General features: G+C 41.3%; 1 protein-coding gene and 1 pseudogene across 1 annotated transcript; both read right to left on the bottom strand.

The window, feature by feature from the left end:
* Nucleotides 1-36,721: 36,721 nt before the first annotated feature.
* LOC126455940 (uncharacterized) lies at nt 36,722-37,781 on the bottom strand (annotated as a pseudogene).
* Nucleotides 37,782-39,109: 1,328 nt separating this feature from the next.
* On the bottom strand, nt 39,110-56,567 carry LOC126455939 (putative ankyrin repeat protein RF_0381). The gene is made up of 3 exons (XM_050091697.1): nt 56,381-56,567; nt 55,202-56,176; nt 39,110-39,246 (listed from the first exon to the last, which is right to left on the bottom strand). Exons 1-3 carry the CDS (start codon nt 56,565-56,567, stop codon nt 39,110-39,112), a joined length of 1,299 nt encoding a protein of 432 aa, XP_049947654.1.
* Between the last annotated feature and the right edge of the window lie 15,522 nt (nt 56,568-72,089).

Here is a 72,089-nt window from a genome sequence, read left to right as displayed (position 1 = left end):
TTCGTGGATCGCTACTGAGGAAATTTAGAGAACCAGCATTCGAGGCTGACTGCAGTAAAATTTTACTGCCGCCAACTTATATTTCGCGGAAAGACCACAAAGATAAGATAAGAGAGATTAGGGCTCGTACAGAGGCATATAGGCAGTCATTTTTCCCTCGTTCTGTTTGGGAGGGAAACAGGGAGAGAAGATGCTAGTTGTGATACGAGGTACCCTCCGCCACGCACCGTATGATGGATTGCGGAGTATGTATGTAGATGTAGATGTAGATTCTCCAACGACACAATATCACTGCTCACTTAAGCACTTCAACACACTTAAAGAAGAAATGAACACGACCAATGAAATTGGCATTCAAAAGACTTTTGCACTGAACGTTAGTAGTCTAACGATGTCGCAATACACAGTCTAACAGAAAAAGTGAAGCATCCAAAATACATTGTTGGATGTCACTGAAACTTTGTACACGTACACACTATCAGTTTCTTGACAACTGCATCGTACAATGCATGTCTTCAGAATGAGATTTTCAGTCTGCAGCGGGTTCCTGGCAGATTAAAACTGTGTGGTGGACCGGGACTCGAACTCGGCACCTTTGCCTTTCGCGGTCAAGTGCGCTACCATCTGAGCAACCCAATCACGACTCACGACCCGTCCTCACAGCTCTAATTCCGCCAGTACCTCGTCTCCTACGTTCCAAACTTCACAGAAGCTCTCCTTTCTTCCAGGAGTGCTAGTTCTGCAAGGTCTGCTGGAGAGCTTCTGTGAAGTTTGGAAGATAGGAGATTAGGTACTGGCCCAAGGCAAAGGTCCCGAGTTCGAGTCCCGGTCCACCACACAGTTTTAATCTGCCAGGAAGTTTCAATGCATGTCTTGCTTCTATTGTTTTCTCTGTACTACGCCTGTCTTAGCTAATGCGATACATAAGGAAGGTGGGTTACCGCTGTTAATAGCGGGTGGCGTTTGACAGCAAACGTGCGGGTGAGGCCTTCTTGTTAGTCATGATTTTTTCGGTGGTCCCTCCGGCCCTCGACATTAGTTCCAGTGGCGACCACGTATACACAGGAACTCATTGCGTTTCACGCGGCTGTCTGCTGGGCTTCCACAACATAGTAAGCTACTTTTGAGGTTCATAAATTGGCGTTCTAAAGCTTCTGCGTCTTCATTTTAATTTCTTAAGCCCATAGCAGGTGTCTAGTCGTTCGCAGTTGGTTCATAGGTTACATTAGGCCGGGGACGTGTGCTTTTTTGCTGTTACATTCATGTTTTATCGGTTAGGCCGCATTTACTCGATGTGGTACTGGTTGACTCAGAGGACTTTTTTGTGCCCTACCCACACGGGATCTCGCGTGCCACTTGATAAATTTGCTGGATTTTTTTACACGACTGGTATGAATCAGGGTATAGCCTGATGTTCACACTTGTATGGAGCATTTTAATGTTAATTAATTTTATGAAGAATCCCTCCTAGTTTTCCTTTTTTGTGTAGCGCCTGAAGATGGGATTTATGTCCTGAAATCCGGGTCGTGCGTACGATTTTATCCAAATACACGATTTGTAAAGTATACAACTGGAGCAGATTGAATCATTACGATAAAAGATTAGAGTTGCACTTTTCTGTGAGAGGTAGAATCGCCTCCAGACTGCGTACATGCTGTTCATATTTCGTGTTATCACCAAGCCTCGTAAGGTATTAAGGGCTGTGAGAAACATTAGATGTTGAGTAATCAGTGTAAAGGGCACGGAGTTGCCGCGTATGGGACAGCATTATCGGCACGTAATAGAGCTTCACTGTGGATCTCCATTTTGCCATTTGGTCGAATCGTGCAATTAGACGTGCCAGTGGCCTGATGTTGGACAGCATAGGAACGTGGGGGCAGGCATACTCGCTGTCAATATTCTGGTCGACTACGCCTGACCACCGCAAGGGGGGATAGCCGTGTTGTGCTCCAAGCACATAGTAACCCGTTCACAACTACGCCTGCCATCCTAGAGTAAGCAAAGATCATCTCCAATATTTTGTCATCCCACACCATTGACAGAAGACTAGAAGGCGCCAGACTAGGGAATTACCGGCCCACGCGTAGGCTACCGTTAGCTCAACACAAACGTTTGCGTTTACGGTGATGTCGTGACTGTGACTGGGAAGCATGGGCTGCTGACGAGTGGCGCCACGTTGTGTTCAAGGATGGACTGTGGTTCTCCACTACTCCACATGACAATCGTCGCTGACTATGGCGGCGACCTGGCGAGATATCCCGGGATTCTAATGTTCGGGCGTCACGATGTGCGTGCGAAGCCATCGGGTATGACTTCAAGGCATGGCTGGTACTGGTCGAGGTAAATCTGACGGCGCAACGTTGCGTTTTGGACATACTGCGTCATCATGTGTTATCCCTCATGCGACAGTATCGTGGTGCCACTTTTCAGCAGTGCAATGTTCGTCCATACATGCAACGTGTCTCTATCAACTGCCTGCAAGATGTCGAGGTACGGCTGCGGCCAAGGTCGCCACATCTGTTCCCAATAGAACCAGCACGGACTCTTTTCTCTCACAATGCCAGTAGCGGGACACGAAAACCAAATTACTACACTTGTGGGTCGTTTCGCCTCAGGAGAGGATAAAACTACTTTATGACCGATTCAAGCATCCCAGCCAGAGGGAGCACAATGTCAATATTAATATGCGGGTTCATACAGTCAAGTTCTTTGCAAATTTGGTTCGGCATTGAAATCATGGAAATAACATCACACACCCTATCAAGCCATGAATTTTTATTCCGTTTCCCCTTCCCCTTCTGGGTGCTTCACTTTTTTGTCAGGCAGCAAATAAATCCAGAACTATACATGAATATGAAGTACATCACGAAATAAGCAAACTGAGGTCAAACTAAGCTTATCTTGTAATAGGACAGTAGAGTTCTTTAAATCTTCTTAATAACCAGCTAACTGCATACCGGGAAAAAATCGAGTCTCTCGAATTCTGGACGTTTTATCGACATGGTCCGGCAGATAGGCGCAGTTTCAATTGGGCTGGTTGGTTGATTCGGCGGAGGGAACCAAACAGACAGTTCATCGGTCCCATCGGATTAGGGAAGGAAGACGGACGTGCCCTTTCAAAGGAACAGTCCCGGCATTTGCCTCAAGTGATTTAGGGAAATCAAAGAAAATCTAAATCAGGATGGTCGGACGCGGGTTTGAACCGTCTTCCTCCCGAAGGCGAGTCCAGTGTGCTAGCCATTGCGACACCTAGCTCGGTATTTAATTTAGAAAACATCAAAATTTAAGGGCGAGCACCAACCTATTGGGTCTATTTACACGAGAGCCAGTACAATTCTGCATGAATTACGATAATCTCAACAAGGATAACCGATCTCCCACGAGGAATAGATGTCCGATTTTGAGCGATGTAATCGTGTAATGACGAATGGAAAAACTCGTAGAAGCCGACCTCGGTGAAGATCAGTTTGGATTCCGCAGAAATGTTGAAACACGTGAGGCAATACTGACCCTACGATTTATCTTAGAAAATAGATTAAGGAAAGGCTAACCTACGTTTCTACCATTTGTAGACTTAGAGAAAGCTTTTGACAATGTTGATTGGAATACTCTCTTTCATCAAATTCTGAAGGTGGCAGGGGTAAAATACAGGGAGTGAAAGGCTATTTACAATTTGAACGGAAACCAGATGGCAGTTATAAGAGTCGAGGGGCATGAAAGGGAAGCAGTGGCTGGGAAGGGAGTGAGACAGGGTTGTGGCCTATCGCCAATGTTATTCAATCTGTATAATGAGCAAACAGTAAAGAAAACAAAAGAAAAATTCGGAGTAGGTATTAAAATCCATGGAGAAGAAATAAAAACTTTGATGTTCACCGATGACATTGTAATTCTGTCAGAGACAGCAAAGAACCTGGAAGAACAGCTGTACGGAATGGACAGTGTCCTGAAAGGAGGATATGAGATGAACATCAACAAAAGCAAACCGAGGATAATGGAATGTAGTCGAATTAAATCGGGTGATGCTGCGGGAATTAGATTAGAAAATGAGACGCTTAAAGTAGTAAATGATTTTTTGCTATTTGGGGAGCAAAATAACTGACGATGGTCGAAGTAGAGATGATATAAAATGTAGACTGGCAATGGCAAGGAAAGCGTTTCTGAAGAAGAGAAATTTGTTAACATTGAGTGTAGATTTAAGTGTCAGGAAGTCGTTTCTGAAAGTACTTGTATGGAGTGTAGCCATGTATGGAAGTGAAACGTGGACGATAAACAGTTTAGACTAGAAGAGAGTAGAAGCTTTCGAAATGTGGTGCTACAGAAGATCGGTAGATCACGTAACTGAATAGAATTGGAGAGAAGAGAAATTTGTGTCACAACTTGACTAGAAGAAGGGATCGATTGATGGGCATATTCTGAGGCATCAAGGGATCACCAATTTAGTATTGGAGGGCAGCGTGGAGGGCAAAAATCGTAGAGGGAGACCAAGAGATGAATACACTAAACAGATTCAGAAGGATGTAGGTTGCAGTAGGTACTGGGAGATGAAGAAGCTTTCACAGGATAGAGTAGCATGAAGAGCTGCATCAAACCAGTCTCTGGACTGAAGACCACAACAAGAACAGTCGTGTAATAGCTTCGAACCCAAAACATCGAAAGTGATACTTCGGGAGACTGTCCCCAATGCCTGAGTCAGCAGTGATCCTGACCAGTAGGTTGGAAGGGAGTCATGCTCCTATTCTGCTATAGTTTTGGGTAGCTCTGAAGAAAGAGTTTATTTATTTGTATCGTGCAAAACGAAGGAACGAGAATAGTTCGTAGTATTCAGCTGAAGTTACATTCAATGAGGTTCTTCCTGAATTATACATTTTATCGCATTTTCAAAATATATGTATTCATTTATTAAATTTTTCACTGACAATTCATTACAATTTGAAGTTAATAATTATGCTCGTACCTATAGCAGTGGAACTTACCTCAAAGACTGTCTGTCACTGAATATGATTTTTACATCTCTACCGTCTCAAACCACAAACAATATATTTTTAAACAAATTAATTACAAAACCATATTTATTTCCTTAATATAAAAAGCGTGACTGTGAAATAAGACAGCGGTTCAGTGTGCAACCACAAAAACCTTCAGTCTTATGCCCATTAGCACTAAATGTCTGACAGGTAGCGAATAAAATGTAAAATCTGAACTGAAATTCTAATATTCTGGTTCTGCACCTCCATGGGGATCGATCTGGAGAGGGGTGGCGATATCCGCAACTCCAGGGTTGCAAGAAACACGCTGCATGGGATGGCCATTAGACCTCTAGAAGAACTTATAGTAAATAACCGGCTCCGGGGTGGATCGGCAATTCATGTCTCCTCATTAAAGCCTTTTTCGAGATTTTCTGGACTTGGCCTTTGATCTGAATCTCTGTTTATTCATCTGTTGTTGTGCAAGGCGATTCTGGTTTCGTCCTCCGTTACCAATGTGAGCTCAGGTTACTTGGAGTCGTGACGTTCGCTCTCAACAGCATTTCCGTCTATCCACGTTGCCTCGATCTTGCTTTCCACTCGCTTACAAGTTTATTGCACTGGCCTGCTTACATTTTATCGGGTTGCGACACAAAATATTCTCTCCTCTATCCTGTTCTATGTGATGCGGGAACTTTTACTGAAAACCTAGGAGCAAGTGTAGTGCAACAGACAGATTTTTACAGTTTTTTTTGTTATGAATACTTCATTATGTTCCTCTAGCAGAGTGTGTTGCATAAAATCCAAATATTTTGATGTTTTGCGTTACTTGATATATGTTTCACTTACAGCATGAGCAGTGTCAACGACAGTGTTTTTGTTCGTAAATCCAGTACATCACGTATTTAAAAATCTGTTAATGGCTAATATGTAGTTGAACAGACAAACGTATTATGTTTATGTACCCTGCAATGTGACACACGATCTCAACAAATATATCACAAATCATATAAAAATTGTGGGATTAACTGACCTCATGCGTGTCATAAAACATAATACAACTTGTCCTTGAACGCTTTCTGGCTCTATCGATCCTTGACAGCAGTCGTGTTTTCCTGCTATTAACGAGTCGCAGTAGCCAGCTTTACTTTCGAAGGAACCTTTTAGAACGTCACACGTGGGTATAAAGTCACACACTGAAGAGCATATCAATATGCCACTAATTAGAGTACCAAAGTCGAAAGTAAGTTTTGCAATCACTGGTTTTGTACCGAACATATTACCTATTCCAACACCATGCCCTTAACAACACACAATATAGCACAATTGCAATAATAAAGTGTACATCTACAAACCTGCGGTGTTCCAAATGAGTAATGCTTCGGCGAATATAGCTGTCTTATTTGCTTCTGATGATGTCACTTGACAGGTAATAACTAAGCACATTACTTGTAGAATTAATACTGTGATGATGCATATCATAAATGGAATTTCAAGTACAAATACATTATAATCCATCAAAAAGAGTGAAATTCCCCAGAACACAAATATTATGGTTGTTAGAAGATTCTGTATAACAAATGCAGCGATTGTGAATGAATAGTCATCATTCAAAGAGGAGGTGATACAGCTTAGTTTCATGTGGTGAACTTGAATCTCCAGTAATCGTTTGCGTGGTGTTACTAAGTGTCTCTGTGCGAGATTTAATTGATTCACTGTGGAAACGGAGTGGCCTGCAGATCTTCTGAACAGACTTATTAAGTCCAGTCGTCTGTGCTGCAAATACTCGCAACGGAGATCGGCCACTAGCGCGAAGTTGAGAGATCTGAAGTTTCGGGAGAGGGTCGCACAAAGTACCAAGAACTGGAGTAAGACTAGAAATGTAACAAAAGTGTCAACAAGGACAATTGAAAGAAGTAGGTATTTTCGAATGTAACAGTAGCCGATGGTAGCAATTAAGGCGAAGAAACTCAAAAATGACACAGTAATAAGGAAAACCTTTATTTTCCCGTCTTCTGGCTTGACGACACGTCCAAACACTGTCTCTGGTACGTGAATATCTTCAATCAGCCCCTCAACTGTTTTCTTACAGTGACACCAGCAGTGAAGCATGACAGCAGGTGTTGCAATGGTGATCAATAAAGAGGCGACTGAACCTGGTAAGAACCAACGACGCCACGCTTCATGATTTACTGAGCGACTCAAGTCTTGCATCGCACAGAGGCCGAGGTACAGAATTACTGCTAAGGCAGAGAAACTGTAGAGACGGGAGCAGAAAGCGAGCAGACACCCACGAGGGCGAAACGGGGACACTCCAGACAAGGCGCACAGCAGTAGCACCGCCTGCAGACCCTTAGGAAGGCCTGCACGGGTCGGAGGAGGCGCCATCTCTCCCTTCTTCGAGTTTAGACTGATATGGCGCAGACTTTGCTCTTTCCATTTCATTAGTGAACTGAAATTCAAACCCATTAGTTAATGAGACAACGTCAATCAAAAATGCACTGAGCGTAAATGTTGACAGTAGATTGAAAAGCACTATCATCGGAGTTATTAACTGTTCTTCCACATTAGGCATTACATGTTTTCAGCAACAACTGACAAATATTGTATCGGTTAAACAGGCCGCTCTTTTAAATTAAGGTATAAATAACACTCACAGCCACGAAAGAAAACGGTTTGGGACAGCATTTATGTGATACTGTTCATTTCATAGGAAGCAATGAGAGTTGTATGCGTATTCTTCACAGAGTGGATTAAGGCCGTGCTCTTAATTTGTTAGAGGAGCTTGAAATTTATAAAGCAATCAAATAGAGAACCAACTAAACGGCGTAACTAGCAACATGACTTTGTGCTCAATGCCTGCTTTGCTTTTATTTGACAATGCTTTACTCTAATCACTTTTTTTTAAGTGTGTGGTGGTGGTGCTGAAGTCTGATCAACTTCGTTGATTTTTACTTCGGTAGGGAATGGAAAGGGTAAAAATTTTCGCTTTATTTATTTATTCTTCTTTCAGCTTTAGTTTGGGCACACAGAAGGGTATTTTAACTCACTGCTTTTGGTGTGTGTTTGAAAACATGTGTGTAGAAGTGCTAAAGGACTTTATGTCCTTAAATTATGGAGAATTAAGTAGGGATAACATTTACGGAGGCTCAAATACTGTCGCCTTCGGTACTTTATATTGGTGGTTGCGTTAAGGGCTCTACCGTATCTAATGAGATGTACTGTTGCTTATCATGTCCAGCCTCCGAAATAAGGTTCTTGCCTTCTCCTTGAACTTGTCTGAAAGGCATGATTCCGGATCCATCATTGAGCTCCAATGATCCATCATACACACGCTAATCACTGCTTTTTTTTTTCTTTATTGTCATTTTGAAACCTGTATACAGGCAGGCCTGCAGCAGCATACTACGCCGCTCTTTGGCCGCAGAGAAACACAAAGATACAATGAAGACAATTAGAGAAAAAACATGGTGGACATATAAAGGGAGACAAACACTTTTTAAAAAACAAGGTGCCGTTCACGGGCGTAGAGTCCAAGATAAAATTGTTCAGACACTTGGACACAGACAGAAACAAAAATTGTCACACGTGAACGTAGGTGCACAAAAGGAATAACATTGAACCACTTAAGTACAAAACGACGGCACACACAGAACACGAGGCGTTGATCTCCGGCGCGCGAATGTTCACTAACCGTGTACGAGTCCGGGGACCTGCCAAGAGAGGAGGAGGGGGGGTGGGAGAGGGAGTGGGGAGAGCAGATGCCATGGGCAGGGGAGACAGGGGGAAGGGAGGAATGGGGAGGGGAAGCCCGAGGGGAAGGGGGGTGGAGGGAGGGGACGGGGGAAAAGGGAAAGGAAGGGAGGGAGGGTGCCTAAAGGAAAGGACACAGGAAGTGGGGGGGAGGATCAAAGTTGATAGGAGGGGTAGATGGAGGGGAGAAGGACATCATCAGGGAGGGGGAGCTGGCGGAAGCCACTTTGGGAGAGGGTAAGGAGGGTGGAGACATGGAGACCGGGTGGGACGTGGGAATACAGGCGCAGCAGCAGATGGGGGTGGGAGAGGATGGGTGAGACAAGCGGATGAGGAGGATCGAGTTTGCGGGAGGTGTACAGGATCCGTATCCTTTCAAGGAAGAGGAGGAGATGAGGGAAGGGGATGAGATTGTACAGGATCCACATGGGGGAGGGGAGACGGACGCGATAGGCGAGGCACGGATGCGATAGGCGAGGTGGAGAGCATGGCGTTCAAGGATTTGGAGGGATTTATAAAAGGTAGGGGGGGGGCGGAGATCCATGCCGGATGGGCGTAATAAAGGATAGGGCAGATGAGGGATTTATAGGTGTGGAGGAAGGTCGAGGGGTCCAGACCCCACGTACGGCCGGAAAGGAGCTTGAGGAGACGGAGTTGGGAGCGTGCCTTGGCTTGGATTGTCCAGAGATGGGGGCTAATCACAGCTTTTTTTTTCTTTATTGTTATTTTGAAACCTGTAGTACAGGCAGGCCTGCAGCAGCATACGACGCAGCTCTTTGGCCGCAGAGAAACACAGATATACAAATGAAGACATTTAGAGAAAAAACATGGTGGACATATAAACGTAGACAACACATTTTAAAATACAAGGTGCCGTTCACGGGCGTAGAGTCCAAGATAAAATTGTTCAGACACTTGGACACAGACAGAAACGAAAAGTGTCACACGTGAACGTAGGTGCACAAAACGAATAACACTGAACCACTTAAGCCCAAAACGTCGGCACACACAGAACACAAGGCGTTGATCTCCGGCGCGCGAATATTCACTGACCGTGTACGAGTCCGGGGACCTGCCAAGAGAGGAGGAGTGGGGGAGGGAGGGAGAGGGGAGAGCAGATGCCATGGGCAGGGGAGACAGGGGGAAGGGAGGAGGGGGCAGGGGAAGCCTGGGGGGGAAGAGGGATGGAGGGAGGGGATGGGGGAAAAGGAAAAGGAAAGGAGGGAGGGTGCCTAAAGGAAAGGACACAGGAAGTGGGGGGGCGGAGGATCAAAGTTGATAGGAGGGGTAGATGGAGGGGAGGAGGATATCATCAGGGAGGGGGAGCTGGCGGAAGCCACCTTGGGAGAGGGTAAGGAGGGTGGAGAGATGGAGACCGGGTGGGACGTGGGAATACAGGCGCGGCAGCGGACGGGGGTGGGAGAGGATGGGTGAGACAAGCGGATGAGGAGGATCGAGTTTGCGGGAGGTGTACAGGATCCGTATCCTTCAAGGAAGAGGTGGGGGAAGGGGATGAGATCGTACAGGATCCGCGTGGGGAGGGGTAGACCGATGCGATAGGCAAGGCGGAGAGCATGGCGTTCAAGGATTTGGAGGGATTTATAAAAGGTAGGGGGAGCGGAGATCCATGCCAGATGGGTGTAACAAAGGATAGGGCGGATGAGGGATTTATGGGTGTGGAGGAGGGTGGAGGGGTCCACACCCCACGCATGGCCGGAAAGGAGCAGTCACTGTTTTTTTTTTTTTTTTTGACTTTATTGTTATTTTAAAGCCTGTACAACAGGCAGGCTGGCAGCAGCACACTACGCTGCTCTTCAGCCATAGAAGACACAAGCAGCAAAAACTGGGAGAAGACACAAGTTACAGAACGGTGGGCAATAAAACAGGAGACACATAGAGACAAACACGGAGCCGTTCACACTCGTCGATAATCCACACTGCTAACTGATGAGACGACGCACGAACACTGAAGATGACGATGGCACTGGTGAACGAGGGAGTGTGACGGTGAACACTGAACACTAAACACGACGGCACACACGAAACGCTGATGGCGGTGATCTCCGGCGCGCGAATGTCCACGTAGCGTGTGCGAGAGCGGGGACCTGCCAAGAGGTGCACAGGGGTGAGGTGGGGGAGAGGGGAGAAAAAGGATGCCAATGGCTGAGGAGACAGGGGCAGGAGGAGAGGGACAGGGGAGGGGTGGCCCGGGGGAGGAGGGGGGAGAAAAGGAGGAGGGAAGGAAAAGGGAGAGAAGGGAGGGAGGGTGCCCAGAGGAGCAAACACAGGAGGAGGGTGGGAGTATCAAAGTTGGTAGGAGGGGTAGATGGAGGGGAGGAGGGCATCATCAGGGAGGGGGAGCTGGCGGAAGCCACCTTGGGAGAGGGTAAGGAGGGTGGAGAGATGGAGACCGGGTGGGACTTGGGAATACAGGCGCGGCAGCGGGCGGGGGTGGGAGAGGATCGGGGAGACGAGCGGGTGAGGAGAATCGAGTTTGCGGGAGGTGTACAGGATCCGTAGCCTTTCAAGGAAAAGGAGGAGATGGGGGAAGGGGATGAGATCGTACAGGATCCGCGTGGGGGAGGGGAGACGGATGCGATAGGCGAGGCGGAGAGCATGACGTTCAAGGATTTGGAGGGATTTATAAAAGGTAGGGGGGGCGGAGATCCAAGCCGGATGGGCATAACAAAGGATAGGGCGGATGAGGGACTTATAGGTGTGGAGGATGGTGGAGGGGTCCAGACCCCACGTACGGCCGGAGAGGAGCTTGAGGAGACTGAGTCAGGAGCGTGCCTTGGCTTGGATTGTCCGGAGGTGGGGAGTCCAGGTGAGGCGACGGTCGAGGGTGACGCCAAGTTACTTAAGGGTGGGAGTAAGGGCGATAGGACGGCCATAGATGGTGAGATAGAAATCAAGGAGGCGAAAGGAAGGGGTGGTTTTGCCCACAATGATCGCCTGGGTTTTGGAGGGATTGACCTTGAGCAACTGCACGCCTCTGTTATATATAGTGTGTTGATAAGTTCACCTAGTATTGAGTGCATCACATATTTACTTCGTTTTCATACGTTTTACGCATGACTCTAGTATGTTCTTGTTCCTTCTCTGTTCATTTCAAAGACTACATTAATCAGATAATGTGGATCATCTACTGTTGCGGAATTTTATCATTCCTTTATTGCAACGGAGTGCCGCAGGGTACGAGGGGCCCTCTGCCGGTCACGTTCGTCCAACCACTTCCCGCCAGTGCGGAATTCTGGCGTTGGCGCTAACAGAGGGCGCTGATTATGTGAAGCACTATGTTTTCTTCCATTTGTGGCCCCTTCAGCGATTTGTTTTATGGTTGTTTAATATTACCCGGTACACTATCAACGGCGTTTAATATTTATGTCATTATCTAGAATACTGGCGCTAGAGCACATGTCAACCACTGTTTTTTAACTCTTCCTCTTTTTAACAATATTACTTTTGTCGTGTTCTTCTTTTTATTGCTTTTTATTACTGTAATGCCTTTTATAGGTTATAAGCTTATTACAGACTTCAACTTTTGTATCCCCCTTTATTTTCGCTGTTTCAATTAATTATTGAAAACTAGTGTATGCCGACATTAGCGACATCTGGTGAACTGACACAAACATCATGTGGTTACTGTACGGCAGCTTGTTTTAAGCAGTAGTTCTACTGACCACGTGACTCGTGCATGTGATGTTATTTATATGTATTTGACGATGCTGGTGCTGATTCGGCATTTAACATTTGACGATGCCACTATGGCTGCAGTACATTAGGACCTCGTTTTTATGAAACAGGTATGCCTCTTAATATTTAAAGCGCACAAATGTAAATTTTGTCAGTACTACTTTTCATTACGATCTATGTATTGTTTTTAAGCTGTATACAGTTTGCGAGTGTATTTATGTTTTTCCCATTTTTGCTGCATATCTGATGATGTTCATTAAAGACCGAAACCGGTGGTCTGTTAACAAAAAGTTTGTGACCATAGACGTAAATTAAAGGAAAATTGACCCTTTTTTTTTTTTTGCCAGCAACATGTTTCGAGTCAGCAGGGCTATCATTCAGGCATCGAGCAGGTATTAACAAATATTTGTGTGCTTATGCCATCCAAGTTGGTCTCTGGCTAAGAAACTGCGACTGTTTATGATAATAAAAGACTGACACAGATAATCAGTTTAACTTAGGGACCTACTTTATACTGCAGTAATACAAAGTGTTGACTAAATTCCCCCTCTAGCTAGTTTCCGCGTATCGATAATTCGTTTAAGAAAACGTCAGTTTATTTCCTTTGAATAGAAACGGACGCTGTCCTTCCGAATCTTCCACAATTAAAGCTTCTGTTCCGTTTCTAATGGGCCCATGTCGATAAGAGATTAAACCCTAAGATACCATGTTGCCTTTCTATTTTTGAAACCTCTCTTCAGCAGTCGCTATTCTACAAATACACTGACGGAAAAAATCGCAACACCAAAAAATACACTACTGGCCATTAAAATTGCTACACCAAGAAGAAATACAGATTATAAACGGGTATTCATTGGACAAACGTATTATACTAGAACTGACATGCGATTACATTTTCACGCAATTTCGGTGCATAGATCCTGAGAAATCAGTACTCTGGCTGTAATAACGGCCTTGATACGCCTGGGCATTGAGTCAAACAGAGCTTGGATGTCGTGTACAGGTACAGCTGCCCATGCAGCTTCAACACGATACCACAGTTCATCAAGAGTAGTGACTGGCGTATTGTGACGAGCCAGTTGCTCGCCCACCATTGACCAGACGTTTTCAGTTGGTGAAATATCTGGAGAATGTGCTGGCCAGGGCAGCAGTCGAATATTTTCTGTATCCAGAAAGGCCCGTACAGGACCTGCAACATGGGCGCGTGCATTATCCTGCTGAAATGTAGGGTTTTGCAGGGATCGAATGAAGGGTAGAGCCACGGATCGTAACACATCTGAAATGTAACGTCCACTGTTCAAAGTGCCGTCAATGCGAACAAGAGGTGACCGAGACGTGTAACCAATGGCACCCCATACCATCACGCCGGGTGATACGCCAGTATGGCGATGACGAATACACGCTTCCAATGTGCGTTCACCGCGATGTCGCCAAACACGGATGCGACCATCATGATGCTGTAAACAGAATCTGGATTCATCCGAAAAAATGACGTTTTGCCATTCGTGCACCCAGGTTCGTCGTTGAGTACACCATCGCAGGCACTCCTGTCTGTGATGCAGCGTCAAGGGTAACCGTAGCCACGGCCTCCGGGCTGATAGTCCATGCTGCTGCAAACGTCGTCGAACTGTTCGTGCAGATGGTTGTTGTCTTGCAAACGTCCCCATCTGTTGACTCAGGGATCGAGACGTGGCTGCACGATCCGTTACAGCCATGTGGGTAAGATGCCTGTCATCTAGACTGCTAGTGATACGAGGACGTTGGGATCCAGCAGGGCGTTCCGCATTACCCTTCTGAATCCACCGATTCCATACTCTGCTAACAGCCATTGGACCTCGACCAGCGCGAGTAGCAATGTCCCGATACGATAAACCGCAATCGCGATAGGCTACAATCCGACCTTTATCAAAGTCGGAAACGTGATGGTACGCATTTCTGCTCCTTACACGAGGCATCACAACAACGTTTCACCTGGCAACGCCGGTCAACACTGCAGTTTGTGTATGAGAAATCGGTTGGAAACTTTCCTCATGTCAGCACGTTGTAGGTGTCGCCACCGGCGCCAACCTTTTGTGAATGCTCTGAAAAGCTAATCATTTGCAGATCACAGCACCTTCTTCCTGTCGGTTAAATTTCGCGTCTGTAGCACGTCATCTTCGTGGTGTAGCAATTTTAATGGCCAGTAGTGTAATTACTCCTTCTTCGATACATTCTCCTCCTGTACGGCATGGTTGTGTGTATCGTGCGGCTGCCTCGAGTCGAATGAGCCTGCAGCTGCCTCACTTCGGTTCCGAGAGTTGCAGAACTTGTACAGAAAATTGGAAAAGAGATCAACATAAACACCATTTCCGCCTTTTTTATTGTCCATGAAAACCACACATCGCATCTTACACCACCATACAGCGAGACCTTCAGAGGTGGTGGTCCAAATTGCTGTACACACCGGAATCTCTAATACCCAGTAGCACGTCTTGTTGCATTGATGCATGCCTGTATTCGTTGTGGCATATTATCCACAAGTTCATCAAGGCGCTGGTGGTCCAGATTGTACCCCCCCCCCCCACCCCCACCCCCTCCCTCAACGGCAATTCACGTAGATCCCTGAGAGTGGTTGGTGGGTCACGTCGTCCATAAACAGCCCTTTTCAATCTATCCCAGGCATGTCCGATAGGGTTCGTGTCTGGAGAACATGCTGACCGCTCTAGTCGAGCGATGTTGTTATCATGAAGGAAGTCATTCACAAGATGTGCACGATGGGGGCGCGAATTGTCGTCCATGAAGACGAATGCCTCACCAATATGCTGCTGATATGGTTGCACTATCAGTCGGAGGATGGCATTTACATATCGTACAGCCGTTACAGCGCCTTCCCTGACCACCAGTGCCGTACGTCGGCCTCGCATAATGCCATACCAAAACCGCAGTGAACCTGCACCTTGCTGCACTCGCTGGACAGTGTTTAAAGCGTTCAGCCTGACCAGGTTGCCTCCAAACATGTCTCCGACGATTGTCTGGTTGAAGGCATATGCGACACTAATCGGTGAAGAGAACGTGATGCCAATCCTGAGTGGTCCATTCGACATGTTGTTGGGTCCATCTGTACCGCGCTGCATGGTGTCGTGGTTGCAAAGATCGACCTCGCCATGGACGCCGGGAGTGAAGTTGCGCATATGCAGCCTATTGCGCACAGTTTGATTCGTAACACGACGTCCTGTGGCTGCACGGAAAGCATTATTCAACAAGGTGGCGTTACTGCCAGGGTTCCTCCGAGCCATAATCCGTAGGTAGCGGCCATCCACTGCAGTAGTAGCCCTCGGGCGGCCTGAGTATGTCATCGACGGTTCCTGTCTCTCTGTATCTTCTCCATGCACGAACAACATCGTTTAGGTTCACTCCGAGATGCCTGGACACTTCTCTTGTTGACAGCCCTTCCTGATACAAAGTAACAAAGCGGACGCGGTCGAACAGTGGTATTGACCGTCTAGGCATGGTTGAACTACAGACTACACGAGCGGTGTACCTCGTTCTTGGTGGAATGACTGGAACTGACCGGTTGTCGGACCCCCTTCGTCTAATAGGCGCTGCTCTTGCATGGTTGTTAACGTCTTTGGGCAGGTTTAGTGAAATCTCTGAACAGTGAAAGGGACTGTGTCTGTGATACAATACCCACAGTCAATGTCTATCTTCAGGAGTTCTGGCAACTAGGTGATGCAAAACTTTTTTTGATGCATGTATTTCAGTTCTGTTAGTCCATCTCTCTTTCCCCCTCCTCAGCGTACATCTCCTCTGAGCCGTCTATTAAAGTACAAGGCCCAACCTCGTAAAGATTAGGCCTACAGAGCGATATTGGGTATTCGGAAAATAACTGTTATTGCATCTACACGAATAAGAATAGTATTAAAAGTTCCAGTATTCAGTTTCATTTATATTTGCGGTCAATTCTGAGATCCTTCTTGTCGAAATCTTCTATCACAGAGTTGTAGGACGAGTCAAACGGCAACAAAGCAAGTTGAGAAAGTCTGGTTTGCGACTGTGTTTTTCGAAGGTCATTTTTTATTCTCTTCAACGCCGAAAATGATCTTTCTGCCAAAGCATTTGTTGCAGGAATGGTTAAAGTTAATTTCATTAGTTCTGCTGCACAGGAGGTGAGATACTCACTTTGTCTAAATACCAGCTGGTTCCAGAATTCGTCTGAAGAATATATCACAGATAGTTACATTCTTAGTCAAGGGATATCAAAGTGTCCAACGTAGGATCCGGCAAGGAGTTAAATGCAGCCTCGTGGAAGTTATCTGCATATTGGCTATACTTTCCATAGTTCATAAATGAAAGAAACCCTAAATTATCCAATTCAGTATACCTGTCAGTTAACTGACGGAAGACGGTATCAACAATTTCACAAAACAAAGCACGGTACTACGTTCTCTGTCAGTCACGCCATCCCAATGCTTTTTTCTTGGAGGCTCACCATCGCTTTCTTCTGGCTCGGATTTAGACCACACTTCTAATTTACCGCGAAGTTCCTGTAACTCAATCTTAAAGTGGCCTACTTTCTTCAAACAATAGTCCACACCAAAGAGTTTTGTTTGTAGTGTTTTGGAAAGAGCTGCTGACTTTGGAAATATATGTTAAGCAAGAAACTGCCTTTGGCACATGCTTGTGTTTCGTCGTGCCATACATCAGAATCATCGATCACAAACTTGAAAAGCCCTTTTTACTCAGTCCTATAGTCCGCCAACAGATAAATTAATCTGCATTTTTATAATAGTTGTGTTTCATACTGAAGGGGAAACGTCGTTTGATTAATTCACCCAAAGCGTTGGATCTTTTAGATGATTTGGAGAAGAAAGAGGCAATACCAGAAACTGTCTGAAAAAATATTTTGCACTCCCTTATATGTTCAACAGACTGTTTCAGTACTAAATTCGGTTTAGGAGCATAGCAATGTACCAGGAGAGCTGAGGAGTATTTCCCTCTCACAAGTTTTTGTGCCCCATTATGTTGCCCAGCCATGACAGCACAGCCATCGTATGCCTCAGCTACAAGTTTTATAGACAAGCTAATTCACTTATGCAGCCAAAGACATGCTACGTAATGCTAGCGGCATTTCGGTTATCAGTTAACCAATCCGAAAAATCTCTCACACATAATGCAAAACAGCTGAAAGTTGGAACTGGCTTGAAACATTAATCATTTCGTCCAATTGCCGGTTTTTTTTTTTTTTTTGTTATTTCAAAATTTCTGTACGAATTATCTCAGCACTAGAATCGATGACGTCATTCTGTATGTCACTTGAGATACCTTGAAAACAGTTGAAGCCTGCGAGCGATTTCACAGACATTCATCTGTTTGTGCTATTAAGTGTGACGGATCAACGTAATTGCTCCGATTATCACTGTCCTGTGTTTCATCGTCTCCTCTGAAAGGAAGCTCTTGTTCAGCTAGGAAACATGTGACATCAGTTAAACAATCCACAACGTGTCTATTTTTCTTCACTTGTTCGTTGTGTTTCTTAACATTTATTATCAAGGCACTATTCAAACAAAAATCTATCCTTGTACTGCGAAATTTAATGATTGTCCACGAAAATGTAATATGGTCCTAGGAATTTTCGTGCCATTTTTTGTCCCCAACAATTCCGAAGAAAACAGAACACATGGCCAACAGTACAATTTTTGTGACTCTTTACAGCCATATAACCTTTTATAAGAGGAGTATCAAGATTTTTCAAACTGTTGTTACTATATTTAAATGTGGAAGACTTGTTGTAGACCGTCCCTGTTTGATCACGTAACTTTTTCCCTCAAAGCATGTTTGTATCTTTTGAGGAGCCTGCTACTTCGTCCATATTGCTTCAGAAACCCAACTTCACATTCATGTAGAAACTAATTTAAAATAAAAAAATATACCTGTTCACTAAAATTACGATGAATAAATAATAATATGCACTACAGCACTATGAAACACTGAAATATGTTCCCTGATTTGTATCTGCACACTTCATCAATGTAGAGCGCAAAATAGTAATACACGGTGTCTTTCTAAGGAGCGTCAGAAGACGTAGACTTCTACTGCTTGGAATGGAAGAGACTGTATACAGGGCGCAAGAGGAAAGAAAGGGGAAAACGTGCTAGATCACGGTACAAATCAGCCGGGAAGTAGCGTGTCGGGTGCGATAAGTGGAGCTGTCCTCATCAGCTAGGGGATCGCCGCGCTACGCTTACTATCAACTGCCTGTAGCCCTTGAGTAGTCACAAGGGTTACTTTTTTTTTTTTTGTTTTGTTGTCGCCCGTACCGGTTTTGCACAGATGTGAATTTTTTTAGCTTCCAGTTCCACTTTAAAGGTCAGTATTTCTCTATTGTTGTGTTTCTATTTCGATATGTAAGTTATTTATTTTTCAATGTTGAATGTCGATATCATTGAGTTTAAACAAAATATCTTATAATATGCTTCGCATTGCATTTCTATTTCTTACTCTTTTCACATTTTCTTTGAGCTTTACAGTTGCAATTACTACTGCTAATATTTGGATGTTCGTACCAAATAAAAGAAGGAATGTTGGGATAACTTCAGACCCACCAACATTGTTTGATTGGTTTTACAAACTTCGTTATACAGAGGAGGATCTCATTTTCTTTGACGATAGGTGGTTGATTTGTGCAAGGGGACCAAACAGCGGGGTCATCGGTCCTTCTTTGACGATTCTGAAGGTGAAGAAGACAACGTAGTGCTCAGTGACCACCATCCATCTTCTCAGCAGATGATGTCAGAGGATGAAGAAGAGAATGTTTTAAGTGACGATGCAAATGAAAGGTTGGTTGGTTGGTTGGTTCGGGGAAGGAGACCAGACGGCGTGGTCATCGGTCTCATCGGATTAGGGAAGGATGGGGAAGGAAGTCGGCCGTGCCCTTTCAGAGGAACCATCCCGGCATTTGCCTGGAGTGATTTAGGGAAATCACGGAAAACCTAAATCAGGATGGCCGGACGCGGGATTGAACCGTCGTCCTTCCGAATGCGAGTCCAGTGTCTAACCACTGCGCCACCTCGCTCGGTCAAATGAAAGGTACTTCTTGGATAAAGATAAGACACAAAATGGCTGAAACAGAAGCCCCCAACCAACACAGATACTCGGGCACCCAATAGTAGTCTATCTGCCTGGATCGCAAAATGTAGCCCAAGAAATCAAATCTGAACCTGGCCTGTTCCGGCTTTTCTTCGATGATAATGTCATTAGAATAATAACCAATTCTAAAATATTTTCATTGAAACGGTCCGGCCACATTCTGGTGGGGATCGAGATGCCCATTGTACAGAGTCAGAGCATAGTTGAGTTTCTGAATCTTGTCGGCTAGTGGGCACAATGAGACCATCTAGGGAAAACAATCATCAAATTTGGGACAATTCCAAATCATGTTACTTATCAGTGAATGAACAAAGATCTCGTTTTCTCTTAATATCCTTACACTTTGGTTATGTAAGAGACAGAAACTTCAGAAAGGAAACTGACAAATTAGCTCCCAAAAGAGAGTTGTTTGAAACAATAGTACATAATTTCCTAGAATATTTCTCACCAAGTGAATACCGTACTGTAGATGAACAAATGTTAACGTTTAGGGGTAACTGCCTTTTCGGCAGTTCATATCTAGCAAACCCGCTAAGTACAGGTTGAAAACCTATGGCGTAGTTGATGCTAAGACAGCATATAAAGTAAATTTAGAAATCTTTTATGGTTCGCAGTCTGATGGACCTTATAAACAAATCAATAGCCTAAATGAAGCAATAAGAATGGTGGAGCCAAATACAGGCACTAACAGAAATTTACCCGCCGATAACTAATTTTCGACACATCTTCGTACTGAAAGTCTCAAAGATAAGGGTCTCACGTATGTGGAAAATTTCGCCGAAATAAACACGAAGTGCCTCTGGAGTTTCTTCCAGGTAAACAAATAATAGAAATCATACTGTCCCAAGAAGAATAAAGCTGTCCTTGGAATTTCTACAGTGCACCAAGGCGATGTTATCGACGGTGACACCAGGGATGCGAAAAAGCCTGAGATGTTAACATTTTACAGCATGACAAAAGTTGGCACGGACTTGGTTGAACAGCTGTCTTAAAAAAAAAAAAAAAAAAAAAAAAAAAAGACTTGGTTCGAATTACAATTGTAGTGTTCTACAGTCTATTAAACCTAGCTGCAATAAATGCATTTTGCATTTATAAATTCAATAAAAATGAAGATACAGCACTGAAGAGAATAACTTCCCCAACTAATTTTACATGAAAACTTACAAAGCTCCAAATAGAAAGGAGGCGTGAGCTACCATCCTTTCTAAGGAGCGTCAGAAGACGTAGACTTCTACTGCTTGGAATGGAAGAGACTGTATACAGGGTGCAAGAGGAAAGAAAGGGGAAAACGTGCTAGATCACGGTACAAATCAGCCGGGAAGTAGCGTGTCGGATGTGATAAGTGGAGCTGTCCTCATCATTTAAAGGAAGTTTGTGCCAACTGTTTGGACAGTTCGGACTGAAATAATACATGTCAGAAAGTAGTTTTGGAAATACACAGGTATTGCAGTGTACGGCTCACAAACCACACTTAATCACTTTCACTGTAATATAAGTTTACTTTTGTTTGTTGTCATATGTTATGTGTGGTTATCATAATTAATATAGTGCATTCAAGTGTAGAGTTGAGTAATTTATTGAATCCCATATCATTACTAAAGCATATATCCTAATTTGTTTCATTATTTTAACAATGAACACAATAACACTAAAACAATGACAGGTTTCAGCTGTCACCCACGCGACCAATAATGTAATGAAAACTACTGCAGGGTTAACAGCTGCACAATCCTCCTCCTCTTTCTCTAGCGGCAGCGAGAGGGGATGAACCTTGCAATGGGATGCGTGCGCAGCGTTAATTCCTGCTACTGGGAAGTTACAGGCCTGGATGTGGTTTTTAGGCGGTTTCCCACATCCCGCTGGGTGAATACCGAGCTGGTCCCCACGTTCCGCTTCAGTTACACGCGTCGCAAACATTTGAAACACGTCCGCACTACTTCACGATCTACACTAGACGCAGACAGTTGGGGTACACTGATTCCATCCTGGGGGGTACGGGGTGGCGGCAGGAAGGACATCTGGCCAACCCTACAACTAACACTGCCATATCCGTTGTAACCACACCGACCCTGCGATAGCTGCGGGACTACGGCGCAAGCGAAAGAAAGAAAGAAAGACTGGGAAGTTACAGGAGTGTAGCATATAGCTGACCAACCCCTGTGGCCACTGAAACTGGAGCCTGTCACACTGACAGCCATTAATGTCTTAAATGTCCGCGGATTAACATTGCTTTTTATAAGTATGCCGGCAACTGGAATTGTAGAAAAAATATACATAAAGAATGTCTAAATATAAAAAAAAAGTGTCTTATCTGTAACTGAAGTCGGCGATTACTGCAGTTTCTTGCGCGCCTCACCCCTGGTTGTCAGCAAGAAAAGGTTTCATAAATGTTCCAAATTATGTGTAAAGTTTGTTGCAAGTCAGTAAGTGCTTACTTCTTCAGTTAGTGGATAGGTTAGAGTAGCCACGCATTATGCAACATGTATTAAACGTGCAAAACGAAGTTGACATTCGGCGCGGTGGCTGATGGAAGAGACTGCAAAGGCATTTCCCATTTACAGCCCCAAGCATCAGCCAGCGTGCCGAGTGTCAACTTTGTTTGCGTGTTTAATATATTATGCAACAAATTTTGTTGTATGGAGTAAGACAGTATAATCGTATCACGCAACATATATCAACCAAGAGAAGCACTTTCAGAAATACGATGAAGTTAAACAGCTTTTTCAAAGAGAAAATATTTTTCCCTAATTCGCGTAATATTCTTCGAATCGATTAAGTACCTTGTACTACACACTTTACACTGAATAGTGCCTGCCTGAAGTCCTACAATCTTTGAAGAACCTATGACCAAAGTCAAGAATGGATACATGGTTCTCGAGCGGTTCTAGGCGCTACAGTCTGGAACCGCGCTACCGCTACGGTCGCAGGTTCGAATCCTGCCTCAGGCATGGATGTGTGTGATGTCCTTAGGTTAGCTAGGTTTAAGTAGTTCTAGGGGACTGATGACCTCAGAAGTTAAGTCCCATAGAGCTCAGAACCATTTTTTGATACATGGTTCCTCCATCACGACAATGCTCCAGCTCACCGCGCCAAAACATGCATCAAGTATTTGTGGGGTAGAGGACAGAAACTTCTTGAGTATCCACCTTACAGTCCAGACTTTGCTTCTTGTGTCTTTGCACAGTTCTAGGTGTGAAAATGAAGCTCAAAGTAGTGCAGCTTTCTAATGATGAGTACCTCCCAAGGGCTTGGGACAACTTGTGTGCCTTACTCCCTACAGAAACTTGGGAGAGATGATTTAGGGATTGGTTTTGGAGGACGGAGAGGTGTATTCAATGTGGCGGAAACTATTTCGAAGAAATTAAAGAAATAAAGCTTTATTGCAAAACTTTCCTAGTTCCATTCGTATATTTAAAAGTTCTGCGGTAGTTTTTCACATATCTCAGTGTTTATGACATCATATATTCTGAACTTTGTGTTGTACAATGATATAATTTTGTAAGTATTACATTCATTGGCGACGCAAATAAAAGTGGCCTGGTGAACAGAACTCCAGGATACAAAGAAACACAGCAGAGGAATGGAAATACAGTACGCATGACTATAGCAGGTGTTGATAGTGACCACCATCCATCTGTTGGTGCTTTTGGGGCCCGACCAGCAAGTTGCTGAAGGCAGATCAAGGTTGGACTGCTGGAATTGCTGCAATCTCATGCGAAATGTTCTGCTACAGTTCTTAAGACTATTAGGTTTTTCGCAATACACTTAAGACTAGTGGCCACCCAACATAAAATAATCACACACTGACAGATCAGATGGCGTGGGTGGCCAGCTAGGGCTGCGACCACACTGACCTCTGTTAACAACTCTGTCAGGGGTGAAGATTGTGTAAACGTGATTCAAGGTTTGCCTGGCAGTATGGGCAGTTGCTCCATGCTGTTGGAAGTAACTGTAGGTCTTTTCCTGGCACTTTTTGGAGTATTTTCTTACTTATTCAAAACAGATTCTGTCTGACACCATTTTCAGATTAAGCATTGCATGGCACTCTTCACTGGCACTTTGGCACATTAAACTTCTAAGTGAACAACTGGACACACCGCTTCCACGACTTTGTTGTCACGTAACTTTCCTCAATGGACACCCACTGCTCCACTGTGAGTATCATCCCCTTTCCACACCTCCACTCACACTGACACAACCCACACTACACTCTGAACTGGTGTGAATCACGGGACAGGCATACCGATGGTGTGCATGTTACGGAGATTGGTTATATGCATACATTCCCGTACAATGGTATCCAATCGTCTAGACTACTGTCATTTGCCACACCTTATATATGTGAACACTGCCTGCAAAATATGCTGTGAATAGTAGTAAAGAAGTAATAAATTAAAACTTCATGCCTGATGTGAAAAAACGTATTTAGCGATAAACTTTTTTCCTTTCATCATTATGTGGCAGCTGTCAGCGAGGAAAAGTTTCATAAAGGCTTGAAAATTTGTTGCAAGTCACTTAGTGCTCTCATTCTTAAATACTGTGTAAATAAAATCTATGTATTTGCATGTCATGCTCTACACTTCTCTTTCACCACACCCTTACCCCTGTGATACATCCCCTCAGTGATTTTTTCCAGACAGTGAGTGATATGTGTACCACATTTGGTTGAAATCGGGCAGGTTATTTAGCAGGAGATGTGAAATGTACATACATACGTAACAGGTATGACTGCCTTGTTTTTTGTGATCCAATTTTGATGAAATATATTGTGTACGGTGCACCTAATTACACTGAAGTTACCAGTGAAATCCCCACAAAATCCGTGTAGTACTTTTGGAGATTAGCATGTTCAGAGAGACAGCCAAGAAAGTTTTAAAACACAAAGGAATTACAGACATTGGCTGTGGATGGGCAATAATTTAAATCAGTGGAGAAAGTTGAAAATTTGTGCCAGACTGGAATTTGGACCCGGATCTCCTGCTTACTAGGCAAATGCACTGACCACTGTGCCATCCAGGCCCAGCAGTCATCGTAGCAGCAGGGACTACCTTACCACAGTTCCCATCAGATCCAAATTCTCAACTTATCCACACACTACCAATTATCAGCATTTTACGAATTCCTGTAAGAATTCAAGCCAGATGTGCATCTGCACTGAGAGATCATTGGCTGTACTCACCTTAATTATATATACATGTGTGTGTGTGTGTGTGTGTGTGTGTGTGTGTGTGTGTGTGTGTGTGTGTGTTTGTGTGTGTTGTTTCAGAAAACATGCCCGTAGGAGCAGAGACTACATATAAAAAAAAGAAATATAAAAAAATTTGTAAATCTTCTTTAAATCATGGTATCTTCTTTTGTGATTAAGTTTTGATGAACTAACTTCTATATGGTACCCTGACCTACGCTGAAGTTACCTCTAAAAACCCACGTGAATTCACCTAGCAGTTTTGGAGATTAGCGTGTCCAAAGACAAACAGACAGCCACAATGTGTTAATTGGTTACAGATTTATTATTAGTATTGATTGATAACACAATGTTTCACTCCAAGGTAACAGGAAATACTCAGAAGGACTTTAGTTTGAAATATGATGAGTGTTAATTAGCTATCACATCATCTTGGATCTTTCTGTGGCTGTAATCGGTTGCATGTACTTGCTTCCTATAGTTATTGAAGTAACAGAATATCCTTAGTGGAATATAAATAATGGAAGTAGTAAAGGCCATTGTGGTCTGTAGACACATGGACAAAACACAGAAAACTGTAAGCTTTTAAGCAAGTTCTTTTTCATTTTACGAGAAAACTGCCTTTTGCATGATACTGTTTAATAAAATACTTCTTACATTACGTTTTTATTTATACATTACCTTCAGTAGTCTTGCTATGCTAGTCCTGTAGCATTGTGGGAGAGAGTTTGTAGGATTTGGAAGAAATGTCCAGAAGCATATGAAAAATTGAGGATCAACCAAATTGTCCATTATATTCATTGTGCCAGAAGTGCTAGTCCCACAACGCCATAGAAGACTGTGGTGTCTGGAAGAAGTATGGAAAAGCTTGTTGAAGTTCCAGGCCACACTGTGATGTATGCCAGGTCACACAATTGGTTTAGCAATGCCCCTGTAATGCATTCTGATGTATTTCAAACTAGCAGAATTATTGGGTGTCTGCCTGGATCGCATTGTAACTTCTTCACAATATTTCAGAAAACAGTCTTGTTGCCATCTTCAGATGCTTCCTAATGACTGCTGCTCTGCTTGCTGATCACTACCCCTGAAAGATGCATTCAAGGTTCAGGTCTCAAACTAATATACCATTTTAACTAGTCACATATAACAGACCTAGCATACATTCCATATAATGCACAGAAATTCTACCCCTGTTAATGCACTGTATCTAGAGCAGTAAAATAAACATCTTATTGTGAAATTTTTGACAACAGAAAGAAATCCGTCTGAAGTTAGTGGCCTGTAGCTTTCATCTGACCTGGAGCAATACATGAACAAAATTAAGTTTACAAAGCAATGAAACTATATTTTGTGCTCAAAATCAGTAGTTTGTGAGGACACGATTGTTGCAATAAGATGATGCAAATGATGGTACTACATCAAACAGGCTTTCAGGCTGACACTAAGAAATACTAATGACTTCTTTTTGATCCTCTCAGGATGAAAAATGTGTGCAAGTGCAGCAAGGACACACAGTAGATGACATATTTTAATTCTTTCCCAAAATATTCTTAGAACATCATAAAATGAGTTTTCTTTTACAATGCGTCAGGAAAAATTACAATAGACACTGAGTGATATAGTGACATTATAGGTAAAATTGTTCAGCATGTGTACCAACAAAGAAAGAGTCACTGAAGAACTCAAGACTCTTTGAGCCAGCACTCTTTGATTGAGCCAGCACTAAACTGCAATTCAACAACACCTGCAGATGGAACCAATACCAATGAAGAAGCAGCAAAAACCGCATATGTTCCATATGCTGAACTGTTTGTGGGAGGATGGGGGAATTATGATTCCAAATGTATATAAATTTCCAATAAAACTAAAAAACATACTATGTTGTGTGAATTATATTCTAGGACTCTAAAACCTGAATGCATACCACATGAAATGTCATTGTGGTATGTCATGTTTTGTACAGATTAAAAGAATAATTGAACAAAGAAGTAAAGAACACAAGCAGTACATCTGTCTAAAGCAGCCAGCTAAATCAAATGTCACTGAACAATCCTCACCTGTGAGCATAAAATAAAATACAAGGTTATCAGTATTATGTTGCGTCCTGGGGATGGTATATTAAAGGAATTAACTGCAATGAGAGTGACAGATAAATTAATCAACACTGACAGAGGCTTTAGCTTACATAATCCTCAGGATCTGGCTTATCATGTCAGAAAAGGTTTCAAAGCTCTCTCTCTCTCTCTCTCTCTCTCTCTCTCTCTCTCTCTCTCTCTCTATCTCTATCTCTCTACTCATAGATAAACATCTATCTAGAGGATTTTAGTGAAGGGTTTCATCTTGTAGCATTTTCCTTTGTCAAACTTTGTTAAATTTTAGCACAACTTTTCTGTTGGAAATGATGGACCCTGCTACTGTTTAATGGCCCCAGAAAGCAATTGCTGGCCCACTGCAAAGCATGTACTGTCCAAAGTTTGGTTCGAGTCCAAACACCAAGCAGCAAAATCTGAGCTCAACACATGACAAAGAAAACTAGAGAAAGTCTTGATATGATAACTTGTTGTAACCCACAAAAGAAACTATGTTAGTTTGGATGGAGATACAAGGTTAGGATTCCAAGTAGAGATGCCTTGGTGACTTCTGTTCAAGTTTCATTGTTACTTTTAGTTACATATTTTGTAACAGCTGTGACAGAGGAAGTCGTGAAGCTTGTACATGTCATTGTCTTGAATACTTTTTATTTTTATCTAGTACCTGCTGTTTCCTGAGGATTAATGCAATGCTGATCCTGCATTATGTGTAGATGCTCCAGGCTAGACACATGGTAGAATTTCCCTCACAAGGTACAGTGGTGTATCTAAACCTTTTACACACAAAACATGATGTTTGATATAAATGGTTGAGCTTTAAAGCATTTTCGTTTAGCTTTCTTGATCTCCAGTAATACAAGTCTGTTGAAAATCAATATTGATTATATCACAGCATGTCATGCTACCCTTTGTCTTGATTTTGTGAAAAATTCAGAGATAACACATTTGTTATCAAGTGTTTTTGCTCTTATTAATCTATCTGTGTGTTCTGCTGTAGCAGTGTCAATAAGAAAAGTGTCAATATAGTTGTTTTATATGTTTCAGATTTTTTGTGAATATAGAAAAGCATCATCACTGCCCTCCCTCCTTTTAATAACAGTAATCTAGTTATGTCAGGTAATGCCCCATTACAGTTTATGCATTTCTGTTTTAACGAAGCACACTCAAGCTCTCTTAGTAGAATGGATGTTGACTGGATTAATGACTAAACATTCCTTTCTTATCCAAGTTGTTGAGAAAATAAAGGTATTTTATCCCATCCTTATAATCCATGTGGTTAAAATAAGGATCGCATACTCCAAGATACAAGACACACCTTAAGATGGATACTGAAGCGACCCCAGCATGCACAGTACAAGAGGACTGGTAGTAATGACCCGCCTGCAGCTAAGGAGCCCTTGGTGCTTCAAATCCATACCAAGCCATTAATTAAGTTCTCTCAGGTGAGTGCCATTCTGAACAATCTAATATATGCATATGGTTTTGTGGGAGTATCACAGGTAGGTTGAACACTGCAAATTATACATTGTTGGAACATCTGTCCTGTTGGCTAATTTCCAAATGTTCCTACATCTAAAACAATTTGTGGCAGGAAAACTTCTTAGTTCAGTGTGAAGATTATGGATGATGTAGTTAGATATTTTACAAATTTTCAACTCACATATCAAAGATGAAACATATTTACTAGAGAAGCAATGCATGGAATGGATTAAGAAAAGAGGGAACTTTGTTTAAAGAATAATGTTTTTCACTTAAAAACACAGCCCTCCACTGTCAGGCCTAGAACTCTATTCCTTATCCATGTACATTACTTACCATACTATTCAGACAATGTTGATTTTATTTATTTATTTATTTATTGTTCCGTGGGACAAAAATAAGGATAAGTCTCCATGGTCATGGAACGAGTCAATACATGAAATTATAACACAATATTAGAAACAGATAAAATGAAATATAAAAAAACATATTCAGGTGACAAGTCGTAAGTTTAAATAAAGAAAATCAACAATGTAACACTGGAATTTCCTTAATTTTTTAGCTCTTCCAGAAGCTCCTCGACAGAATAGAAGGAGCAAGCCATGAGCAAACTCTTCAGTTTGGACTTAAAAGAGTTTGGGCTACTGCTAAGATTTTTGAGTTCTTGTGGTAGCTTATTGAAAATGGATGCAGCAGAATACTGCACTCCTTTCTGCACAAGAGTCAAGGAAGTCCAATCAACATGCAGATTGGATTTCTGCCTAGTATTAACTGAGTGAAAGCTGCTAACTCTTGGGAATAGGCTAATATTGCTAACAACAAACGACATTAAAGAAAATATATACTGTGAGGGCAATGTCAGAATTCCCAGACTATTGAATGGGGGTCGACAAGAGGTTGTCGAACTTACACCACATATAGCTTGAACAGCCCATTTTTGAGCCAAAAATACCCTTTTTGAATCAGAAGAATTACCCAAAAAATAATACCATAGGACATAAGCGTATGAAAATATGCGAAGTAGACTACTTTTCATGTTGAAGTGTCACTTATTTCAGATACTGTTCTAATGGTAAATAAAGCAGCATTTAGTTTCTGAACAAGATCCTGGACATGGGCTTTCCACAACAGCTTACTATCTATCTGAATGCCTAGGAACTTGAACTGTTCCGTCTCGCTTATAATATGCCCGTTCTGTCCGATCAAAATATCGGTTCTTGTTGAATTGTGAGTTAGAAACTGTAAAAACTGAGTCTTGCTGTGATTTAGCATCAAATTATTTTCCACAAGCCACGAACTTATTTCATGAACTACATTATTTGATACTGTTTCAATATTACACACAAGATCCTTCACTACCAAGCTGGTGTCATCAGCAAACAGAAATATTTTTGAATCACCTGTAATACTAGAAGGCATATCATTTATACAAATATGAAACAGCAGTGGCCCCAGCACCGACCCTTGGGGAACGCCCCACTTAACAGTGCCCCATTGGGACTGAACATCACTACCACTCTCAATATTGCAGAGAATTACCTTCTGCTTTCTGTTCTTAAAGTAAGAGGTGAACCAATTGTAAGCTACTCCCCTTACTCCATAATGATCCAACTTCTGCAGTAATGTTTTGTGGTCAACACAGTCAAAAGCCTTTGTTAAATCAAAGAAAACACCTAACGTTCACAACCTTTTATTTAATCCATCCAAAACCTCACAGAGAAAAGAGAATATAGCATTTTCAGTTGTTAAACCATTTCTAAAACCAAACTGAACATTTGACAGCAAATTATGTGAATTTAAATGCTCCAGTAACCTTGTATATACAACCTTCTTGATAACTTTAGTAAACACCGATGGCATAGAAATAGGTCTAAAATTGTCAACATTATCAATGTCTCACTTTTTATAAAGTGGCTTCACTACCGAGTACTTTAATCGGTCAGGAAACTGACCACTCCTAAAGGAAAAGTTACAGATATGGCTAAGTACTGGGCTAACATACATAGAACAATACTTCAGTATTCTGCTAGATACCCTGTCATATCCATGAGAGTTCTTGATCATTAGTGATTTAATTATTAACTCAATCTCCCTCTTGTCAGTATCATGGAGGAGCATTTCAGGTAACAGTCTCGGAACACTTTTTTCTAAGAGCGCTATATGATTCCCTGTTGGGACTAGGTTTCTATTTAGTTCACCTGCTATATTCAGAAAGTGATTATTAAATACTGTACATATACACGACTTATCAGTAACACGGACATTCCCACTACGCACTGATTCTATATCCTTGACCTGTCTCTGCAGACCAGCCACTTCCTGTACGACTGACCATATGGTTTTAATTTTACCCTGAGACTTAGCTATTCTATCTGCATACCACATACTTTTTGCCTTCCTAATAACATTTTTAAGCACCTTACAATACTGTTTGTAATGGGCTGCTGCATTTAGATTTTGACTGTTTCTAGCGTTTTGATATAATTGCCACTTTGTTCTACAAGATATTCTTATCCCTCTAGTCAGCCACCCAGGCTGCCTGTTTGTGCTAGTACCCTGTTTTGAACGTTGTAACGGAAAGTAACTTTCAAAGAGCACGAGAAAAGTCTTGATAAAAGCATTATATTTATCGTCTACTGTATCAGTGCTATAAACATCTTGCCACTCTTGTTCCTTGATAAGGTTTACAAAGGTCTCTACAGCAACTGGATCAGCTTTCCTAAACAGCTGATGACTATTTTTAACATGTGTTGCAGCACAAAAATCTTTTAGAGTTAAAATTTGTGCATCATGATCTGAAAGGCCATTCACCTTTTTGCTAACGGAATGCCCTTCTAGTAATGAGGAGTGAACAAAAATGTTGTCTATGGTTGTTCTACTGTTCCCTTGCACTCTCGTTGGAAAGAATACGGTTTGCATAAGATTATATGAATTAAGGAGATCTACCAGCATCCTCTTCCTTGCACAATCACTTATACAATTAATATTGAAGTCACCACATATAACTAACTTTTTGTATTTCCTATAAAGTGAACCAAGAACCTCCTCTAGCTTTAGCAAAAATGTTGTGAAATTGGAGTTTGGGGATCTATAAATAACAACAGTTAGAAGTTTAGCTCCATTAAATTTAATCGCACCTGCACAACATTCAAACACCTTTTCAGTGCAGTACTTTGAAACATCAATTGACTCAAATGGGATGCCGTTTTTCACATACATGGCTACACCCCCACACCGCAAAGAGCTCCTCGAAAAGCTGCCAGCCAACCTGTATCCTGGTACAGGAAGCCTCTGAATTATCTCCTTATTTAAGAAGTGTTTAGATATTCCAATAATTTCAGAGTCAACATCTATAAGCAGTTCACTAACTTTATCTCTAATACCTTGTATATTTTGATGAAATATACTAATTCCCTCATTACTCGGATACCTAAGCTTTGTCAAAAGTGGTTCCTTTGTTAGAGAGACTTCCCTCAAGCAGGAATACCTATCAGCTGACTTCAATCTAAAAAAGGTGCAGCTCTAACACCCACTACTGCAGGAATTTTCCCATGAGTGATCCCACCCACCCCACCTATGCTGTCACCTATAAGCTTTGCCAACCTCCCCTCCCCATACCTGTTGAGGTGCAGGCCATGTATAGTGAAACCCGTCCTGCTGATAGACTCCACCGACACCACTGAAATGTGACCCATGCTTTCTGTCATCAGCGCACCCCCAAGTCTCATGTTATTATGCCTGACGGCTGTATTAAGATGAGGCCGATCGTGACGCTGAAACAGTTCCATGAAATGCACATTCGTTTTACCAGTCTGAGTGGCTATCTTTTCCAGGTCACCATCTACACTCCTGGAAATGGAAAAAAGAACACATCGACATTGGTGTGTCAGACCCACCATACTTGCTCCGGACACTGCGAGAGGGCTGTACAAGCAATGATCACACGCACGGCACAGCGGACACACCAGGAACCGCGGTGTTGGCCGTCGAATGGCGCTAGCTGCGCAGCGTTTGTGCTCCGCAGCCGTCAGTGTCAGCCAGTTTGCCGTGGCATACGGAGCTCCATCGCAGTCTTTATCACTGGTAGCATGCCGCGACAGCGTGGACGTGAACCGTATGTGCAGTTGACGGACTTTGAGCGAGGGCGTATAGTGGGCATGCGGGAGGCCGGGTGGACGTACCGCCGAATTGCTCAACACGTGGGGCGTGAGGTCTCCACAGTACATCGATGTTGTCGCCAGTGGTCGGCGGAAGGTGCACGTGCCCGTCGACCTGGGACTGGACCGCAGCGACGCACGGATGCACGCCAAGACCGTAGGATCCTACGCAGTGCCGTAGGGGACCGCACCGCCACTTCCCAGCAAATTAGGGACACTGTTGCTCCTGGGGTATCAGCGAGGACCATTCGCAACCGTCTCCATGAAGCTGGGCTACGGTCCCGCACACCGTTAGGCCGTCTTCTGCTCACGCCCCAACATCGTGCAGCCCGCCTCCAGTGGTGTCGCGACAGGCGTGAATGGAGGGACGAATGGAGACGTGTCGTCTTCAGCGATGAGAGTCGCTTCTGCCTTGGTGCCAATAATGGTCGTATGCGTGTTTGGCGCCGTGCAGGTGAGCGCCACAATCAGGACTGCATACGACCGAGGCACACAGGGCCAACACCCGGCATCATGGTGTGGGGAGCGATCTCCTACACTGGCCGTACACCACTGGTGATCCTCGAGGGGACACTGAATAGTGCACGGTACATCCAAACCGTCATCGAACCCATCGTTCTACCATTCCTAGACCGGCAAGGGAACTTGCTGTTCCAACAGGACAATGCACGTCCGCATGTATCCCGTGCCACCCAACGTGCTCTAGAAGGTGTAAGTCAACTACCCTGGCCAGCAAGATCTCCGGATCTGTCCCCCATTGAGCATGTTTGGGACTGGATGAGGCGTCGTCTCACGCGGTCTGCACGTCCAGCACGAACACTGGTCCAACTGAGGCGCCAGGTGGAAATGGCATGGCAAGCCGTTCCACAGGACTACATCCAGCATCTCTACGATCGTCTCCATGGGAGAATAGCAGCCTGCATTGCTGCGAAACGTGGATATACACTGTACTAGTGCCGACATTGTGCATGCTCTGTTGCCTGTGTCTATGTGCCTGTGGTTCTGTCAGTGTGATCATGTGATGTATCTGACCCCAGGAATGTGTCAATAAGGTTTCCCCTTCCAGGAACAATGAATTCACGGTGTTCTTATTTCAATTTCCAGGAGTGTATGTCATACTCCCCATCCCTATCAATACTATTACCAGCCCCACCTACAATCACTACCTGATCCTCTTTAGTAAAATCCCTACATACCCCCCCCCCCCCCCCTATGTTAACAGTCACCTGAGCCAATCCTGCATTAGGCTTCACAATGCTGGTGACCTGGTACTCACTCCCCAGCACTTCCTGCAACTGCTGGCCTACACTTCTACCATGAGAACTACCTAACAGCAGAACTTTCTTCTTCCTCTTCGACTTTGCAACTGTTCTAGCCACCGTAACTACTGAGGTCTGCTGCATACTTCCTACATCTACAGCTACTAGAGATTCCTCTCTCCTAGACTCTGACAGTTGGTCATATCTATTGTAAATACCAATAGTAAAACTATCTGAAAATCTTCTTCTCCTAGCAGATCTCTTGCCAACAGCCAGCTCCCATTCCCCAACCCCCTTCTCCCTCCTCATCCTATCTAGCTCCTCCTGTGCGTTTTTCAACTGCACCTGAAGGGCACAGATCTTACGCTCCTGCTCCTCTATCAACTTACTCTTGCTACATAACCTGCAGTTCCAGGAGAGGATCTCACCAGAATGCCCACTGGCTTCCCCACTGCATTCCCCCCAGTGAAAATACTTCAAACAAGTCTCACACCGCAATCCACTACTCACGAACCTACAGCAAAGCCCACACTTCTCACTCATGGTAAAATTTTACTTTTTCTAAGTTCCGCTACTACAATAAGAAGATGTTAAAAACCTGACTACAAAATCACAAACTTACTCTACAAGGGAAGTAACTACTATTATTAACAGTATTAATAAACAACAAATGCGAATATAACAAAAGACTAATACAGAAAGAGAATCAAACGTCTAAAGACACAGTAACGAAGCTGAAAACAGTTCCCAAAAGGTTCTTCTGAAATTATTTCACCAGAAAACACAAAAAACACCGGTTGAAGACTACTTAAGTTCCTAAATAAACCACTATACACAAACAATTAATCAGTACTTAGCTTTCGATCCGCCGCTACAGCTACAACTTTAGCAATTTATGTACACATAATTATCAATTATAATCATTTACATGTCATAAATTACTTTGAATGTTACACAGTATTCAAACCATTCACGTGTATCCTCCATGATACTGCACTTTCCCCAGTAAGAGTATCATTATTATTATTTCTTAAATACTCTCAACAAACACTCAATTACTTTGCTTATTTGTTTACCTTGACTTCAAGTTTGATAGATCACAGCATGAAGAAGAACCTCAAGGTACGTGTAATGAATGAGAAAATATTTTAGTATGGATGTCATTTATTATAACTACTTCTAGAGTTTAATTTTTTAAACACACGAATCTATTCAAAGTAAATTACTGCTCTGTTAAAGACACTAAGCCAATAGTAAGAGTGGAACGCTTAAACCAAAAGACAATCCTAAAACTGAATAGGATCCAGAATGAGATTTTCACTCTAGCTGTGTGTGCGTTGATATGAAACTTCCTGGCAGATTTAAACTTTGTGCTGGACCGAGACACGAACTCAGGACCTTTGCCTTTCGCGGGCAGGTGCTCTACCAACTGAGCTACCCAAGCGCGACTCACGCCCCATCCTCACAGCTTAACTTCTGCCAGTACCTCGTCTCCTACCTTCCAAACTTTACAGAAGCTCTCCTGCTAATACAAAAACAATAATTGATCACAACCCTAAATAGGTATGTAGGAACACAAATGGTATCTCCACCCAAATATGTTGATCATACAGTCATTTAAAACCTGTTGATAAGAAATCAATAATCGATGACATGCTAGATAGGTATATGAGAACCATAGATGATGTCTCCAGCCAAACAAATAAGAGTTTATAAGGCACAACAGAAAGGGGCTTGTTGCACAACCTTATACAAACATGTTCAGTTTGTTGCTTGCTCTGAGATAAAAAGGTAGCTGTGCGGAGCCCAAGGTGTAAGCTTAACCTCGCTCACGTACTGTAGCTAACTAGAGAAATGGAAGCCATGTTTAAGAGATTAATGAAGATGAAAATTTTCTACAGCATTTTGACAGCAATTTTACCCAAGGAAAAAAACAGGATGAGATAGGGAAAAACATTAGATAACACCTGTGATTGAAGTATCTGGCAGGCGGAGAGAGTTCTATGTCACTCAAAGAATAAGCAGTAAAGATGGAATGAAGAACAATGTCTATTGTAAAATCTCACCAAAAAATGTAAAACTTTTCTCAACATTTTTAAACAGAAAGCAGATCAAAACAATAGCAGAAATATTATTTAGTTCCTGACAGTTGTGACTCAAATGATATATTACTATGACTGCTCACCCAACTCATATACAATCTTGTCCTCCTTTTAACAGTGGCAGCAAACTCAATTACTTATAATACACAATGGCACTAGTATTGCAATCAGTGCAAGCACACATACGGAAACAGAAGAAATGGTAAACAATGTCTTTAAAAGTATCATTGACTGGTTTTCTATTAATGGGCACAACCTTGATTTAAAAAAAAAGTAAAAAATAAAAATTTCAGTTCTGCACATCTAGCAGTACTATACCAATGGTAAGTATAATAATTGGCGTGTAAATAGAGTGGAAACTTCCAAATTCTTAGGCACCCGTATTGATGAGAATTTAAACTGGAAAAATTACGCTTTAGAATTCCTAAAAAAACTTGTTCACCACATTTCTGCTTAGAATCATTGCAAATTTTAGGGAGAGACAAATCAGTAAGTTGGCTTATTTTGCATGCTTTCATACAATAATAATTTCATATGGAATAATGTTCTGGGGAAACACATCTTTAAGAAAGAAAGCTTTCATTGCTCAAAAATGTGCTGTAACAATAATATGTGATGCCTACCCACCATCATCTTGTATTCATCTGTTTAACCTCTTAATATATGTATTATTTACTATATGATGGTTCTTTTTCAACTTATTTTTTTATTGCCAAAATGAAATATTCAGTGAAGCACAATAATGACAGTAACAAAGGAATTATTTTTTAGGTGCTTAACAATGGACATTTTCATCTCTAAATAGCCCCTGGTTTAACCTTTTTTTTTTCTTCTTAAAATTACAGTAATTCTGTGCACCGAAGCACTAAAAGTCAACAGCAACACTAACCATTAAAATTTAGAGCAATTGTTTATATGCTTGTGACTGTGTGAAATAACCTGAAGCAAGGATCAATACACAAAGCTACACCACAGTCTTTACACATGTATCTTGATTCCCTCCATGCCTTCTTCCCTCTGGCATCACACACACTACTGTACATCCTACACATTCTTGTCGGATTCTGCTTCTTCTCAGTCGGAGGAATCGTAGACGGAAAATGCCGTCCAACAAGTCACGTTGGGGTTGATTTTGCTGATGGATGGCCCGCTGCTTTGGGTAAACATTCCTGACCCTGATGTTTGGCAATGAGCTGTTCAGCGACAGCCGCGCGAATGTCAAGGACAGTAAACTTTCCTCCATGTTTTTATATAGGACAAAAGCATTCCATTCTGCTAATTCCAATAGATGAAAAAATATCCTCTTGTAAAACTTTTTACCCCTCTTGCATGGCAATGGATTGTTTGCGATGTGCTGATCAACTTCATCCACACTCCCCATAGTGTCATTATAGGCAAATACAGCCACTGGTTTGGCAATATATATTTGTTTCTTACTTCCAGTGTTTGTATTTTTGCATTGTGGATAGTGGACAGCATGCAGACGTCTCTCTTATCTTTCCATTTCAGTGCAGTCAGTTTACGTCACTGCAATGCTGCAACCTCCCCTTTCTTCAGTTTCTTGGTCCAGAAAGAAGGCGGCATTTCTTTTCTTGCAGGATGCACGGTGCCATACATATCTGTTCTTTTTGTTAGCAGAAGGTCAACAAGCTGGGGAGAACTATAATAATTATCTAGAGTCAAGCAGTATCCCATATTTAGCAAGGGTTGCATTAGTGTCATTACAATTTGTGACGACATTGGCAGATCCTTGTATTCTTCCTCAAATATAGTGCCATTGCCAATGTAAATAATTATGGACAAAACATATCCAGTCTGTGACTCATACAACATGAATGTTTTTATGCCAAACCTAGCTCTCTTGAGCGGCAAATACCGGATCCATCCCAGTCACCCTTTACATAACAGCAGACTTTCATCTACGGTGACATCTCTTTCTGGAACACAGCTGTTTCTAAATTTAGCCGACATGTAGCTCACAATAGGCCATACTTTATTCAGTTTGGGTTGTGGATGGCTTTCTGCGTTATAGGTTGCATTGTCCGAAATATGTAAGTTCTTCTTCAAATTGACAAACCTCTTGAATGGTAGAACCTCTCTAAAAATTGGTGTGGCTAATGTAGCCCTTTTTGTCCAGTACATCTGATATGTGGGTTTTTTCACAATGCTTTGTAACAATATTACAGCAACAAATATGTACATCTCATCAATTGTTGTTGGCTTCCATGCATGGACGTTTGTTTGTGTTGCATATTTGTTGGTCTTGGTAACTAAAATTTGCATGTATCCGTCATCAATGAACTGTCTAAAATAATGCAAGACATCTTCAATACAGGGTTCACAATTAATTTGAGGTTTACCTGTAAAAGGAAAACGTGGTGGAGCAGGTGGCAGTGGCTTAGATGGATCTATCTCGTACCACACTCTGGTGCTTGCAATGTCACATTCAGAAGAAACTGATTCATCACTTCCTTCTTCCAAACTCACTTCATAGCTATCTTCAGAACTCTCAGACCCACTAAATTCAATATCAAACTCATCTTCACTCTCCATTTTCATAAAACGTGAGAAAATAACAGGCAAACTGCAAGAACAGATTGTAGAGTAACCGCTAGCACAACTGCCTGATTCAGAGACATCTCTTGTCAGAAATATACACTTCAGAGTAACACACCACAGTGACATCTACCGAAAATATCAAGGAACTGCCAAAACATGAGATAGAACAAGTAAATTCGGCCTTTTAAAATGTCTGCTAGTCAGAAATGATAAGCCCGAGTATACTCGACGTTTTATTATATCGTCAGAATTAAAAAAAAATGAGTATACTCGGGATTGTATGTTAAGTGGTTAAAGAGTTGAGCATACTGACTACTGCTTCACAGTATATTTATTATTATGAAGTTTATCATCATGAAGTTTTTTGTAAATAATCCACTGCAATTCAAAAGGAACAGTGTTGTTCATAATTACAATACTAGAAGGAAAATTGACATTCATTATTTGACTTTAAGGTTGTCTTTAGCACAGAAAGGGATGCACAATGGTCCAACTAAAATTTTTGATCACTTACCCAGTGATACAAAATGTCAAACAGACAACAAAGCAAAATGTGAAAACAAACTGAAAAGTTTTTCCTTGACAACTGCTTCTATCCCAGAAAAGAATTTCTATTATTATGTCTAAAAGGTGGCAGATAGAAGTTATTAACTCACATCTTTATGATTTATCATGCAAAATGATCCATGGAACATGAGACTACTTAATTAATTTATTAACTCAAAGGCTAATGCAGTGGTTTACTCTAGCTGGTACTGCATCACCACGAATTGGCTTGTTGTAAATGTAACACACCTTGAGCAGTATGGGAACCATTGGATGGCACAGTCTGTGGAATATAGTATTGCAGAGCTCATCAAAAGTGAGGAGTTAACACCTGCACATTTTCATTCACTCATTGACTGAGTGAATGAATATGACTGATGCAATGCCTTTTACTAAATTAGAGTGTAGCATGGTGGTCATCTGAATGCTTTGGATAAGAGGCTATTTGCATGACTAATTGCCAGAATCAAAAAACCTGACAAAACAGACTTCATCCTGCATATGAAATTTCCATTGTTGTAACTGTAAGATAAATGGAATTTTCTAGTGGATTAAAACTATGTGCAAGACTGAGACTCAATCCCAGGATGTTTGACTTTCACTGGCAAGTGCTCTACCAACTGAGCCATTCAAGCACAAGACATGAACCAGTCTCACAGCTTTACTTCTGCCAGTACCTCATCTCCTAGCTTCCAAACATATATTTTATCTACCAGGAAGTTTTTTTATCAGAGCACACTCTGCTGCAGAATGAAAAGGAAAAATTCATTTTGTAAAACATAAATGCGTCAGAAAGACAGAGCTGCAGAGTATATATGGGTGCTGTGGAAATAGCTACTAACAAAAACAATATTCCAACTTGGACTAAACTGTGGAACAGGAAAATTTAACATCTTCCATCAAAACATAAGCAACCTTCTTTTAAGAAGATTTAACATGTATATCGATACACTGATAGACAGAGCATGAGGAATGCCACAGGTTTAATGTGCTTATCAGAGCATCCCTTTGAAACATCTGAATTGAAACAGGCAAATCTAGATAGATATAAGCTCAAATTATATTACTGTAGATTAGTAAAAGGAATAGGGTAGTGAATATGAAAGGTCAATTGAATCTCATCAGCAAATGAAGTTCATTGCTAATACAAGGTACATAAACCACAAAAGAAGGCATTATACATGGACCTCATCAGGAGATAGAACTAGACACCAATTAGATTACATTGTGGTGGATAACAGACAAGCAATGCAGTGAAAAACTCTCAGGGACTGGCATTAATAGCAATCATGTGATAGTCATGATAGAAATGAGCATAAAACTGTTAGATGGCCCAGGTATTTTCACCTCTGGTGAGCAAAATGAGATGTCAGGATGACAATGCATTTGTTTAAGTAACTTCTTTACTGTGACCCTCAGCCATTGTACATCAGAAAAAGATTGGAGGTGTCCAGTTGCCTCTCATGCAAAACAATAGACGTCCTGCGTTGGTGACAGCACAAGTGGTGGGGCCGACCTCGTCATCACTTAAATGCTGTTGTCAGCGATACCTCCAGCTGCAACTGTGATGACAGTACAGCAGCAGCTGATGATACCACAGAGGCATTCATGACCTCACTTCAGCAATCTGGCAGCTCTCTGCTCCAACAGCTGCTGCTCTTGTGACTTAGGGCAGGCTGCCACATCCCATGGCCAAATGGATATCCCACACTGCATTCCAGGATGTCGCTCTGGGTGTCACAGGCTCATGGTGTAGGCTGTGATACTGAGAAGAGAATATTGTAGTACACAAATGGTTGGTTACTTATACATTCCAGACTATGTTCATTTAGGGCTTAAGGCACATACTCTAAGCCCTTCTGTGGTGGCAAATGAGAAAAGACTTCTGTCCTACCACTAGCATATTGCAGTGTCAGCTGTTCTGTACCTCACTGCGCTGGCTCTGCTTTGCAACGCCTGTCGGCCATGTTTTGCTTCACAATGCGTAACATTCCCGCCCACTTGTGGCTAGCTCTATTGCAACTCACTTCTGCTCTAGTATACTTTATGACCAAATACAGAGTGAGGACATGGAACCTGAACATAATAGAAGAGAAGAAGGAATGAGAAAACTGAAAGAGAACATAACCCAAACCGAAAAAGACAAAATGAAAAGTGCTGTAATTGAAACAACAAAAGAAGAAGTGAGACACTTCCAAGGAACCAGAGCAAAGAAATGATGAGCAACAACACTAATGATAAAAACAAGGAGGATGAGAATGATCAATGTTCAAAAGACTGAATAAAGAATGAGATAAGAGACACAGAAAGGAAGGGAGCAGTGCTTAAAAGAAGAATGTAATGATATAGAAGATCTGACATAATTTATAAGAAGGTGTGGAGAGCTGCTTAAGAAAAACAGACTGTGAACTGTAGAGGAAGAAAAACTGAGGATGAAAATGTTTAAGATACCATATGAGGAAGAAGAAATAACAAAGAGACAGAATGGGCATATGGAAGACTTATATAGAGTAAAGGAGAAACCTGATCTAATCATTGAAATGGAAGATGAAATAGAGTCAGAGGAAAATGGAACTTCATTTCTGATCTCTGAAGTAGAAAGAGTGGTAAAAGAAATGAAGAGAGATGAATCTGCTGGATTTGGTGGTCTTCCTATAGAATTATTTGAGTGTATGGATTAAAAGGGCATAGCAAATATGACAGTTTTGTGCAATGTGATATACAAAAGTTGTATATGACCAGTACACTTTGTCAAAAAAGTTACCAAGAAATGCACAGAATACAGAACAGTAAGTAGCCTATAATCCCTCATGCTGCCTAAATTATGTTGAAAGTATGGAATTATATATTGGTATGTCTAATGGGAGAGAACACAGGGGAAGAGCAAATTGGATTCAGAATATGGAGAGGTATAAGAGATGCTATTGGATAATTATAATGATTGTTGAAAGATATATTGCAAGAGGAGAAGGAATGAGTTTGTGTTTGATAGATCTGGAAGAGGCCTTTGACTCAGTGAAAGTGGGTAAGATGATGGAAATTCTAAAATTGAAGAAAGTGAACTGGAAGGACAGGAGACTAATTAAGCAGTTCTACACAAGGCAGAAGGCAACTCTGGATCTTAGAACTATTATGAAAGACTGGTTTGAAATTGCAAAATGAGCAAGACAAGGTTGTCTTTCACCAAGTCTGTTTACCATACATACAAAAAATTTGGCAGGGAAAACACAAGAAGTAGGGGAGGAAGGAGTAAGCATAGGAGGCCAGAAGATCAACTGCATCAGATTTGCTGATGACATGGTACCGTTAGCTGAAAAAACAATATCCTTTCAAATAACGCTATCCAGACTTGATTGCAAGACTAGAGAATGAAAATTGACCAAAAAGAAACAGTACAGATATTTTGGGCAGCATGTTAACTGATAACTGAACAAGTGGAAAGGAAATAACATTAATAACTGCAATGGCAAAGCAAACCTTTCAAAAAAAGAACTACTTATTTTGCAACAATTGGGGTTGCAGTTACGGAAAAGGTTTGTATGGAGTGTTTTTTCTGCAGGACTGTAAGAGCTGGACATGGAAGAAGAGAGAAAGAGACAAAATTGAAGAATTCAAGATGTGGGTTTGAAGAAGAATGGAGAAAATAAAATGGATGGATAAAGTGAAGAACAGTGAAACACTGCAAAGAGTAAAGGAACAAAGAACCTTTGCTGTGATGTGGATTGCATCAGCTGTGTAATTAAAATTGGCAATATGCTGAGCATTTACATGATGGCAGCTACTTTTCTTTTTAGAGTTCATGATTTATAGTTAGCTATTTTCACTTATGTATCTCTCCCCCTCTCCTTCTCTCTCTAAAAAAACACTGTGATTAGACATTCAGAAACGCTACTTTGCAGTAGGAGTTTTCAACCAGATATTTCATTTTATATCTGAAGATTCTAAGAAATTTTATCCTCAAAGTTGTGTTATCCCAAAATATTACACCATAACACAGTATCGGATAAAAATAGTAAAAGTAAGTCACATTTCTGACATTCTTATTTCCAGAATCTGCTGTTATCCTTAACACAAAAGTTCCAGAACTCATGCATTTCACAAGATCAGTTACACATGACTTCCAGCTCAGAGTCTATCAATATATATGCGTACTGTGAGGATTTAGAATATTCTGTTTCATTAACTGATGTTCCCCCATGTCCTTCTTTTTTTTTTTTGTCTGATAGCACTGATCAATGACATCAATAGTTCTCAATGTCCAGTTTTGGACTGTTTCTTACAATAAAGTTCCCAGTTCAAACTGAAGGTCATACTGCAATAGTCTCTGACAAATTGCTCTTAAACTGAAATATTTTCCATGATTTTGGGGTAAATTCTATTGCAAATATTTTACCTAACCATGCTGGTCAAATGATAGCAGTAAAATATGCCCAGGTCCTCCTGTGCATCATATATGTCTTAAGATATCTATTTGGAACAGTCAAAATCTGTTTCTGTAAACATAAATACAACTGTGCATGACAAAAATTATTTTAACAGAAACAGTAATTACGATCATCTCTAGATGACAATAACATTGTACTATATAAAAAGATAAATATTGTGACATTGTTGTCTTTCCTGGCGAGTTGACCTAATAAAGTTTGAATTTCCAGCTGAGTGAAACCATTCTTGCCAGAAGAAACTGGGACTAACTGCTCATTGAAATATTGCAACATTTTAATGAATTCATCTAGGTGAAATTAAGGACAATTTATATGATGAAAATATTTAAAGTTAACAGTGTTGATGAAAAATGTATTCCTACAGCAGTATGAGTATTGTTTAAAAGCAAACATGTATGAAATGAAACAAAATTAAGGACAGTGTATGGATAACACCCGCATATGAAGTATCTTGGGCCAGGAAGCCAGAGCTCTACCTATTCAGAGCAAAAGCTGTAGTGAAAACTCCATTACCAGAACTATTGCAAAGTCCTTCAGTCTGTTATCTGAAAAGCAGATCCATGTAGTGTGTAGAAATAATAAAACATTCCAGGAATAAAGGAAAACAAACTGTAACAACATATGGACATGCCTAATAAACTGTGAAATATACCATAGATAAAGCAGATTCTGTTGAGTATACACTATACACACTACTAACAGGCGTCAGTGTAAAACACTGTACACTACCCACAAAGGCAAAACAAAAACCATTAGTTCACAGACAAACCTGAATAGGAGAGGTAAAGATATGGCTGAGCTTCAGGCAGAAAATTTATGCCACCCCCCCCCCCCTTCCCCCCACACCCATCACACAAAGTAAGATCCCTGTGGTTACTGATTCAGATGGGTTCCTTTATTGGTTAGATAGCAATCAAATATCCTGTTGTGAAAGAAATTACAATGACTGAGGAGCCACACAAAGAGCTTAAGAATGCACAGAAGAGTATGGTTACCGTATTTCATCACAACATTAGGGTCTTGCGTAGCAAGGAAGAAGAGCTTCTTGTCTGTTTGAAAAACTGAGAGACCTCTGATGAGACAGATGTCCTATAGCTATCTGAGAGCAACATATTCAAAAGGTTAGAGAAGTTAAACATAAAAGATTACACTCTGGCACCATACTTATGTAGAACCAATATGGGAAAAGGAGGAGTTGTTACATATATAAAGAGAGAACACAAGATAAATTGAAACAAGTTGATTATGCAGTGATCAGCACATATAAGTGTGTGCGTGTGAATTAATACTGAAAAATAGTTCACTTTTAATTATAACTGTGTATAGATTGCCAATGGGGAATTTTGAACTGTTTGTGAGGCATATGGATTCATTAGTATGCTATCTGTCAAACAGCAGCAAGCAGTTAATAGTTGGTGGTGCCCACTGTTGATCTTCTAAAGGACTCTGATAGGAAAAATAGTCTGGAAACATTATTTGAATCCTACAATTTCATCTCAGTAACTAACTTTCCAACAAATATGGATAAAGACAGTAGGACTCTAATTGTTTTCTTTGATGAAGCTCAAAGCACAAAAATATTTACCCTGTAACATATGCTCCTACGATCAGGATAGTAAGTTATTTAGAATAAATGAAACTATGTTACAGCATAGACTCCTCAGTGGAAATCTTGTAGAATAATTAATGATTTCAGGGCATACTGAAATTTGTTTGAACATTTTTAAGAATAGTTTGCAAGGGGTGACTTGGACTGCAGATGCTGACACATAATGTAATCTATTCCGTAATATATTCATAACTAAAGGGATAAAATATCCTGTGAAGGAAAAATGGAAATGTATCTGTTGGCAAAAACAAGTAAAGATCCTGCTGTAGTTGCACACTTCAAAACCTACTCAGCATTACTAACAAAGGTTATTAAAAAATCAGAGACCACACACATTATGTTAGAAATTTCTAGTTCCAACAGCAGACTTCAGGAACTATGGAATATACTAAAATGACCGATCCATAACTCTGCCATAGCCAGTCCCAAGCCCGGTTGGGAAAGGAGGAGGGGGAGAAGTAACACCTCATTAAAAAACCTTGGTTCACCTGTCCCGGATGATAGTACTTCGTGAGGTCCCCTTGCCAGGGACATGGTGTAGACCTCAACAGCAGCAAAGGTGGAGAAGATGGACTTCGGTATGGTGGAGTTGGCAGAAGAGGCAGCCTCTTGTCCAATGCGAAAGTGGACAGAGAGCTTGACAGTTCCACATGTTAGTGGCGGTACCCCAACAGTGTCTGTTCCACATGTTAGTGGCGGCTGAATAAGTAATATTCCAAGCTAACAACCTGGTCTTTCTTTGGGAATTCAGGGATGACTTTGCATTCCCTATTGTTTACTATTTACAGCTTCAAGTCGCAAAATGGAAAGTTCACATAATGGATGCTCTACCCCAGGTGGTAACTCTGATGAGGAATCCACCATTACATCATGTAATGTAATGGGACATAGGATTCTGGGGAGTCCCAACATTTGAGATGGAATATATTGAAAAGCGTTCCAAGTTTCAGTTCAAGAAGTACTGCTTTGGAATATTAAATGTAAATTCTCTTCTGAACATTGGGAAACAAAAGGAATTAGAATTATTTCTGCAGAAGAATGATATAGAAATTATAGCAATCCAGGAAACACGACTCTTAGATGAGAATGTAGTTGATGTACATCATCAAAGTATTTATAAAGGGAAACCAGCAGTGAATAATGGAAAACATGCTGATGTTTGGAACAGCATTTTATGTAAACAAACAAATTGTAGACAGTGTAACAGAATTTAGATTGAATTCAGAAGGAATATCCATGTTAACAATAAAGTGCAAGAATAAAAGTTACACCCCATATATTGTCATGCACCTATAAACGCAGACAACAAAAGCAATTTGGGGAAAGTCAATTAATTCTGGGATCTTTTAGAATCTGAAATTTCTAACATACCTAAAAACAACGTTAAAATACTTCTTGGTGACTTTGATATGCAAATTGGGAGGTAAAATAGAGTTAGGACTATTGTAGGTGAATATCCAGCACACTCAAGAACAAGCAGAAATGGCCAAAGACTGATCAATATGTGTAAAATGTTCCAGTTAAAACTCATGTCCACACATTTCCGTAAACTACCAAGAAAAGCCAAAACTCGGAGACATCCAAATCCAAACCTAGGAGAATTTCAACTGGATCATATAGCCATATCTAAAAGGTATATCACAGAAATTATGAATGTTAAAATTGTCAGAAATGGGGAATTCAACTCAGATCATTATCTCTCTAAGATTAAGATAAAATTTCTCCCATCTAAAACAAAAAAGGCGACCAAGAAAGTGATCAGATACAACACCACTACAGCTAATATTACAAAAGAATATTTAGAAAAATTTAGAGAAGAAATTGAGACAAATAAAGAAGGTGATTGGCGTGAACTCCAGATGCAAATAACTCAAGAAGCAGAGAAAACTTTAGGATTGGCCAAAAATAAAAGAAGACATGGTGGAATGAGGAGTGTGAAGAAGCACTAATAGAAGGAGTTCAAAAATGGACAAAGTGGAGATGTTCGAAAAAAGAGGAAGACCTTGAACAATTCAGACAACAAAGAAAAGAACCATCAAAAATAATCTGGAAAATCAAAAGAAACTTTGAAAATTCCCAGCTTATTGAAATAGAAGAAAATTTCACCAAAAATAATACTAGAAACTTCCACCAAACTTTTAAACACATACTTCAAGGATATCAGGCACCAAGTATTTGTTTCAAAGATGAAAATGGCAAATTGGGATTAAATAACAAAGAAAATTGTGAAATTTTAGCAAATTGTTTTGAAAAGCTGTTAAACTTCCAGTTCCAACAGATAAATTAGAATTTCCAGTGACATGTCAAAATCTAGAGGAAGATTTCTCACCAACAGAGTTAGAAATTCATGAAACCATAAAACATTCAAAACAATAAAGCAAGCAGTGAAGACTCCTTTACAGCAGAATTATTGAAGTGGTCAGAACCAAAAATCATAAAGGATCTACAGCAGCTTTTTGACAACATTTGGAAAACTGAAAAGATTCCAGTTGAATGGAAAGCAGCATTAATCCACTCGCTACATAAAAATGGAGACAAACGAAATGTGAATAATTACAGAGGAGTGTCACTTCTGCCAGTGGCATACAAAATATTATCAAAAATTCTCCTGAACAGAGTGGTAGATACTTTAGACAATCAACTGGGAGAGTATCAGGGTGATTTTTGAAAAGGAAGATCCTGTGCAGAACAAATTTTTAACTTAAAATCAATAATTTACCATAGAATGTTAACCAGCAAACCAATAATAGTGTCATTTATTGATTTCAAGAAAGCATTTGATTGTATAGACAGAGAAACAATAGATAAGATCTTTAGAGAATTTGGTATTAAATCAAAATTAGCAAATATTTAATTCATGAAACACTAACAGCTACAATATCTAAAGTCAAATTTATGGGAGAAGTAACTCAGCCTTTTGAAATAAAAACCAGTGTTAGACAAGGTGATAGTTTATCACCTTTACTGTTTAATTGTGTTCTAGAAAAAAATTTTAAGGATCTGGAATTTGGAGCTAAAAAATCACAAAACTGAACCAATAACTCTGGGAAGGACAACAAATGGAATTAAGGTAAACTGCTTGGCTTTTGCCAATGATTTTGCAATACTTTCTGAAAACCTGACAGAAGCAGTTATTCAGATAAACCTTCTGGGAAAAATAACAAACAGAACTGGTCTCAAAATTCATGACAAATATAAAAAAAAATGTGCCAAAATTCATAGAAATACAACTAGGAAAATCAGAGTGAGTAAATAAATTTAAATATCTTGGAGAGACTATACAACAGAATGGACTAAAAAAATCTGCAAGAGATGTAAGAATTAACAAAATGGAAAGAGCATATGTATTGACCAAAAATATTTACAACAGGAAATGTATGTCTAGAAAAACAAAACTAAAACACTACACCACAATGGTATGACTAGAATGTTTATGTGGATCTGAATGCCTAACAATGAACTATAACATGGACTAACAATGAACTATAACATGGACAGACTAGAGGTACTGGAAAGAAGGGTTATTAGAAAAATAATGGGTGCAATAAAAACTGCAGGTGGTTGGAAAATAAGAAGTAATGAGGAGATCTACAAAAATATAGAGAAAATATCTGAAGTAACCTTTTTTGGACACCTCTACCGAATGGATGTAAATAGACTAACGAAACAAATACTCTTATATTTCTGAAAGAAGAAACCGGCAGTAGCATGGAGTCAGAAATAAGGAAAGATCTAGAAAGAAACAACATCAAAGAATCAGAAATAGCTGAAAGAAACCATTTTAAAATAAAATGGAAAAGCAGAAGAAATAAAAAATTGGGAACAACATGGACAGAAGAAGGGAAGAGACTTCATGGGGAGAAAATGAGGGAATACTGGAAAAACAGGAAATAACAACAACAAAAAATGACTGACAGGACAGGATAACACAACTATTAATTTAAATGGAAAGGCTATAAATGATCAGTCACATGTAGCAGGTACATTTAATAAACATTTCTTAAAATATGTAGTAGAAAATGTAGGAAAATCAAAAACATGTTGTTGCTGCACTGGAATTATTAATTTAGAGTGGCTGGGTAAAAATTAAGAAACCTTCCTCAGTTAATGCAAGAAGTCAGGGAAGCATGTCAAGTCAGATGGTAGGGCAGAGCTACCCCAGAGTTATCTGCTGATGCACCAAGTACTGATGCCAAAGTGTAAAGGTAGTTAGTTACCTCATGTTGTCACCAAGCAGAGAGGCCAACAGTGTAAATAACACCAACACAGTAGAAAGGTCCCATCTAAGCCACTGGCATTTGGCTTATGTGATAAAAACTGATGCTTTAGCAAAACTATGATTGGCCAATACCATACAGACACTCGTAATTTTCAGCCAAAGGTATCACAGTCTGCCAGGCACCAGTCCTGAGAAGGCACCTACATCAGTCCTTGATTCTACAAGTCTCCATGGCTCACTCATTCTCTCTGGACTCCACCTGCTACCAGCTGTAGTCCAACCATTAGTGCCTAGTCCGATGTCGTGGACATAAGGGCCTCCAACAGGAGTGGACCACTTGGGGGACCTACTTCAGCTGCTGTCAGTATTTCACCATGGAGGTCTGTGGATCTCATCCAGGGCTGTGCAGCCATTCAATTGCCATCACCCTTGTGGGCAAACTCGGTGCCGCCTACCTCTGCTTTGGGTAGACAATGCTGTTGTAAGCTGCTCTTTCTGCACCAGGTTCACGGGATGATCCTGTGCCCCACAGCATGCATTGTCCATTTCTTTGACTACGTGAACCATGAAATTCTGTTTGATAAACAAAAATATAACAGCCTTAATGGGAACATCTATTTTTCATGTGCAGAATATTACCAGGAAAACAGAATTTAAGTCACAGTGAAACAACTGCAATGCAGGTATAAAACTTCTTTCAAAATAGGAGAGCATGAAGTACAAAGTCCCATAAGATTCAGTGTTGGAAATACTTCTGATCTAATCCCACAAAAATGACATCCTAATTACTTCAAATGACTGCAAGAAACAGTTGTGTCTGATTATGACAAGTGTATCACTCAAGAGCCCAAATTCAACCAAACTAAACACAGACCAGCCAATATCTGAATAGGTCTAAATATGATACAAAGGAAACAGTTCAAGCATCAATCTCACCATGACACATACTACACTTTTTGAAACACTAAAACCTATCCAATGCTACCAAAAGTAAACATTAAAGATCAGTCACCATATTAAACACATTGGGCAAAATTCCTTGGTTAACAATAAAGTGGAGTCACCATGTAAATATATTAATCAAGAGCCACCATTCAACATGTTTGCACTCTGCAGGGTATCTCACTGTATTGAGTTGAAGTAAACAGCTTTAATTAATAGTCTGGGGAATACACTCTGTATTCCAAACACAAAAACGAGGTATCAGAATCAAATGCAATACAAAAAAACAAGATTCATGTTGTCATGTGTCCCCATATATGAAAGTAGTAGCATATTCAGCGATGAGCTTGTTGGAGATGATGCAGAAATCCTACTTTACCATTCATGTCAAGGTCATGGGGGAGCTGGTTTGCCATTACATTTCTCCAAGGGCATATCGGTATTGTGTGAATGTCTGTGATGCATGTATGTGCAGTGTAATGTGGGGTTTATGTTTCTATAGATGAAAGGAACGGAGAGGAGGAAACTTGTGCCAGCACATAGCCTATTCCTTTCAAAGAATATATGTGATTTTATCTCCTCTGTATCTTCTATTGACTTGTCCTACATCTATATTAAATGTTGTTTCCCTGATACATCCTGATTTCCAGGCACATTTTAGCATTTTTCCCTGAAAATCTTTCGGTCTAAAGGGTAAGTTAAGATGTAAGTTGACAAGCTGTCTTTGCAGTTACAGTACAAGGAACAATATTGAAAACGAGGAAATATCTAAAAAAAAAATTGCAAGCAGATGGTGTTTCCCGATGTGAGCAAACATCTTCTATAATAACATCAACATCTCTTGTAATGAACTGCTTTAGATGGAGAAAGGAAGCCAAATATTATATGTGTGTTTTGTTAAGGCCACTGATGTCATTTTCTTTCAATAAAATGAAACACATTTGGTGAAAAAAATACACATTTTCTTGGAGTCGCAAGTCAGATTTAAAATACCTTCACTGATTTCAGAAATAACCTCATAGAAAAGTAGGCCTCTTGAAAGAAGTTCAGAAGGTGGGGAGGAATTGTGTAAACCAACACTGTAGGTGACCACCAATAAAATGTTGGTTCTACTATGTTCATTGTAGTCGGTTATTACCCACTGTGTTATAGCTACTTTTTTGCAGGTATTAATATTATTTTTCACTGTTTGATTTTATAGATATTGTGTAATTTTTCTTTCGAGAAATATATGAGTACATAGTGTACAAACCACCAGCGACTGACACAATTTTCTTCTTCTTATCATCCATTTCTAACATATAAACTACTTTTGAAGTGCCAAAATGTATTATAACAAATAAAATGTCTACAAAACATCACACTGTACAACATGTTTATGGTGAGGCAGTCGCAATTCCTGAAATCCATTGCCCACGGCCTCTGGTCTGCTGAGGAGCACCGCAGACCTCAGTCCATGAATAAAGCACAAAGATCTGGTTCATTATGCAATGCACAAACAGACCCCGAGTGCGGGCAGATGGGTGAGACTAGATCTGATGGGCAGGGCCTGCACATTAGTGGGAACTGAATGGCTTCAGATTGGCAGGCCCAATTCATTACAGATAACCAGAGAAATGGCCTGCAGTTTTGGCCCATTGTGGAAATTCACTCATGTGGCCAGTTATTCATGGGCCGCAGACAGTATGTTGATGAAATGAGACCACGGTGATCAATCCATGCAACAGATAACTTGTTCAAATACTCTGAAATCAATAATAATGAGGATAGGTATCAACTCACCGTAAAGATGATTGCAGAGCCACAGACAGGCACGTAGAAAAGTCAATCACACTCTCATAACTAAATTTTCAGCCCCAGCTTTTGTCAAAAATGAGAGCACTCACCCATTCACACAATTACTCAAGGCACAACTCCTGCACACATGGCCACCATCTACTGCCGCTGTGTCTACAGTCTCTGAGAATCATTACCAACAAACTACTTCTCATGTCTACCTGCTTCTCTTCAGCACCTGCCAGGCTAGCAGCAAGAAGTGGTGACAGCACTGACTGCAAGCCGAGGGCGAATGGTACGAAGGGCAGAAGCAGTAGTAATGAGGGAGTAGGGAAGCAATGAACATACTCAGCTGCAACCATCCAGCAATGATGCAGGACCCCTCGGTAAACAAACCATTTCATCTACTGAGACAAAAACAAGATTTTTCCAGTGTTTTGTTTCAAATTTCCCAGGTGAGTTTGAAATTCACTGATTTTCAGAACCTGTGGCAATCCTGTTTATACTCTGTGGTAATGAAAGTGAAGTAAAAAAGGTATTTATTCAGCAAAACCATGCAGCAGGAGTATTATTTGAAGCAGATAACCATATCTCATGATCAGTCCTCTTCAGAGACTGTGAAGTTCCTACCATTACTTGCCATCAGCTTTCCCATATAAAAATGTTTCAGATGAACTGCAGTTCGCACAATCAGAATGTAAGACACAAAGTCAATTTGCATGTAGACTTCACCCTGTTGTCAAAAATCAGGACAGGTTCTCATATTCAGATGCACAGGTCCTCAACCTTTTGTTATCAGACATAATGGGTGAAAAATTAAATCTCTACACATAAAAAAATGAAAAACTTACCTTACTGTTCACTCCTACTAATTACCCCATCATTTAGATTGAAGAACTGAAAACTTCTGTTGGTTAAATGACAAATAGCAAGGGTTCCATAGTTACATATGCTGATAGTGATTAAACTTTGATTTTTAAATGTAAGCTTCCAATAGGAGATAAATGCCAGTTCCTTAACACATGGAAGGAAGTTCCTAATTTTACTATCTTGTATTTATTTTGTGTGTAAAGCACATTGACACATGTTGGTGGGTTGTTTGATGTGTGTAAGTTTTTGTGAGCATATAAGTCAGTAGTCTGTAGCTTCAAGAAGTAGATGTCAAAGTTCACCCGTCACATAAAACAAGATTTGTAAAATACTTCGGTGTACAAATGGACAACAAAACCAAATTGTAATAAATATATAGCCTATTATTAGCTACTCAAAAGATTTAAGCTTACCATACTCAGTACTATTTCTTACTGCGAGATCCTATTAATGTTAATCAATTATCCTCACATCTGACAGTTTCTGTTTACAGGAACCACAATGAAGAAAGAATGATATGAACTTCAGGCTTTCACTAGCAAAAATCTCTTAATTATAGTCACACATGAACGAAATACAAGAATTATTGACTTGTGTCCCCTATTTTGATTACGTTTATTTTGATGTATCATTTCTTTTCATTTCCACTTTTAATCATCAGTGCTGTTATTTGTATCTGATTAATGACTCCAGATTGCATTATTGATTAATTGTATATGTTCTGCAAGTGTAAAAAAGGTACTTGCATGTTATTTGCTACTTTATAAAAGGCACTATATATGTTGTTGCAAATGCAAATTCATTTTTCTAGTGACTGACTCATGTTACCATACATTTTAGGTCCACATTGTTTTACATAAAGGGCATTACTTTTTATTTATTACTGAAGACATTTGATTTGATAATTTGCTTTTGTGAAATGACATCCATCAGTAATCACTATTACAAAAAGGCAATAACTTCAGCCTAGTCTGAAAACTGCAGTGTTCCTGTTTCACATAGATTTCTGACAGATCATAAAATACGTTAGCTATAGTAATTATTGAAAGGCTTTATTGAATGATTATGAAATTAGAATGATACAATCCATGCAGCTTATAAATATAAACTACATTATACATCTGTGCAGCATCTCAGAACTATTTCAGTACAAGGAGGAATGCATTTTATTATTCTAAAATAGTCTTAAACATCACACTTCACACACGCTTAACACATTTTCATTATCCTGCAACACTCTTTAAACATAACACTTCATATGTACATAAATGTCAATATTGTTATTATGTTTTTCACAGTTAATGGAGTGAATAACTGATCATTGTTTAGAAAAATCATAGGCCTTATGACATTTCAACGAAATATATACTGTACTGTTATTTTCACACATTTCTAACACTGAGGTGAGAGAAAATATAAAATACATTCAGTAATAATAGGCAAGACTGTGCCAGTTTCCTAACAAAACATGTATATTCTGAAGTTTAGCACAAAAGTGTTGAACTTTGGATTTCTGATATGTAGCCTAGTAATAAACAGTACAGGTAAAAAATGTACTGATGCATACGGATATTCACAGCAATGTGGTAGGCAATGTCAGATGTGCAAACGTTAATCTTCTTGTTTGTCAGTGAACAATCACTACAGCGAAAAAAAAAAGAACCTGACATCTCAAATGAACATTGACTGTCATAACCTATGTGAAGCAATTTTATCTTCATAAAACAATTGGAAATGGCTACTTTTCTGATTACAAAATCACTAAAACTCTATTAACAAAACAATTTACAAAGTTCATTATACCCATTATTAAAAGCTATTTGTGGCAGAGTTGCGTTATTTACATTTTTGCAGTTTTTTATGGCAAGAAATACAGCATGTTTTACATTCTTTAATTCATTTAACTCTTTCAGCACTGTGTTATTCTTTTTGCTTACTCTAATAAACATAGATTCAATCAGTTTTAGAGAGTCTGTAATTTCTTTTTTACCTCCTTCTTGAGCGAAATGTAGTGGTGTTTTTTTGCCTGATTTGGTTCTTGCATCGTATACTGCACCATGTTGCAATAAGGTGCACAATATTCCATGATGGCCAAATTTTGCTGCATAATGTAGTGGAGTAACACCATTACTGTTACTCAAATTAATACTGGCCCCATTTTTAAGCAAAACGTTAACAACGTCTAAATGTCCTTTCCATGATGCATACGTAAGTGGAGTTCCATACTTCACGCTTCTGCTGTTGACTGGTGCCCCTTCTTTAACACATTTTTCAATTTCAACACACTTGGCTCTTGTCACAGCTTTAAACAGATTTTCAACAGCACACAATAAAGCATTTAATTCTTCGTTTCTTCTCATCGCAGCAATTTGTGAAACGGTAATGTTACCAAAGAAAGATACGGTCGTCACATCATAATACGCACCGTTCTCCAACAGGTATCTAGGGGTTGCTAAATCGCCATACTTAACGGCTACGTGCAGAGCTGTTTCATCGTTGCTTCCCTTTGCATTTATATCAGCTCCGTTTTCGATGAGAGCTCGCACAGTACTCATTTTTGAGTGCTGCGCTTCTGCACCCGAGTGTCCCGAAGCCCCTAGAGGTACTAGGATGGAACCCTCATCTGCTGCAAAGTGAAGTGCCGTCCAGTCTGTGTGATCGCGAGCATTAACTTCGGCTCCTTTTGCCAAAAGGTATTTAACTACTTCGACATGCCAGTAGTCTGCTGCAAAATGCAGTGGTGTAGTCTGCTTTTCAGTCCTCGCATCAATTTTAGCATCGCTGACAGTTATTAGAATTTTTGTAGTATCCAAATGCCCGTCGTAAGCTGCGCTATGCAATGGCGTCCACATCCTGTCGTCAGTCGCATTAACATCAGCTTTGTTTGTGACCAGAATGTTCACTACATCGGTGAAATCAATCGCTGCAGCAAGGTGCAGGGGTGTTCGTCCAATCTTTTCCCGCGCATTCACGCTAGCACCTTTCGCAATCAAAAGTCTAGCGGTTTCCGCTGGGTATCCACTGTGCGCTGCATTATGCAAAGGGGTCCATCCCTCTTCATCTGTCACATTCACATCTGCTCCACTATTTATTAAAAACTGACTTACTGCGGCTTGTCTGTTCTGTATAGACACGTGCAATGGAGTGAAGCCTTCCAGATTCTTTGCATTAATCGCGGCCTGGCTCTGGATCAGCAGCTTTGCTATGTTAACATTTCCCATTTCTGCTGCGAAATGCAGTGGTGTCACACGTTCTGAATTTCTAGCATTTACAACTGCACCGTTCTGTACAAGAAATTTGGCTACGTCTTCAAAATTCTGCGCCACAGCGGAAACAAGTGGGGTGACTTTTAGGTTGTCCTCAGCATTTACGTCTGCATTCGCAGAAACTAGTGCCTTCACTACCGACAAATGGCCATGTTGAGCGGCAAGGTGCAGTGGAACCACTTTGGAACTATTCTCAGCGTTCACTTTAGCGCCAGCACTAATCAAACAAAGCGCGAGGTTTGGGTCAGCGTTTCTGACAGCTAAATGTAACGGTGTCATTCCCCGCTCCAGCTGATTGAACAAGGGGGTAGCGCAAGCCGCGAGTGCATTTACGTTACAGCCCCTTGCGATAAGCGCTTTAAGAATGTCCAAGTGGCCTTCCTCCGCAGCAATATGGATCGGTCGTATCTTAAAAATGTCTGCGGCTTCGAGGTCTGCTCCTTTCGACAGCATTTCCAGGACATCTTGCAAGTTGCCGGCTCTTACAGCAGCGTGGAGTGATCTGATGATGTCGTTTGCATACATGGTTAACAGAGTATGTCACGGACACTTTACGGAGACACACCGCACGTACCTCCTCACTGATCAAGACTTCACACCGAACTGCTACCAGCATTCACTGTTACATCAGCAATTGTTTGCAACACAGTCCACCACATGAGCACTCGCAACTGCAATATGCCATCCAGGTACTCCAACATCTGAAACATTAAACAACGTTGGTAATGCAGAAGCAAGAAAAAAAATTATCTACGGACGTGGTCAAGGTGATACTGCCACAAAATAATACTGCGATCGCTAAACAGATTCATTGAAATATTAATATTATAAACTAAATAAACTACCCAAATATGAACACTACTGCGGATTGGTCGGTTCGTTACCAAAAAGAAAAATGTACCCGGTGAATCCCCGTTCGCTATACTAAAAAGACGTACTTAATGCTATTAACAACTATGTAAAAGTTCCTTGTCGGTAAGCAAACAGTAATATCACAAATCTGTTGGTGAATTCTTGATACATATATGAGCGCGGAAACTGCCTGATGCTGCTGCCAACTGTCGGAACGGAGCTGTCTCCTCTGGTCTGCGACATATGTCTTACGCTTCCCCCATCAGATGTCGCGCGTGCGTCTTATCCCATGACTTTAATTGACAGCTTATCACCTGTGGGCAACCGGCGACCAACGGGCCGGATCTTGCTTCAGTCCAGCCCACGGAAGAAACTCGTGAGAGGGAGGGGCTGCAGCATTTTGCCGCTATTCTAAAACTTCATAAGTAAAAACATATTCATGTCGCCGAAATACATGTAAACACATGTAGATTGGGGTGAACATCATTGTCTCCTATAAATTCCCTTCTTTGGTTGCGAGCTTCTGTTGCGTTTATTGTGCTGTAAAGGCGACAGAAAAAGGAAACACAAAAGCGGCTGTAGGTAAGGAAGTATCTAAATAACAGGTACGAGCAATACGACGTGATGACAGAGTTTTGTCTGCAATTTTCAAAAAAGGTCACAGCGAGAGTTTAGATTTTCTGCTTGGGAAACTGCAGCGACAAAGCTAGCAAAAAAATTTCGTTGGCTAGTAAATGGCGATTTATATACCAGTTTCAACTATTTATTCCTCATTTCATAACAAAGTACTTCAGTGATTATTCCTGAAAATGAGAAATATTGAAGGGAGGCTCTTAGTCATTACCTGAAGGTTATTTAACGTTCAATTCGTCGCTTTTTATTTGTTTACATAACTTTAATCATGAAAGATGATGTGTAGATTAATATCGTCGCACTCGATAAATATGGGAATTTCATAAACGCCAGCCAGAATCAACTAGAACGGACGTTGTATTTTTCAATTTTCTTTTTTTTTTGCATCATGAATGTGCTTCATTTCAATTTTTAGTAGTTTTTTGAGGAGATAAACATACCCCATCACTTCTTTTGTTCAAATGTCAGGCTTTCCAGTTGTCGAGCTTTTAAGTCGCCATAGCATGAATATTCGTCCACAGTTTTCATTTAGGCCCACACTTTTCATAAATTTTTGGCTTATTCTTCTCAGTTTTCTACTTCTAAATTTACAGTATCTTATTCTTTACAAAAATTTGATCGGAGACCTTTCTTGTAATACTTGACGCTCAGGCCAATAGAGCTCGAATTTTTATTTAAATAATCTTCAGAAGGGGCACTCAGTACGACTTTCTTCTTTGTCTGCAACTATCCTTAAACTTTAGCATCTGTCCTTTGGAGTCAGCAAACATTATTCGCTTCACGGGGTAAGCTCAACACATTACACAATCAAACACACACGAGCTTCAGCTACCTGTCGCCTACTGAAAAGCGCAAAGATTCCAACCGAACGCATGTAGCAATGTGCTGTTGGAAAATTACGTGCATGCGCAATGTTGAACACGAAAAAGGCATTGTGTGGACGCACTTTAAGTACGCTACTGTGGCGTCACGTGACGAAGTGTCCCGCGATTATCAGTTAACTATGTGAATCAGGCCACCCCCCACAGAATTTCTCTCCTGTACCAACCTCTTCATCTCAGACTAGCACTTGCAACCAACGTTCGCAATTATTTACTAGATGCATTCCAATCTTTTTTCTTCGTCTACAGTTTTTACCCTCTACAACTCCCTGTAGTACTAAGGAAGTTATTTCTGATGTCCTATCATCCTGTCCCTTCTTCTTGTCAGTGCTATATATTCCTTTCCTCGTCGATCCAGCGGAGAGCTTCCTCATTCCTCTTCTTTTCTGGTCTTCCTACAGCCCACGTTCCACTACCATACAATGACGTGCCCAAACGTACGTTCTCAGATATTTATCCCTCAAATTAAGGTCTACGTTTGATACTAATAGACTTCTCTTGCTCAGGAAAGTTTTGTCACCAGTGCTGGTCGGCTTCTGATATCCTCCTTGTTCCGACTGTCATGGATTATTTTGCTGCTTAGCTAGCTGAATTCCTTAACATCCTCTACTTCGTGATCACCAATCCTGATGTTAAGTTTCTCGCTGTTCTCATTTCTGTTACTTCTCATTATTTTCGTCTCTCTTCGATTTACTCTCAGTTCATATCCTATACTTATTAAACTGTTCATACCATTTAGCAGATCCTGTAATTCCTCACTTTCACTCAGAATAGCAAAGTCATCAACGAATCTTATTACAGATACCCTTTCACCTTGAATTTTAATTCCATTATTGAACCTCTCCGTAACCGCTTCTTCAATGTGTAGACAAAACAAGAGGGACGAAAGACTACATCTCTGTCTTACACCCTTTTTAATCCGAGCCCCTCGTTCCTCGTCTTCCACTCTTATTATTCGCTCTTGGTTCTCGTACATATTGTACATTACCCTTATTTCCCCTATTTTTCTCAGACTTTCGAACACGTTGCACCATTTTACATCGTAGATCGCTTTTTCCAGTTCGACAAATTCTATGAACGTGTCTTGATTTTTCTTCAGCCTTGCTTCCATTATACACCGCCACGTCATGATTGCCTCTCTGGTGCCTTTACCTTTCCTAAGACCAAACTGTTCCTTATCTAACACACACCCAGTTTTCTTTTCCACTCCTCTGTATATTATTCTTGTCAGCAACTTGGATGCATGAGCTGATAAGTTGATTGTGCGATTATTCTCGCGCTTGTCAGCTCTTGCAATCTTCAGAATTGTGTGGATGATGTTCTTCCAAAAGTCAGATGGTATATCGCCAGAATCATACGGTGCATACACCGGTGCGAATAGTCGTTTTGTTGCCACTTTCCTCAATCATTTTACAAATTCTGATAGAATGTTATCCATCCCCTTTGCCTTATTCCATCGTAAGACTTCAACAGCTCTTTTAAACTTCCCTTCTAATGCTGGATCCTGTATCTCTTCTATATCGACTCCTTTTCTTCTCCTATCACGTCATTAGAGAAGTCTTCCCACTCACAGAGGCCTTCAGTGTACTCGTCCCACGTATCCACCCCCTTCTCTGCATCTAACAGTGGATTTCCCATTGCACTCTTAATGTTACCATCTCTGCTTTTAATTTCACTGAAGTTTGTTTTGAGTTTTCTGTATGCTGAGTTAGTCCTTCCGACAATCGTTTCTTTTTCGATTTCTTCACATTTCTGCTGCAGCCATTTCACCTTAGCTGCCCTGCACTTCCTATTTCTTTCATTCCTATCTGACTTGTATCTCTGTATTCCTGAGATTCCCTGAACATTTTTGTGCTTCTCTCTTTCATCGATCAGCTGAAGTATTTTTTCTGTTACTTGTTTGTGGTTTCTTTGCAGTTATGTACTTTGTACCTACGTTTTTCTTTCCAACTTCTGTGATTGCTCTTTTAGAGATGTCTATTCCTCTTCAGCTGAAATGCCTACTGAGCTATTTCTTGTCACAGTATCTATAGCCCCAGAAAACTTCAAGCATATCACATTCTTAGCACTTCCGTATCCCACTTCTTTGCGCACTGATTTTTCCTAACTAGCCTCCTAAAGCCCAGTCTACCCTTTATCACTAGTATATTGCGATCTGAGTCTACATCTGCTCCTATGTACGCCTTACAATCCAGTATCTGATTTCAGAATCTCTGTCTGGCCACGATGTAATCTAACTGAAATCGTCGGCCAGAGTGGCCGAGTGGTTCTAGGCGCTACAGTCTGGAACCGCGCGACCGCTACGGTCCTTAGGTTAGTTAGGCTTAAGTAGTTCTAAGTTCTAGGGGACTGATGACCTCAGAAGTTAAGTCCCATAGTGCTCAGAGCGATTTGAACCATTTTTAACTGAAATCTTCCCGTATCTACCGGTCTTTTCCAAATATAACTCCTCCTCTATGTTTCTTGAATAGAGTATTCGATATTACTTACTGAAATATTGCAGAACTCAATTAGTCTTTCTCCTCTCTCATTCGTAGTACTTCGCTCACATTCACCTGTAACCCTTTCTTCTACTACTTTTCCTACAACCGCATTCCAATCCCCCATGATTATAAGATTTTCATTTTCATTTACGTACTGATCTATCCGCTCAGTATCCTTTTATATTTTCTCTGTTTCTTCATCTTCTGCTTGTGACGTTGGCACGTATATCTGGCCTGATCATACTCATAAGGCAAATTTGTGGTATTTTGAACTCCTGCCCTTACTGATGAATTGGGAAACACGGAGACCCAGCATGATCACGACTGGGAACGAAAGTAGTGAAGCAATGTCAGAGGAGATAGAATGTCGAGTGTTGCGAGCTTTAATAATACAGAATGTGCGTCTCCATCTTTGTTCGTAAGTAATTTCGCTAGATGTCGCGTTCGCCCTGTAACTCGCGAAGTACACCAAATTAATATGTGAACACTGACGTCGCTGAAGGAAGCGTTCTCTTGTCAATTTAGATATTTTTTCCGCCTCTACTCCTTTGTTTGCATTTCTTACAAGACTATTTGCGGACACTTACCACCGGAGGATCTTGTCAATTGCGTGTCAGGGTCCTGAACTGAAATATCCTTTTGCGGGAGCGTAGCTGTTTGTCGCTGAAATAACTTTCCTAGACCTACAGATGGCACGTAAGCACTAAATTGAAACTGTGCCGCCGGCCGAGGTGGCCAAGCGGTTATAGGCGCTACAGCCTGGAACCGCGCGACCGCTACGATCGCATGTTCGAATCCTACCTCGGGCATGGGTGTGTGTGATGTCCTTAGGTTAGTTAGGTTTAAGAAGTTCTAAGTTCTAGGGGACTGATGACCTCAGAAGTTAAGTCCCATAGTGCTCAGAGCCATTTGAATTTGAAACTGTGTCGTGTGGACGAAAGATGTTGACAGCAGCATGTTCTATGCACGGGTATCTGCGTAAATATCTGCGCAGACCGATCCATGAGTAAGGACCGACTTAACCGTAAATATAGTTGGTCACACATTCTTTTGAATTAAATATAACAAACTGTCTAGTACTTGTCTGTAGAATGCTCGACCAACGTCATGTTTTCAGCTCATGTTTTCCATTCGAAAGCGATGCAATCCATACGATCAAATTCAAGGTGGTATTTGCACCTTTACGTCACAATGACTTTCGCGTCAGTAGGTGGTACTCAAATTATTCAACCTCACACTCTCTGGCCGCAAACCCAAACATTATTTACTAATCTTTTTGTTGTCAATATAGTACAAGCACGGTTTCAAGCGGGAGGTCATGGGGTGCACAACCACAACTCTATATTTTTGTAGTATCAAGTTTGCTTCAAATTAAATAGTTCTACACTACTGGCCATTAAAATTGCTACACCAACAAGAAATGCAGATGATAAACGGGTATTCATTGGACAAATATATTATAATAGAACGGACATGTGATTACATTTTCGCGCAATTTGGGTGCATAGATCCTGAGAAATCAGTACCCAGAACAATCACCTCTGGCCGTAATAACGGCCTTGATACGCCTGGTCATTGATTCAAACAGAGCTTAGATGGCGTGTACAGGTACAGCTGCCTATGCAGCTTCAACAAAATACCACAGTTCATCAAGAGTAGTGACTGGCGTATTGTGACGAGCCAGTTCCTCGGTCACCATTGACCTGGCGCTTTCAATTGGTGAGAGATCTGGAGAATGTGCTGGCCAGGGCAACAGTCGAACATTTTCTGTATCCAGAAAGGCCCGGTCGTGCTTTATCCTGCTAAAATGTAGGGTTTCGCAGGGTTCGAATGAAGGGTAGAGCCACGTGTCGTAACACATATGAAATGTAACGTCCACTGTTCAAAGTGCCGTCAATGCGTACAAGAGGTGACCGATACGTGTAACCAATGGCACCCCATACCATCACAACGGCCAGTATGCCAATGACGAATACACGCTTCCAAAAAAATGGTTCAAATGGCTCTGAGCACTATGCGACTTAACTTCTCAGGTCATAAGTCGCCTAGAACTGAGAACTAATTAAACCTAACTAACCTAAGGACATCACACACATCAATGCCCGAGGCAGGATTCGAACCTGCGACCGTAGCGGTTGCTCGGTTCCAGACTGTAGCGCCTAGAAGCGCACGGCCACTACGGCCGGCTACACGCTTCCGATGTGCGTTCACCGCGAAGTCGCCAAACACAGATGTGACCATCACGATGCTGTAAACAGAACCTGGATTCATCCGAAAAAATGACGTTTTGCCATTCGTGCACCCAGGTTCGTCGTTGAGTACAACATCGCACGCGCTCCTGTCTGTGATACAACGTCAAGGGTAACCGCAGCCATGGTCTCCGAGCTGATAGTCCATGCTGCTGCAAACGTCGTCGAACTGTTCGCGCTGATGGTTGTTGTCTTGCAAACGTCCCCATCTGTTGACTCAGGGACCGAGACGTGGCTGCACTATCCGTTACGGCCATGCGGATAAGATGCCTGTCATCTCGATTGCTAGTGATACGAGGCCGTTGGGATCCAGTACGGCGGCCCGTATTACCCTCCTGAACCCACCGATTCTATATTCTGCTAACAGTCATTGGATCTCGACCAACGCGAGCAGCAATGTCACGATACGATAAACCGCAATCACGGTAGGCTACAAACCGACATTTATCAAAGTCGGAAACGTGATGGTACGCATTTCTCCTCCTTAAACGAGGCATCACAAGAACGTTTCACCGGGCAACGCCGGTCAACTGCTGTTTGTGTATGAGAAATCGGTTGGAAACTTCCTCATGTCAGCACGTTGTTGGTGTCGCCACCGGCGCCAACCTTGTGTGAATGGTCTGAAAAGCTAATCATTTGCATATCACAGCATCTTCCTCCTGTCGGTTAAATTTCGCGTCTGTAGCGTGTCATCTTCGTGGTGTAACAATTTTAATGGCCAGTAGTGTAAGTATTTTCAAATATGTCATTTAATAAAATTTCATCACTCCTATTCAGATATCTGATTTAACTCCTGTTATACTTTTCCACCTCCCACAGCTTTAACGAAAAAGGACTAAAGCTGTTGAAAGATTATGTAAAAGCAATATGTAGTTACGGGTTTTAAGATTATTTGTTCCTTTTCCTGCCAACTTTGTGACGGATATTCATTCTAGAAAAATACGCGCTGCTTGACTGTGTCACAAACTCTGGTACGTCTTACCGGAAGTTGCGCGTGAAAAAAACTGCGCAAAGTAATCAAGAACTCTTCTGCACCTATCTTCTTCAAGTCGTATTGGAGTGTGTGGTGGAGGGTACTTGATGACATTTCTTCTCTTTCCTGTTCCAGTCGCTAATGGTGCGCGGGAAGGAGGTCGATTGAAAGCCCCCATAAGAGCGCAAATCTCTAGAATTTTTCCTTCATCTTTTTTCTTATGAGGAACATGTAGTACGAAGCCATATGTTGGTTGACTCCTGGAGGAACGAACGCTCTAAGAATTCTAACATTGAATCGCATTGTGGTGGCTCTCTTGCAGCGTCTGCACTGGAGATGGATGATCATATCCGTGACGCTTTCGCGCTTACTGTTAGTAAACGAGCCGGTGGCGAGAAGTGCCTCTCTGCTTAGGATATTCTCTGTTTCTCTTACCAATCCTACATGGTAAGGATCTCAGAGTGGGGACCAAACGCCAAGTGTCGGCTGGACGAGAGTTTTGTAATCTACCTCGCTGGTGCGTGTATTGCACTTCCTGAAGGTTCTGTCAATGAATATCACAGTCAAGGATCCGTCTTATGAGCGAATAGTCTTACGTGACAGTTTCACTTTACCGGGTGATCAAAAAGTCAGTATAAATTTGAAAACTGAATAAATCACGGAATAATGTAGATAGAGAGGTACAAATTGACACACATTGGAATGACATGGGGTTTTATAAGAACCACAAAAATACAAACGTTCCAAAATGTCCGACAGATGGCGCTTCATCTGATCAGAATAGCAATAATTAGCATAACAAAGTAAGACAAAGCAAAGATGAAGTTCTCTGCAGGAAATGCTCAATATGTCCACCATCATTCCTCAACAACAGCTGTAGTCGAGGAATAATGTTGTGAACAGCACTGTAAAGCATGTCCGGAGTTATGGTGAGGCATTGGCGTCGGATGTTGTCTATCAGCATCCCTAGAGATGTCGGTCGACCACGATACCTTGCCAATAATCGCACAGACTGAGGTCTGGGGACCTGGGAGGCCAAGCATGAGGAAAGTGGCGGCTGAGCACACGATCATCACCAAACGACGCGCGCAAGAGATCTTTCACGCATCTAGCAATATGGGGTGGAGCGCCATCCCGCATAAACATCGTACGTTCCAGCAGGTGTTTATGAGGCAGCCTGGGGATGATATTCTGTAACATATCGGCGTACCTTTGCTGACCAGCGCCATCTGTCGGACATTTTGTAATTTTTTTTTTTTTTTGGATCTAATGAAACCCCATGTCATTCGAAGCATGCGTGTCAAATTTTACCTCTCTATCTTCATTATTCCGTGGTTTATTAAGTTTTCAAATTTATACTGACTTTTTCATCACCCGGTATATCAGGGGTGTACAGTCTTGCTAGCAACGCAGGCCGCAAACCCCTCACTATGACTACATTAAGGGCCGTAAGAAACAAAAAATAAAAAGCCATACAATAATTAGTTTACATCATTTGTTTCACAAATATTAGTTTTATTTAACAAATATAATGACGACAATGTTCGAGAGGTTTTCAATAAATAACGTAACACTTTTTTTTTCTCAGCCATTTCAGTTGAAAAAATTTGTTGTGGGTCTTCGTGGAACATTCCCGCTTCAGTCCCTGCATCTGACGCTAGACGTAGCCTTCAAAATGAGGTCCGTAACGGAGATGCGTACCAAACAGAGAGCGCTCATTGAGTTTCTCTTGGCGGCGAATCAGAGCGTTGCAGATATTCATACGCGCTTGCAGAATGTCTGTGGAGACCTGGCAGTGAACAAAAGCACGGTGATTGGGTGGGTGAGGCATCTTATCATCATTATGAATAAAGCCGCGCAAACCTGTCAGATCAGCGGCCGCCGGTCCGCCTCGATAACTGAGACGTTTTCAGTTGGTGAGAGATCTGGAGAATGTGCTGGCCAGGGCAGCAGTCAAACATTTTCTGTATCCAGAAAGGCCTGTACGGGACCTGCAGCATGCGGTCGTGCATTATCCTGCTGAAATGTAGGGTTTCGCAGGGATCGAATGAAGGGTAGAGCCACGGGTCGTAACACGTATGAAATGTAACGTCCACTGTTCAAAGTGCCGTCAGTGCGTACAAGAGGTGACCGAGACGTGTAACCAATGGCACCCCATAACATCACGCCGGGTGATACGCCAGTATGACGATGACGAATACACGCTTCCAATGTGCGTTCACTGCGATGTCGCCAAATACGGATGTGACCATCAAGATACTGTAAACAGAATCTGAATTCATCCGAAAAAAATATGTTTTGCCATTCGTGCACCCAGGTTCGGCGTTGAGTACACCATCGCAGGCGCTCCTGTCTGTGATGCGGCGTCAAGGGTAATCACGGCCACGGTCTCCGAGCTGATAGTCCATGCTGCTGCAAACGTCGTCGAACTGTTCGTGCTGATGGTTGTTGTCTTGCAAACGTCCCCCCATCTGCTGACTCAGGGATCGAGACGTGGCTGCAGGATCCATTACAGCCATGCGGATAAGATGCCTGTCATCTCGATTGCTAGTGATACGAGGCCGTTGGGATCCAGCACGGCGTTCCGTATTACCCTCCTGAAGCCACCAATTCCATATTCTGCTTACAGTCATTGGATCTCGACCAACGCGAGCAGCAATGTCGCGATACGATACACCGCAATCGCGATAAGCTACAATCCGACCTTTCCCAAAGTCGGAAACGTGATGGTATGCATTTCTCCTCCTTTACACGAGGCATCACAACAACGTTTCACCATGCAACGCCTCTCAACTGCTGTTTGTGTATGAGAAAACGGTTGGAAATTTTCCTCATGTCAGCACGTTGTAGGTGTCGCCACCGGCGCCATCCTTGTGTGAATGATCTGAAAAGCTAATCATTTGCATATCACAGCATCTTCTTCCTGTCGGTTAAATTTCGCGTCTGTAGCACACCATCTTCGTGGTGTAGTAATTTTAATGGCCAGTAGTGTATTTCACTGTTGCTTCGATGCTTGGCTCAACGTACAAGAATGAACACAGAGGAGGGGGCCGCCATCAGATCAACAGCAGGCTACAGTCTGTGCGTCACTGCTTTAAATCGATCCCAATACGTACTCACAGTTTAGTTGAGTTCGAAAGTTTCCAGTGATTAGTAATTTTTGAGAGCATTTCATGTGCAGAACAGCTGTTTTTCTTAGTACTTCAATATGAATGTAGACAGGCTTGACAACTAGAAACCTTTATTTTTGTAGTTACCTATTTCTGTCGATTACTGGCTGTCTTCAGACCTCATACCATGTTGGCAGGCGGTGGTGGTGAACGAAGCAGGCGTTTCGAACTACCCGACCGTCAACTGCTAATCGCTAACCACAAAAATAAAGGTTTCTTGCGGTCGATACTGTTTACGTTCATTTTAAAGTTTCCAGCGATTGTTTGGAGAAGGTGTAATCATATAATAATGGAACTTGTCGCCTAGTATGCATAATACGATACATTTCGATATGTTTACAATCAACGGTCAACTGAATATTCTGGCATTATACACTGGGCCATTTATACACATTATGAGCAGTAACGTTGCTTCAAAACTCCCTCATCGTATGGATAGGTGCGACACCTGTCCCGATATATCGGGAGCGTCACCGTAATGGATCTTCTTATCCAAACAAGACTCAATTTCGTCCGAATCTTGCAAATTACTGTTACGAGCTTGGCTCAAGTATTGAAGTAACGCCACCTATTAGCTCAACATGTAAATGCAGCATCGGTTAGATTTATTTCTGTCAACAAGTTTATTTCGACCAGGTCAACAAGTTTATTTCGACAGATGGCGTTGCATGTTGCGAATTCTGTATCCACGACGCAAGCACCTTCTAGATATAGCGCCATCATTCGAGAAAATACCAGAGTTGTCCCGTAGTACGGAGCTGGTACTATTTAAGCAGCTCCAGGCTGAAGCTCGGGCAGTTCCCATTTGAATAAGGATCTGATAAGACGATTCTTTCTCAATGTAATGCGAACGCAGAGCGCATGTTAGTAATGTTTGAAGCGTCTACTAAAAATGGTTCAAATGGCTCTGAGTACTATGCGACTTAACTTCTGAGATCATCAGTCGCCTAGAACTTAGAACTAATTAAACCTAACTAACCTAAGGACATCACACACATCCATGCCCAAGGCAGGGTTCGAACCTGCGACCGTAGCGGTCGCTTGGCTCCAGACTGTAGCGCCTAGAACCGCACGGCCACTTCGGCCGGCAAGCGTTTACAGCGGGGATATACGGCGTGAAGTGTAAAGTGACGTTTACTTCGACGACTAAAGTGTTATTGTCGACTGTTTACCGTCTAATAAACTTACCATAGCTTACGACAATCCGTAAGGATGAAAAGAGAAAGTGTCACTTTTCGGATGATTACGCAAAAGCCGGCCGGTGTGGCCATGCGGTTCTACGCGCGTCAGTCTGGAACCGCGTGACCGCTACGGTCGCTGGTTCGAATCCTGCCTCGCGCAAGGATGTGTTTGACGTCCTTAGGTTAGTTGGGTTTAAGTAGTTCTAAGTTCTAGGGGACTGATGACCACAGATGTTTAGTCCCATAGTGCTCAGAGCCATTTGAACCACTTGATTACACAAAAGAGCGGTCTTCTATGAAGAAAGGACGTACGGACCAGGAAGTGTTGTGCGAGATCTGTAACTTTTTCATCTCAGTAACTCACGAAGGTAAGACAGATGTGAGACATCACATTTCTTGCACAGAAAGCAATGTTTTCTCAGTAGAGCGCATGACGCCACGGGGAAAGCAGCTGTGCCAAACACTACACAGTTCGAATTGTGTTGCGTTTGAAGGAGTATGTTGATTGAGTTCTTCCTTCTGAGGTACTCAAGTCAATAGCGGAAACATTCGGAATTCGGGAGTGTTACGGTTTTAAAGCTTATTTCTATGGTTTTGATCGAAGAAAATACCCAGAAGGAACTGTCCGTTGCTATTGCAGAACTAACAGCAGCTTATAAAGCTGCCGAGCATCATCAGTCCTTCAGTTCACTTGACTGTCCCGTAAAACTGAATGCCGCGATGAATCCTGAGTCCAAAGTCGACGCAAAGGAGTCTAAAGCCAGGACCAAAGCTACAGTGATTGTTAAAAATATTTTCGCATACACTCCCTGTCCAAATGCATAACACAATTGCAAGAAGATTCATTTTACGGCATAGGCAAAGAGGCATCAAATCACAAGGCTGAAAAGATGTTTGCTTTAGTTGTTCAATACTTTACTGAGAATATACCAGAGATGTTGAAGTTTGATTCGCTGAATAATGAGTCACAGACAACTGTAAAGTTTTGTCTGGACACTTTAGGACAACTGCAAATTCCATAATATAAATTAATCCCTTTTTGTGGAGACAATACCAACTTCGGAGGGCTTCATCGACGCGGCCAGCCGAATGTGTTTCACCATTCACCAGATTAAAAAAAAAAAAAAAAACTAGGATAAAATGTAAAAGGAATTTCATGCCTTACCCATTTTCTCCACAATACTATACCAAGCGCTGCTGGAATGTTAACTGACGACACTGAGATAATCGTCACGAAAATAATTAATTATTCCTCAATATAAACGGCAAGGACAGAGAAGTTCAAAGAGTTATGCTTATACGTTCATGTCAATCATCAGACTCTTCTATCTCACTCAAAAACAAGATGGCTGTACAATTTTTTTGACGCCAAAGACAGGCCACTTAAAATAAATTCAGATTTTTTAATTAGTCCGATCAGTGAACTTTACTTCATGTTTCTGCAGTCAAACTTGGTTCTGTTTGAAAGAAATATAAAAAGCGTGAGGAAAAATGAAGTCTCGATAACGGAAATGAGAAATATATCAATCGATACGCAAAGATGTCTGAATGAAAGGAATACTGCCAATTTTATTGGCATGCAAACCAAGATGAGTTTGAACAAATTAGAGAATCAGAACCCTAACCATGAAATAATTAATTTTATTTCGAAATTTGAGGAAGAGACAATGGCTTTCTATGCCATAGCATTCATTTACGTAGAGAAATTGGTTATTTATTTTAATAAACATGAATTATTTGACTGGATGACTCTGCCTGAAGCCCCAGATTGGGTAATGACTGCAAACACTTCATATACCTGACTAAAAAATGATGTGAATATTTCAGGCGACTACTGTTTTCAGGAATCTGAAGAGCTTTTTAGAAGCTAAGTGTGACTCGGAAGAATGGAAGCCTAAACACTCCCTGGAAGAAAGGTGGATTTGCTTTCTTAAGGAAACCGAAAATTCTGAACACAATTGCCAATTTCTAAAATTATACGAGTGTTGTTATTCTATTCCCGCACACAATGACACTGTGGAAAGAGCATTTTCGCTCATGCCGGCCCAGTGGACTGACGAAAGAAATTGACTGCTGCCAGGGACTGTGGAATCAATCTGGCAGTGCCAGTTTAACTACGAACTGACTTGCATGGAGTTTTACAAATACGTAAAAGGGAAAAAAAGACTTGCTGAAAAAGGTAAAATCTTAAGAAAAATATGGCTCCACTACTACTGGCGCAACACGTTCTATGTAATTGTGTTCTAAATAAAAAGTAATTACATTAAAAAATACATTTTTACTTCATTTCTACACCTCCATTTCAGAGCGTTCCAACGAGACCCCAGCTAGATATCGCAACCTTAGATATGCCTGAAGCTACTTTGACCGGTAAACCCACGCGTGGGGTAAAATACAGTATATGGCACTGTATTCATACGTTGGAAGTATTGCTAGATAATTTGTAAAAATGTGACCTTCCACATATCTTTCAACAAACTGTCTCTCCTTGCAACAATATATAAGCTACCCAGTTTCACTCATTGTCTCTTTGAGGACAGATGTGTCTTCTAGTGCCTGGGTAAAAAATACACCGAGCGTGTGACAGTGTAGCTCTGTAAGCGCTTTGGGAACACACTGCACATTCGAATATGATAAAGACATGGCATCTCGTATGCAGAACATTGTACAAACGAATATCAGATAAGGAATGAGTCTGAGAACGGAAATAACTACATTTCAGAGAGTAATCGTAATACAGACGCTGAGTAAGAGGACGATAGTGGTGGTTTAGAAGATGTGGCAGCAATATCTGAAGCAAGTTATTAAGTAAGGGAAAATAATCTGCACCACCAAGAAACATTTGTCCTCAATTATCAAATCTACTGTGAGGTCCATCACAGGAATGGACGAGCAAAGACATAGCAAAGCTATATTTTCTGTGTCCCCAGTAAGAGCCCACAAAACTAAAACTATGTGCAAGGCTTTTTCTAGATTATATATAAGGAACATTAATAGTCAGTCTGCAAAGAATGTATTGGTTATGATATTGATTATAAAAGAGAACCCCCCCCCCCCCCCCCGTAATAAACTGTCTTCGTGAGATTTAATTTTCGTCATTATAAGAAGTGAGTGTTTACATCTTAAAAGTCGTTAAATACACTTTCAAAATATTCTAATGTTGTGATATTTTCACGCACATTCCAATTTCCTGGATAGTTTTATGAAAATGTTATTTTCTGAATGGGGTAAAAAACACCCAACGTGTAGAGTAACGTCATGAAAATACGAGCATGCGGTTACGAGTTAATCATCTGAAGATTTCCCTCCGTTAAGAGCGCCATACTGCGCTCCACTTTCGAGGAATTTTTCAGTCCAATCACATAGCTGGTCTGGTGTCTTGCTCGCTCGTATTTTTTTTCTTCTGTGACGTAACTGCCGAATATTATCGAACGCAAACTTGTCTGACAGTTGGTGGATGGCTAAAAGGGAGGGCAGGACATGATGCTTGATCCCAACCTCCTGAATCTGGAGTATAGAGATTTTATTCGTTACAGAATTCTCGTACGCTTCTAGAGATGATTGACTATGTTTCGCTTTGGTGCAAGTTCAGGCATTTTAACGTACCGTAGACGACGACAGTGTA

The sequence above is a fragment of the Schistocerca serialis genome, chromosome 2, assembly GCF_023864345.2.
Source record: "Schistocerca serialis cubense isolate TAMUIC-IGC-003099 chromosome 2, iqSchSeri2.2, whole genome shotgun sequence".
In the NCBI taxonomy this organism is placed as follows: Eukaryota; Metazoa; Arthropoda; class Insecta; order Orthoptera; family Acrididae; genus Schistocerca; species Schistocerca serialis.
Note: the sequence above shows the minus strand (reverse complement) of the source record. Positions and strands in the feature narration are given on the sequence as shown.

Coding starts and splice junctions, on each gene's coding strand:
- LOC126455939 (XM_050091697.1), bottom strand. CDS start 56,567: ATGTATGCAAACGACATCATCAGATCACTCCACGCTGCTGTAAGAGCC. Junction 56,177..56,380: donor AGCGCTTATCGCAAGGGGCT/GTAACGTAAATG, acceptor ATTTGTCGGTAG/TGAAGGCACTAGTTTCTGCG. Junction 39,247..55,201: donor TAGATACCTGTTGGAGAACG/GTGCGTATTATG, acceptor GAAAATGTGCAG/GTGTTAACTCCTCACTTTTG.